The sequence below is a fragment of the Daktulosphaira vitifoliae genome, unplaced genomic scaffold, assembly GCF_025091365.1.
Source record: "Daktulosphaira vitifoliae isolate Bord-2020 unplaced genomic scaffold, ASM2509136v1 Scaffold_1, whole genome shotgun sequence".
NCBI lineage: Eukaryota > Metazoa > Arthropoda > Insecta > Hemiptera > Phylloxeridae > Daktulosphaira > Daktulosphaira vitifoliae.
In genome coordinates, this window is record NW_026099572.1 from 28,423,040 (window position 1) to 28,495,128 (window position 72,089).

Sequence of the window (72,089 nt, forward strand, 5' to 3'; positions counted from 1 at the left end):
TTGTACAATCGTTTCCTCGTTGTACTAATTGAATCCAGTATGATGTAATTGCATGGACCACTGCTACGGTGTGCATTTTCTTTATTGAATAAAAAATTAAAAACTTTTCACAACATTGTGGTACATACAAATAATTGTATAATGTAATTAAAATGCATATTCAATTAATTATAATAATTAAATCATAAGTAATTACTCATACATACATAAATATTTAAATTATATGTATAGCGTACATATGACAACACCTAAGAAATTTTATTATAAACACTAAACTGATGTGATTACTATCAATTAGTATCCTTTAGCAAATATCTTTTATTGTACACATTCATATATTCAACGAATTTTTTTATTTCTTCAAACTAGGTAAATTTATATTTGAAATTCAATTAAAGAAAATTAATACAAAAGTTGAAAAAATATATATTTATATAATTTTAGTAGTTCATAATATTTAGGTTAATCTGAAAAATAAATAGAAGTTTTAATTGTTAAATCATCTTTACCAAATGTATTGCTTGAAATGTTAATATTTGTAGCATTACTTTGATATTATACATAAATAAAATGTAAATATTATGCTAATTTTATTTATTAAACATTTTAACATTTAATGTTAATATTATCTTCTTTACTATAAAATTTTCTCTAAATTATTTTAAATCAACCAAAAATAAAATAGTTATTTTTACTATTTTATTTAATTTTAAAATTTATCATTTAATGATTTTATTTTTTTTGACATATGCTATTTTAATGTGATCAATAATTTACTTAGTTAAATTTAGGGAAACTCGCACGAAACAATAAAATACTATAAAGGATACATTTATCCTAAGGTTAAGTATGAATGATTACACAAGTATGTAGCTAAAATGTTCTTCTTTCACACATTATTTTTTAATGTCAATCATATTACGAAAACTTATACTTATAAAATATGTAACATAAAAAACATATAACATAAAACGTACTTGGAAAAAAAGATATTATTTAAAGTGAATTCTTATAGTTTCTTTTTTTAGGACTACTAATGGTTTAAGTAAAACTTCACTTAAAATTTTTTAATTATTTAGTGTTTTGGCATCTTTTTAGAGTAGTTAAAGACCATTTAGTTTCATTGCGATAATTTTTTATTCGAAACAAGTATAAGTCAACGTGAAAGTTTACCCTTTGAGTGTAATAATGTATTCAAGACTTGACTTCATATTATATAACGGTTTTATATATACAGTTTCACATTTATTATTTTTATTACTATTATTATTTTTTTTTTTGTGCGAGTAATATCTTCGTTTTTTTATAATATTGTATGTTTATCTTGTTATCAAAATATTAAAATCAAAGTATTCATACAGGTCACGTACGATTTGCATGTCAGTTCACTATGAACATTCCTATATATATCCGTTGTAGTTAAATTACAAATGAATTTTGATTTGTTTCATATGTGAAAAGCAAAAATAACACTTGCAGTGTTACATTAGACAAATGAACGACAGTAAATGTGAAATTAGTTGACTAATTTTAAATTATTTAAAACAGAAGTGTGACAAAATCCCCTTAAATTTATGAAATCTCTGAGATAATCTAAATGCTTAATTATTTTTTGAATTTAAATTATAAAATTATAACTGATATATATTGATAAATGTATTTCCTTTGGAAAGATAATTATAATAGCTGACTAGTTTTATGTAACCCACGAACAGATTTCTTATTAAAAACAGCTCACTTAAAATTTCACTTTACATTAACATAATTATAAACAAAAAGTGTCGGCCAATTATATAGATATATTTAAAAAGTCGAAAAAATAAACTAATTCCTTGGGCGACTCTTTATGTATAAGTTGAATCTGTAATATAAACAGTAATAGTATTAAATAGAATGAGTTAAGAAGATAGATCTTCACATGTTCACGTAAAGTCTCGTAATATTTTGAAAGACGAAGTAACTATTATTTTAATTTATATTCATTGAATTGGTACTTTATGCGTGTTTTGAAAATTGATTATTTTTAATTTGTAAAATATTCGTTTAAATTTTACGATTTACAATAACTTAAGTAGTATATAAGGGGAAAACTGCAATACGACCATAATTTTTTTTAAATTTTTATTCAAAAGTAAATAATCAATTATTTTCTAACACAACTTAAATTATTTATGAATCTAGAAAAGAATATGGATCGATGGTAATTGCACAAGTATTTTTATTAAACTAATCTAAGTAGTTTTTTTTAATTTATGAACTCTATTCAATAATTGGTAATTTTTTACTCTATAAAAATTTACTAATTGAGAGTTTTGATTTATATTAATAATATATAATACGATAATTCTCTTCTTAATTTAATTATAATTCGTATAAATAAAACAGTAATATGATTTAACCATGTTAAATGAAAATTTTAATTTACACTTAAGGGTAAAATAAATAATTAAAACTAATTTTATAAATATCGAATTTAGGTAGTTATTTAGTGGTTTGGGTAGGGAATTTATTGAAATTAAATACTTATATTTGATTTAGATAAGTAAAAATATATTGAATTTAAATTAGACAGGTTGATTCTTTTATCGTAAACCGCTAATTAATCGAAAAATAAAAATTATATTGAGATTTTTTTTGATTTTTTTTAGTTGTAAGTTTTTCTCAATTCATCAATTATGAAGTATTTTTATGTTCATCCCCTTGTTTTATAAGGTTAGCAACTTATGGCTTGAGGTGAGTATGTTGTTATTATAATCAATATACAGTCTTGACTGCACTCCTCTTGTGCAAGTATTAAGTGATTATAACTTCAAAAATACTGATCCAAAAGTTGTTATTAACCATTCATCTTCTTGGTTAAATCATTTTTTACTATATGAACAAATAAAATGAGTGTTGCGAATAAAAAAAAAAGTTGCTATCTTTATATTGCTATCATACGGTATAAAAATACTTCATAATTAGTAAATTAAGAAAAACATATTACTGAAGGATATAAAAAAAAAAAATTAAATGTTATTATCATTTGATTAAGTGGTTCATGATAACACAATCATCCTGTTTGATCCAATATAGACAACTCAAAATATTGCAGAAACTCAATAATTAACTATTGATCAAAAATAATTATTCGGTTCATTGGGTTTTTAAATATGTTATAAAAATATGTAAAACCTTAATAATAGTTATTTTGAATTTGCTTGGTTAGAGATTCCAATCAAGTTTTTCTTGTCAATTCCATTTAACCAAAAGTATTTTATTTTAAATGAAATCTTATCAAATTTATGTATATATTTTTTTTTACATCCGAGTTGACAAATTTTCATATAGTAGTCTTAAATAAATAAAAATTAACGTAAAAATAAGTGGTTACACAATCATTTTTTTCGTGATTTACATAATTTTTTTTTTCAATGTAAAATATCTAAAAACAAACAATTAAATGATGCGAAATTCAAATTAAATTTATGTGATTTCATAACAATTCAATGGAAACAATATTTCAATATGATTTAGCAAGTAAGACTTGAATAAAAAGTCGTATTTAGAATAGTATCTACTTAAAAAGAATTTAAGTCAAATTCAATGAAGCCATTTTAAACCGGATACACTTTTGATATGACAGGAAATGTAATTTTCATTAATAGGTAATCACCTTCCTACTTTTTACACTTTACAGAATGTTTGCCATTTACGGTTAGGTACGCATTCACAATAGACAAATTTTGGTCAAGCGATGTGTATATCACGTGGCGTTATATAAAAAGTGCTAATGGATTTTGCCTCTTAGTGTACGCAAACGTAGAATAGAGTAAAATGATAAACAAAAAATTGCAATACATGCAATGTGAGGTGGACAATAAAATATTTTGTATAATAAGAAATGAGAATAATTTAAATCATTTCTCTTATTTTTGCGAGGGCGATCTATTACGCCGGAAAATATTTACAATGACGTCATCTGTAAATCTTTTAAATTATATTTTATAATCTAGCCTGTCTCTTTTTGTGAATAGTTTGTTTATTAATACTTAATTTTGTGCAACGTCAACATTTATTATTACGGAAAATAAATTGCTAGAAATTGTTCAGTATGCTTAAAAGTATAATATTAATATAAGTTATGATATAAGACTGGTAGTTTTTAATTGGAACACTGAGTTTTAGTAACTATAAACTATTTTCAGTATTACTCGAGATGTATATAAGTGTAAAAATATAACAGGCAATACATTGTTAACTTTATAAAGTTAACGGTTAACATAATTAAAAAATATGTGGACTGTAATGAAACAATGTTTACCGATTCCATAAAAATTTTACATTTTATTGTTTTCTCAAAATAGTTTAAAATTTTGAATAAAAGGTTTTTGTCTTTTAGAACTTTAATTACATAATTACTTCATATGTAGATCCTTTCACTTATTAAACAAAATCAGTATAATTCTAAAAATGACTACCAAGTCATTTCTCTTTAGTATCTCTGTTCTTGGAATAAAACTTGAAGCGTTTTATAAAATGGATTTATTATATTATTATTTTTATTATATAGGCACTCATTAAGTAACATATTGGAAGAAATAAAATAAAATTTATTTTACTTTTTCTAGGTGAATTAGCATACAACTAAATAGAAAAAAATTTTTTTTTTTGGGCATGAATCCTTTAACAACAAAACAACTCATTTATAGTCTATAACTTTAAATTAAAGGTAAAATTATGTAATATATATATATATATATATATAAAGTTATGTTTATTGAATACGTCGGCCTTAAACATAAAAGTTCGGGAAGGAATTTCCAGTAATCTTAAATTATATTCTTCGTTGCTCCCCATCAATCTATAAATTAAAAATAGTGTTCTATGTTTACTCTTCTATGATCATAACCAATAATAAATATTAAATTAGGTAGTTAATAATATATATATATATATATGTATATATATTTTTTTTTTAAACATATTCAATTATACGATTTTAAAAAGAATCCATTGTAATAATATTAATTATCGTTTTTAATATTGTAATAATATTAATTTCTATATAAAAATAGAAACGCATGATTATTTTCTTAACAATCCTATAAAGAAGAATGATTTTGTCTAAAGTCGAATAGCGATTTAATAACATAAAACGCAAAGGTTTAAGATTTTACTAGAATTGGCCAAATTCTTGAGCAGATCAATCAATTTATTTCCCAACAACTCGTACCGATTACATCTTAAATAAAAATTAACAAAAAAAAAAGAATGGTTAACAATATAAAAGAATAAATGTTCAAGAAAATTACTATGAAAGATCTTTTAGAGTTATAAACAAAATTAACTTATAAGAAATTTCAACAAAAACTTTTTATTGTCAACGTTAAGAAACGTACATTCGTAGTTTTGAAATTGTACATAAACAATATCATGATACAATGTTAGAAACTAAGATTTAGACATTAGAAACAAAATAATAAGAGAAATTTTTCATTTATTTTTTGTTTGAGCTATTTGAGTGTTGATGTTTTTTAATAACGATAGGGTAATTATCTGTGTTGTATCTGTTTAAGAGAACATTTAACAGATTTAAAAAGACTATTAAACTCGAGTTTCTATCGAATTATAGATAAATAAATACGTACTTTTATGAATCTTTTTCGTCTCTTCAAAATTGATTTTATTGCATTTCATAGATTGTTATTAATCGGCTAAAAAAATTTACTGTCTAGTCTACAAAAGTTCACCCCTTTTTTCACTAAAAATTAGACTAAATCAAATGGCCAAATTGCCAGCCGCCAAATAACGCCCCTAATATAACGGATAGGGTTGATAAAAACAAAAAATTTCCATTATTCTTGTAAACAAGAAAACATAAGATATAATTTGTGTACATACATAATTAGTCTACAGTATTTACACGTATTGTATAAAAAACGAATACAAAATTTAAATGTTTAATAATAATTTTGGCATAATAGATTAGATGTTGGCCTCAGGCTGTAGACTTGCAGTATTCAGTCTCAAAGGAAGTTTGGCTTATACATTTTCATTTACATTAATTACAACGTAATGCGTGTTTACGATTGTTAATATTAAGGGACTGAAAATTCTATCTTATATTTTATGTTAATTTAAATGTATTCAACTAAATACCTCGTATGGTAATGAAAAATAATGTGTGGAAAATATTCATAAATCTTATTCGGTAATCAAAATGAATAATAAATCTCACAATGAAATTCATTGAATTAAAAATATAAACATGTATCATAATTATAATTTGTTTTCTTAGACTATTGTGAATTAAACTTAATTTTTAAATACTGTATTGGTTCATTGTTGTGTCCAATTATAACAGTTGATAGAGTTACATTCTTATTAACAAGTATAATGCACTAAATAGATGTTAAATTATCGTATTGTATTGTAATTATTAAGCTTTCAGTTATTGCTGCCTTTGGAGTTTGATAAGTATTCATTTGACAATTCCAAACCATAACACCTACACACTGTCGTTACCCCATCACAATAGATCATCGTAATTTTCATGGCAAGGTCGTTCGCAATCACTTTCTCCCGTGCCCAGCGTCCCTCCCGAAATCTTCATAATATAAATAAGATTTGCCCGCCATCCGAAGTGTTATATTCATTTAATGCTATCGGAATGATGTCTGGACCGAATTTCATCGGATTTCTAATGTTATAACAGTGATAGATAATATTGTTGATCAATCGTTTTTCGCCACCGTGATAGTGCAGTGTTAATTTTTTTACTAAGACAATTTTTGTATTGTTATTAAACCATTAAACTTGGAATAACTTGAAGCTAATGAGAAACAAATAAACAAAGGATTTTTATTCTATCTGGAATTTAATCTAATACATAATATACAGTAAGACGAGTTTTTAACATTATGACTATATCACTCTTTTAAATACATTTTTGTTGAGAATATGAAGATTAACAATTTTAAAACAGTAGTGTTTAAATTACTTATTAGTAGATTTTGAGATACTGTTATTTCATAATTATGTATAAAATAATACCTCACATAGTTATAGTTGCACTGGAAACATGCAATTCGTGAAATGATTCTTCAATTAATTTTCAAGTTGAAATAACTTAATTTTTTTTTTATAGTAACTGACGAAAATTGAACCATACAAGCTCTTTTAGAAAATTATATCGTAATTTCTATTATTTAGAAATTCATAAATAATCATTAAAAAATTAATTGTGATAACCCAATAAACTCACATAACCGAAATTAATAATGTTAAGCTGAACATCATTTAAGTGTCATATTAATACTATTATAATAATACTATAAATATTATGTATAATATATTAAGTATAAATATTTTTGATAATTATATTTTTTCTTGAAATAATTCTTTAAACTTTTTGTTAAATAAAGCAGTTTCTCGGCGATTTATTTGTATAAATTTCAATATTTCATAAAATTTCAGTTAGCTACATTTATTTAATCATAATTAAAAATGCTTGGGTTGCTCTAATAGGTAAATTTATAAATTATAATTTTAGCTTCGATGTGATGTTGAGAAGGTATTTTTCCATTTAATTTCTCCTTATCAAAAAGATAAATACTAATAAAAATCATATAATATAATTTTAAATTGAATCTCAATAATTAAAGAAATTCGAGGATAAACATTTAAGCATGCATCAATTATCGTTCATGTTGATATTACTTGATAATCTTACCAAGAAATATGTGTCTATTATTTAATTCGTGTTACTATAACACTTTGACAATTTAAAAAGAAGGGAAAGGAAAAAACTCATTAAGTGAAATAGTATTATACAATAACGCGACGTAAAAAAATTTCTTTTGAGCTCATAACTTTAACAATTGAAAAGAAACATATTCACAATTTTCAATTATGCAAAACTATACTCTTATGTCATTCGTTAAATTTAAAAATATAAGAGAATTCTAACTATTTATACATAACAATAATTTTCAAAAAGTATTTTAAAATAATCATATTTTTAAACTTTTACGTTATTACCCATGCATAATATTTTTTTGATCAAGCTAATAATTGTAAACTGAAATTTAAATTAAAAATATAAAAAACAATATTCTAATATTTATATATTATTTATACAAGCAAATATTAACATAATATATTAAAATTTCATATTAAGTTAATTTTTATGGTGAAGATCAATAACGTAATATTGAATACAACCATTTAATTATTGCTTTGTAAATTAACAAATGGCTATGCTAACTAAACATAACTATCTGTTTTATAAAAAATATTGTAAAATAATTTGTTCATATTATAACTATTATTAAATAACGTTAACACTCTAAAGTAACACTCTAGAAAGTATAATAAATAGTTCATGAGGTAAAAGCTCTTAACTTTTTATTTACAAAATTTTAAGTTATTCAAAAATAATGAACTAATTACATGGATTCATATTTTATATAAAATAAATTATCATATTAATTTCAAAAAAAATTTTTTTATAAAGTATTTAATTATAACAAACTTTCAGAAATGAAATCAATTGTATTGGTGTCCGTATTTGCATTCGCTGTAAGCTCAACATCTGCAATTTTACCGAAGAAACGCGATGGTAAGTACAATAAATAATAATAAGTCTTTATTTAATGGCTATGTAACATTTTAAAAAGGATAGATATAAATAAAGATTATAGAGCCTTCATGAATATTTATATTTATATTTAATAATTTATAATAGTTATTTTTGAAGATAATAGTTTAAATTCTTAATATTATTGATAAAATTAATACAAATTCTGCAAGTAAATTTGATTTATTAAAATGCAAAAATACTATTTATATATCTTAGCCGCCTGATGAAAATTTATTTTTATTACTACTGACACTTATTAAAGTAACAAAGAAAATTAAAGATAATTCCCATGGTAAAAATTATTTATTTTTTAAACGGGCCATTTAATATTATAATAAAGTATTCGTTAGAATATTATAATAATGCCAAAACATTTATATTTAATGGATGTAAAGTAAATAAAAAACACAAATTTTCAACTAAATATTTGTCTTACCCATTAAGGTAAATAATGAAATGGAATAGTTGAAGCATAAAATTAAATAGCAAACATTGCAAAAATTAATGATTGTAATCTTTTTTTGTGAAGGAGACTTTATTTTACTACATAATTTGTAATGGCAAATTGTAGGTTTAAATAATATTTAACTTAGTAAAAAAAGTTGACGTTCATTTATCAGTTATTCTATTTTTACGTCATTGTAATAATACGACATTTTTTACACGAAAGACTCGATAAAATGTACAATTTATGAAACCATCTAAAAGATATATTATAGCTAATATATATAACTACATTTTTTTCACTGCATTTATAAAAACAGGTACTATTACTGTTACTATTACTATAATAATAGCCACCATATTAGTGTTTAAAAATACAATAATAATGTTTGATATTATAAAATTATAGGGGAAAATAGGGAAATTGCAATTAACTTAGCAAGAACCACTTAAATTTGTGTCATACGTATCGTTTGTCAAAAAATATTGCAATTGCTAATAAATGAAGTATTAATATACATGGGAAAACATACTAATGTTTCACATTTTTAAATTAGTGTAACTATGGTTTGTTTAAGTTTAAAAAAATTGGAAATGATCATAATTTTTTTGTTATCTAGTTTTACAAAATTTGCAATATTGATATGTAATCGTTATAACTTGATATTTATTTAAATTATAACCATAGTGAAATATAATAAAATAAACTAGCCTTGAAAAGAGTTTTCAAAAAACGAGATTAAAAAAATATTTGTGATAAAACTTAAAACAACAAGGCAAAACTTAATTAACAACTATTATATAAAATTTTTATAGTTTAGAAAACTCTATTAATCATTTAACGTGGTCACATGATTTTTAGCTGTCATATATTTTTAGAAAACTAGGAGACCACAAATGACTATTGTTCCCCAATCTATTTAATTTTTTTTTTTTTTAATATTGACATACTTAAAAGATAAAAACCTCATCTAAAAAATACTCTTAAAATAATAGATCATATAAGATTAAATAAAATAATTATAATACTTATGTACATAAAATCTTGTATATACCGGTTGGAATAGATTTAACTGACAATTCTTATAATTTTAAACTACTTATATTTTTAATTTTTTCTTTTTTTTATTAATAAATTCTTATAGATTTAGACTGCAATCTAAAATTATTATTAGTATTTGTTTTCTTTTGTACAAGAATGATTAATAATAATAATTTTATATTTGAAATATTTTTGGAGAGTTCAAGACAACCAGTTAATAGATAAGTTTTTAATAAAAATGCTGATACCAAAAATAATTATTTTAATCATAAAGATATATAAAAACAAAATGATTTTGTAAATTTATTCGTTAAAAATAATAACATGAAATATTCTTATAAAAAAGAAAACAATTGTTTGCTTAGTAAATAATGTTAAAAATTATAATTAATAAATTACAAGTATAACACAAATATTTTGAACGAAATCAATTCATATTCAGCAAAAATGTTTTAATGTTTGATAACACTACAATATTACTACAATTACAGTTTCATTAATTTTACGAGAATTGGTAATTTTTTAATTTATCACATAAATTCATCGTCTAGACTAAATAAAGAAATTTTTCACAGTATAATATGAACTTACCTAAGACCGTTAAACAATAATGTTTCATTTTGATAAATTCAATTTCCTTTTATTGTTATATTTATTAATTCGATAAGCAAACGTTTTTATTTTAAATTTTAAGTTCTTGAAACTCTAAAGAATTGTTTTAGTTTTACTATTTATTTCGACCGTAACTCTTTAAGGAAAGATAAAATCATTTTTAATTTAGAGCCGACCAAGTCTTCCGCAAGTTAACGTTGAAGACTAGTGATTTTCAAGTTCAGTAACCGGAAACCTATGTTGACCGTATTACGATTGTAACGGTTCGTCAAAAATATACACCTATTCTTTATAAATAATAAGATGGTTCTAATTATGTCATAGTTAGACACGCTAAAATCTTTAGAAAAAAAACCAAAAAGGCTGTAATATAAACATATTAAGTCTTGAAGGAGTGACGATATAAATAATAATAAGTGCTATACCACAACCAATTTTTTCAAATTTTATTGAGTGTTTAATAAGTCATTTATATTTTATCGAAACAGTATCATTAGTAGAATAAAATAAAAATAAAAATGCAGAACATAGTATTAACAGACGTCGATTTTATCTTATTTATTTTTAATAAAACATTTTGTTTACTTTTCTGTGGGAAATCGTAACACTAATATGTTGACTAAATCTAGAGGTGCAAACAACGTAAACAAAAACTAAATATTTCGCACAAAACTCATATGATAAAATTAAAGTAGTTACCTTAAAACTTAAAGATTTTCATTGCAATATTTTTTTTATGAAAAATAACGTATTTTTGTTTTTTTTTTCCTGAAAATCTTACTTTAAACCACAAAATTGATAAAATACTATACTTTTGTACATAAACAGATTTGTAACGCTATTTTAAAAGTTGGTTATATTAACACTATCGTTTTTCCAAATGAATATTTATAATATTCAACTATTTTAAATATTTAAACTTTAACTAAAACAATTATTGTATATAATATGTCATCACTGATGAATAGAGAACGGTTCAAAAATATATTATAATTAAGTTTATCGTTATTAACCATTTAAACATTATACAATTTTGTTTAACGTTAAAGTTTATAAATACATATAAATTCAGTACCTTAAAAGAGTATCAACAATGTATTTTTTAATGGCCACATACATATTGAACAATTTTAAAAATTAATCAAGAAAATAACAACTTTAGAACCATTATAACGGCAGTCATTAAAATTTTTAAATAAAAATTGGAGGGAGGTGCGGATTATTAAATTAAATCATTTTTTATTTTATATGATTGTTAAATATGCATGTTCCCATTTAAAAAATAAAGTTGACACCATAGACATTACTAAATTTTTAATCCTATAGCATAGCTTTTCATAGCATTCGAACATACAACTGCTCGTTTGTAGATCTAAATATTTTTTGAATATCTGATGTTCAAAATTTAATTTTTGAACATGTGATTTTAAGCTTTAGAGAGTGTTTCGATAATAACACCGAAATAATTGAAGTGTTTACTTAATAATTATAGCATTTACAAAAATTTTGTGTACTTATTTCTTATACTTTTTCAATGTGTTTGGGCATCTTTACTTTATTACATTTTTTGGAAATATTGCCTGAATAAATACATTGTTTATATTATTAAAACTGTATATTATTTTTAAAATTATCTATATTCTAATAATATAATATTTATATATAGTTTCCTTAAATAATTTATTAATTCTTTTACAGCTGCTTTATTTGGTAACATTCAAAATCCGTTCCAACAACAGTTTGCTGGTTTGACATCAGCACTAGCATCACTAAGTTTTGGTAATTCTCAAAATGAACCTAATGAATCTCAACTCCAACAAGCATGGAGTGACTATTCGGAACTAGCACAACAACCATTTGGTGTTCCTCAACAAAGTTATAGTGATCAGCAAAGTCAATCACAACAATTGCCTAATACACCGCAACAAAGACCTCAACAACCCCAGCAAAACTATAATGCACCACAACAAAACTTAAATAATCCACTAGATCAAATAGATTTAACATATAATACCCCCCAACAGCGTCCTCAACAAAATTTTGGTAATTCTCAACAACAACCTGGTCAAACCATTGCTCAACCTCAACAAAATTATGGAACACTTCAACCCTCGTCAACACAACAGCAATCACTCCCGTCAAATTATTTACCTTCACAGCAATCTCAAACTCAATTAAATATCAATCCCGTTCAACCTTCTCCACAGAATTCATTACAACAACAATTTCCAACTTCACAGTCTAGCTACACCCCACAGCTTCAATTTTTACCTCAACCCCAGCCTAGTTATGGACCTCCTCTACAACAATCACCCCAGGCATCAGCTCAACCACTACCAAGTTATGGAACTCCAACTCAACAACAACCACAACCACAACAACCACCACAACCAAGTTATGGACCACCAACTCAACAACAGCCACAACAAGATTACGGATTAGCCCCTCAACAGCAACCACAACCACCAGTACAGCCTCAGCCAAATTACGGAGCTCCAACTCAAGAACAAACACAGCAATCACAACCATCACAACAACCATTACTTTCACAGCAGCCACTACCAAGTTATGGGTCACCAACCCAACAACAACCACAACAACCACCACTACCAAGTTATGGGCCACCGACCCAACAACAACCACAACAGCCATTACCAAGTTATGGACCTCCTACTCAACAGCAACCTCAACAACCCAGGCCACAGACGAGTTATGGAACTCCTTTACAACAACAACAACAGCAAACACAATCCAATTTCGTTATTCCTCCTCAACTACAATTAAATTCTCAATCGCAGCCTAACTATGGTTCTCCACTACAACAACCACAATCATTAGGCCAACAGCAGTTAAATTACGGACAGCCAACACAGCAATCAATAGCGCAGCCGCAACCAAATTTGTCTTTAAGGACGCCTCAAAACTCTTTTAATACTTATTTACCTCCAAGACAATCTAACACGAATAGTGGTTCACAACAAAATAATCAACCTGCAGTTGTTCAGTCAATTAGTTTTGGTATACCGTCTCAAACATTTTCACCACAGAATTATGGAAATTCTCAAAGTTCACAATCACAACAACCACAAAGGCCTCAAATTCAACAACAACAAAATAGTAATAACCAATTCCAGGGTTATTCTTACAATACACCAACTACTACACAAAGACCTCAACAACAACAGCCAGCTCAACAATCTGGTTATGCTTATAGTACACCACAAACCCCTCTTTTATTACCACAACCACAAAATAGACCACAACAACCACCAGCTAGTGCTGGTTATTCATACAATCCACCTACTCAAAATCCTATCAGAGCAACACAATCTCCAGCAATTCAGCCAACAGTAGCTGTACCATCTCAATCGCAATTGCCACAGCTTCCGTCGAGTATTTATGGACCACCTAGGTCAACACAATCACCAACTCAAAGACCTCAAAATAACTATATTTATACGGGTGTACCAACAACGCCTAGGCCTCAAGCACAACAACCTCAACAACAAGGATATAATTACAATCCACCATCACAAGTTCAGCAAAGACCCCAGCAAGCTCCAGCACCATCAGGCTATTCATATAATACTCCATCAATTCCATTCCCAACGCCAACAGGTGCTACTAATTCTCAGCCCTCACAGTTTGCCTACAATTCTGTTACATCAACTACGACTTTCACTACTCCAGCGCCATCAGGGCAAAATTATTTACCTGCAACAGGAGCTTCGTCGCAGCCTAATAGACCACCGACGTTTAATACCCAACAACAACAAAATATTAATCCTTCACAATTTAACAATATTAATCGTCAACCATCTGGTCAAAGTGGATTTCAGCCATCATTTATTGCGTATGATGCGTTTGCAGCACCACAACCTCAACCACCTCAATATGGTTAAATTAAAAAATCTTAATTATGAATAAGATAGCATAGAACATATTTGCCATCTAGTCTGTCAAAATAGTCTATGTTATGTTATAGACTGTTACTAACTGGATATTTATCAGCCATACGAAATGAAGTGTAATTATAAATTATCTTTGTATGAATAAATAAAGTCAGTGTTGTGATGTCATGAAATTTAATAAACACATCTTAAAGAACTAACATTGACTTTTAACATGTAATAAATAATTTTAACTTACTATTTAACTATAAAATATAGACTAGACAATTTCGATGTAAATACATTTATATTATTTTCAATGTCATTTACCAAACGATTATTGTAAGATTTATTTTTAATTGTGTTTAAGTTTTACACTAAGTCATTTTATATAGATAAGAATACATCATATGATTTTATACATGATAAGAATATCCATGATAATATATTTATGTAATATTAACATTGTTTTATTATTGTTACAACAAAAATAATAGAACTATTGATATTACTATGGCGTAGTATAATAAAATGTTTTGATTTATGATGTATTTTTTTAATACCTTACATATCGTATCTAAATCGTTAGTAAAACTTTTTAGTCCTTTTCATTAAATTAACAACAATACTATAATTAAATACTTTTTGAATTACAGTAGCTTAAAATTTTATTTAAATTTAACAAATTTATATTATTACATCATGATTTTTTATAAAATAGTCTTACACTATTCTAATGAAATGTAACTGCACAAAATTCAAATTTATATCATTTAACTATAAATCAGTCATTAATGCATATGTATTTTACAATAAAAATATATGCATTTGTTAATATTAATTATTATTAGGTATTATAATGATATGTATCAGTTAGTAGAATTGTCCTGAAAATTTCTCATTGATAACAATAGTGGTAGAATTTTAATTTGTCTTTAAAAATAGACATAAAAGCACATAAAATCTCTTGATAAATTTAAAAGTTACTTTTCTTAAAAAAAAGCTCAACAATCACATTAACAACTTTATTACGTAACATTATTTTAGTAGCTAAAACTCTAACTACTTAAAATCCTTATATATGGTGTATTATACGTCATTAACTTCTTTTTTAATTAACTTTGAATGCCCATCCTTAATTGCTTTTTTTCTTATTAAATAAATTATAACAGTTGGCATTTATTATGTAGTTTACTATTAGTCTATAACTTTTATATACTTTTATAATCGTTAATTTATAGTAAATATTTATCAATTAAGTATTATTATTACAATAATATTAATATGTTTTTTATGTTTGGAAGATAAAGTGGTAGTAAAACATCAAACGTGTGACAGGTACAGTGTTTAGTAATACTGCGTTAATACATTATTATACTAATTCACTAACAGTCAAACAACATTACATGTGAATCACATAAGTATTATGTCCATCAAATTTTAACCTAGGGAAGAAGAATAGAGCATGGGGTTATAGAATAGCTTTGTAAATATTTGATATGCATTCATAAAATTAGTACCTAGAGTTTTAATATTTTATTTTCCTACAATCAAGTCCCATTGAGATCTGACCCATTTAAAACCCGGTAGTCGTCTGTTTGTATGTTAAACCAACGATACTGGCTTTTTTTTGTTGTCCAGTAGGTCCGTCGTCATTTATATCCAGGGCAGGATTTATCCTACCATTGCGTTCATCTTTTCCCACTAAACCAGTTGTTACAATGGCTGCACCATATTTTGCTCCAGTTGAACCTATACGAAATGATAGTGTGATTAGCATTAAAAATATGTTAAGTAAATTGTAAAAATGGCAAAAAAATACCTGCTGTTAATGTGGTCATTGGTTCACCTTCGTGAGGTTCTCCAACGTGTACAGCGTCATCTGGTATATTCACTACACAATTGAACCAATCGTAATGAGGTGCTAGTAAACCATTATGGAATAAGTATCTGAAAAAATAATAATATTGAATTTCAAATATTGGTAGTTTTAATACTCTTATTATGTTAATTCATATTAATACAGGTTTAAAATTTACAATAAGTTAATCAAACTTACTTCGTTAACCACGAAATAAAAACCAATGTGAAAAGTGAACAGAGCATAGCGGTAGTTCTAAATGGAAACAGTTGTTTTTCGCCATCCCAACCTGGGAAATGAATCATAGGAGCTAAACCGAGAAGAGGTTCACCGCCGGCCATACGAATATAAAATGCAACTATATAAGCAGCAAGAGATCCATAAGTGTTACAGTGTTCTTTAAAATGAACGACCATTACTAGTTGGGGAAAAAGTATTACATAAACAAGGTCAGAACACATAGACCATAATCCATAAATAGACGGAATTGTTAAAGCCATGGTGGTAGCAGAAAATGCAACAACAACAATTGCCAATCGCATAACCCAAACGATTTCCATTTCAGACGCCTACACATAAAAGATGACAAATAATTATCAATTTTGTTTTTAATTGTATTTTCCATTGTGTGATCCCTCTATCATAATCAACTCAATTATTCTCAAAAATAATTACAATATTGAGAGTATTTTTTTGATTTTTTAATTACATATATCTCTTTGACTAATAAATAATCTACCATTTATTAAATACTTTTTAGCATTATCTTATAGCTTATAGGACTGCTAACTTAATTTTTTTAATAACAACATACTTATTTAACTATATTACATAATAGGAAATGATCGTTCAAAAGCTGTCATCAACTCATTATTTTCTTAACTAGGTCATTTACATATAAGTTAGTTAAATATGTAGGTTGTTATTGAAAAAAAAATTAAGTTAAAACCCCTATACATTATTAAGTATGATTATAAAAAAGAGTTAATAAAAAAAAAAATCAAGAAGTATATGTAACCAAAAAAACTAATTTCTTTTTAATCAATTTTTTATTTATATTGAGTGGTTTTTGACAAAAAAAATCACCCTATATTATTGCATAGAAATAAAATATACTTACACTTTGACGGAATAACATGCGATAAATATTTCGAGCAAACATAGAACTAGCAGATAAAACACTCGAGTCAGCTGATGACATTATAGCTGCAGATATAGCACCCAATCCGAAAAAAGCTACCCACTCAGGCGTTAGATACTGCAAAACCATGGGTAAAACCATGCTCGTTTCTTTGGGTGTCATGGGCATAGGACCATTATACTGAGTTTCATTCCAAGCTATAAATATATAAAGTGCTCATATTAAAATAAAGAATTTGTAAACAATATTAAAGGGCTGGAGGAGAGTAACCAGGTCAATTTCGAATTTTACTAGCCTTTCATTATACAGAATGTTCAGTAAGTAAGGAAACAGGTCAATTGTTACAAACAATAAAAACCCATTTCCTTACTTACTGGACACTCTATATGTGACATATGAAAATATAAAATAATTTATTTTTAATTCATTCATTTTTCATGGAAGCAATATTTTCTGAATTTTCCAGTTTAGCTGTGTAGGAGGCACTATACAGGGTGTTCAGTAAATAAGGAAACGAATTTCTATTGTACTCATTGTTTGTAACAATTTAACTGTTTCCTAACTTACTGAATACCCTGTATAGTTCTTAATATGGGTGTTTTTAAAATAGTCTATAATTTTTAATCGTAAAATCAATACAAAAATGACTAACCTGTTGCTCTAGCAACCATTCCAATAATTACTGGGGGAATAGCCATAATAAAGCAACCGAAAGCTGCTACATATGAAAGTATTTGAGCTTGAGATGCAGATTTGCTTGATAATACACGCTGGAAGTAAACTTGCCATGGAATTCCACCAAAAACTAAAAGTAGTGCATAGTCCACATAGCTAAAGAAGTCCTTCGGTTGTATTTCACCAATTAAATCTAGTCCTGGAGTGTTGAAATCTACTTTTTTATTAGCCAATGCAAATGGTACACTTAACCACTATAAAATAAAACATCATTTAGTATATTGTTTAAATTAAATTGAAAGGAAAATGTTCTAACCAATCCAATAAAAATAGCAAATAATTGAATGACGTCAGTATAAGCGACGCTAGCTAATCCTCCAAATATGGTATAGAAAACAGCAATACAACAACTTAAGATCACACTAGTACTTTGATCTAAATCAATAATTACACTCAAAGTAGCTCCTGTAAGACATTATAATCATTTATTAAAAAAACTTTTTAAATTTTCAATTATTAAGTAATAAAAATTCACCTAATGCAGACAATATTCCAGCGGACCAAAAGACTTCGCCACAGAGAGCTGGCAAAAATAATAGTCCTCCCATCCGTTCGCCAAAGCAATCTTGAAGAGGATCTAACATAGTAACATACCCCTGTCTACGCATTGGGTCGGCAAAAAAAATTCCACCTGAATGATACGCAACAAACGAAATTTCAATATTTTTCAGTAGTTAAACAAAAATTATTTTTTTATTTGTGAATTTACCAAAAACAAGACTCAAGGCATATCCGAAGGGTGCTTGACACCAAAGAAGACCCGACGTGTAAATTGCCTCAGCCGTCCCATTTATATATCCTCCGCCAACCCATGTAGCTGAATTTCAACAAATGAATAATTTATTGTCATACATCGCGTACATTTATATTAATTTAATATTGATTTGCTTACCTGTCATCGTGAAAATGCCGACAAAAAGACCGATGTTCCGGCCAGCCAGCATTACTTCAGCTTCCGAATTTCCCGTGTGTTTTTTCTTGCCTGCCCATAATCCTACCATAAGTATTAGGCAGTAAAAAAAAACTATAGATATCACTCCCACAACATTCATTTTCTGAAATCGTAAGTTATATATTTTTATCACAATTGCATTTAGAGCTAGAAACACGTCAACAAAAAATACTCACGAAAGATTTTTTTTTATGTGATGTTTACTCACAAACAACTCACAAAATGCGGGTAATTTTTTTAAATTAATATATGTCACTTTAAATTAATAAACTCGTTTATACATAAAACCGTCAAATAGTTTATGTATTGCTATTATAATTAAAGAAATATATTATTAGAAATATAATCAACAAAATTTAAACAAATATAAATAGGATATGTATTTTGAAATACTATTTCGTAAACAGATTTATAGGTAACTTTTGTAACATAAGACTTGGCTTGATGCTAAACACAAGGGTTTAATTTTTATTTGCTTATGGCCCTGGCTTAGAAACGTTGACTTAGGACTGAAACAGACAACAATCGCCCCAACGCAACGAAGTTTTCTGCGAAGGACTATTGCGTGTTTTGAACCCCCGGCAGCACATCAGTCTGACTGTTCGATTCTGTCTTGAACAGGAACATTTAAAACGGTTTTTATGCCCTGGAATATTAAACAGTTATATTATAAAATTGATGTATTGCAGTAAAAGCACAAATTTAATCATCAAAAACAAGATTATAACATAATTAAATGGATTTAACGACTATTTTTTGTCATATTTATGTTCTTAAATGAGGTCCTTAAGTGGTACTATTTAATGCCAAGACAAATTTTTCTGTTTTTTTAAAAGTCAAACAGCTAGTGCACTTAAATATTTAACAACTCATTTATGTTGTGTAGGTAAAGAAATATTAGACACAATGGCTAAATATTATCGAGCGGAACACACTAAAAATAATAATAATAAAAAATTCGATTATGCTAATTGCTGACAAACACAACACACGATCCATAATCGTAACCCATAATTGTTTATTTTTTACAAAAGTTTTTAAGGTCAACAGTGAAATAATATGTTGGATACATATATTTTATAATATGGAAGTTTAACTTGCGAGTAAGCTTAAATAATATTATTATTTTGATCTAACTTTATAGAGAAAAATAATTATTATTCTCCGGAAAATTTTCATTTCTAACGTTTATTTTTCATAGGCAGCCTACCTAGTCAGCCGATAACGCATTGTGCGTCGGTGCATAGTTAAAAGAGTTCGAATCCATTGCGCTGGACTCTAGTTTTTCCGTCTCTCTAGCACAATTAATAGCTTTTAGCAAGGTTATTAAGTGTAAATAATTTGTTTTAAAAAATTGTTTATCTATTTATTATAAGAAATAACGCCCGTGAAGGTATAGAATATAATCGAATTAATAGACTAATTAATTAATTCTATAAAATTACAACTCAATACAAATTAAAACATAATAAAATTATTCTTTAAACCAATATTTTAACTTTGTTAAGTTATCATGAAAATATCAAAATTTCCAATTAAATTATTTGGATTGAGAACACAATTGACCAGTGAAGCATGACTGTAGTTTTTGTGATTTAAGGATGCAAAAATGGTTATAGGTGTACGTAAAATATATTTTGAAGCATTAAATAGTATTGAGCCTAAAACGTTAGAGTTATTTTATAATTTGTGTACCTCTAAAACATCAAAATATTTTCTTCTTGTTTAAAATATATTAATTTAAACAAAAAATTTAACTCATTAGCTACTAAATTAAACGCTCAATTTACCTGATTACTTTTATGGGCAAAAAATTGATTTTGAACACGCTCTAGTTTTTTTATTAAACCGTCCTGATAAAAATTCCAAACTACTGATTAATATTCCAATATCGACCGTACCAATGTAAACTATAGAAATTTTCTACAAAACATTTTTTTTATAATTTCCACAGTTCCTTTTAAAAAAATCATTAGTTTTAAACCTTCTTTTGAAATTAAATTAATATATTTATTAAAAGATAAATATAAAGAAAAAATAACCCAACCCTAAATATTTTATATGTTTAATTATTTCTACATTTATATTTTCGATATGATATTATTAGCTTGTTTAACTTTATTTCTTTTTTTGTGAAAGTTACTTTAAAAGTTTACCTGCATTAATATCCAGACCATTTGTCCATAATCTTTTAAGCTCATTTCAAACACTTATTTTACATGCTGACAAATTTGTTTAAATCATTTGAAATATTTTAAATATAATTTCAATTCAAACTTTTATTATGCATTTTTTTAAAATTTTTTACAAAACTCTTAATATGAGGGTTTTTTAAGATACATTATTTGGAAATTTACTAAAGATTATTCACATCCGTTCATAAAATAACCAATGTTCTTTTTATAATCTTATTAATTTTTTTTTTTGTTAAAATTATTTAGAAACGTGTTAAATTTTTAAGAAATGGCTCTAATAAATGTTGGTAAATTAATAATAAAATTATGTAATTATTTATTCGTAGCAAATAACAGTATTTAATAAAAATATCTTATAAAATAGGTGGATAACTGTTGACGGTATCATTTGCCAAAAAAAATACTAAGTAAAAAAAATAAAATAATTAACTTTATTATGAATAAAAATAACTACTAATAAACATATTCTTTAAGGTCAATTTTTTATTTTAAGATTTAAAAATAGAAACCAGCTTACTACTTTCTCCACTCCAATATAAACTGTTTTCGAATTTTGTTCGATATAAGAAGCTTCACTTGTACATATTCTTTTGAAAATGCACATAAATCTTTACTTATACTACTCCCTAATAAAGTCTACCAAGTTAAATGCGAAACAATCTGTATAACATTATCATCGAATAAATAAGCTGAGATGGATGTGACTGAGCTTGGTATGTAATTATTTCAGACATAATTGTAGGATTATAGATATAAGAAAAATCTGTTTAAATCAGCTTTTTTTATGTTTAAAATATGAAAATCAAAAATAACAAAAATGATTTGAAAAAGAAACATGTTTAAAAAAAAAACAAAATTAAATAATCTTACCTTTTAGTGAGAACGTTAAACATGATTAACGTTTAATTAAAAAACATAATATTAATTCAAAGACGAATATGTTAGGTAGTAAATTTTATATTTTTTCCTATTTTATTAGGCTAATAGTTTTAGGCTCTATGAAATACATTTACTTATCATCCCGGTAATAATCAAAATTTACGCACCCCCTAATTGATATCGGATAAGTGTTGAATAAATATCATTGAATCAATATATATGAATTACACTAAAACACAAATCAGCATTTCTATAAAACTGCTTAAAACTACAATGTTAAGATTGTTTTTACTTCATTAAAAAATAATTATAATATTTTATAATTACAAAATTATAAGTTTGATGTAAAAATAAATGTAAACAATTCATTGTGATATAAAAAATGACTTGGCGTCAAGACACGCAAAATTGATGATGGTTACTTTAATTACAGTAAAAGGACCATACAACCCTTTCTTTCTTTTAATGTATAACACAGGATAACAAATTAGTTATTAAATAATAGTTAGGTCAAAAGGTTTATTTGAGATTAAAGTTAAATAATATTACATCCTAACACATATTTCGAAAAATGACTACCTATGTAATAAAAAATTTTTCTGTTTTTATTAAGATCTATTTTGTTTTTGATATCGACTAATTAGAGTAAATGACATTTTATCAACTTTTTTTTTTCTTAATAATCTGGCAATAACTTATAGATACTTCTAATCAACCGAATCTAAACATTATTGGTAAAACATTGCTTATGCTAATTAACCTGCAAACAATCGATGTTATAATATATAACAAATAAATAAATCATTCCCGAAAACTGTATATAAAACTACTGATTACTTTTTTTATGATCATGGAAAATTTCCTAGTTTGAGATTTCAAAACAACGAACAATTATTACTTTCGATGGTTATTTACTAAAAAACATATTTATATAGACGAAGAACATTTCGATATAACAATAATATAAAAATATTAATAAAATTATATATTATTCATACCTATTTTATAATTATATTATATATATTTAGGTAACATGTTTATAAACAAAAACAATTTTTTTTTTTTGATAATAGAGCATTAAAATTTTGTAAGTGTGGAATTAAAAATTGTATGAGTTTAAGTAACTGGAATATATTTTCGAAGGTCATCACATTCAAAATTGAAACCTGTTTTAATCATTGTATGCGTTTTCAAGGTCATGCAAAATATTTGTGATAGTTTATAAACGAGTAATGGTAATAAATGATAACCATAATATTGAAAAAATATTTTATATTGGTATTCATTATATTTAAATTAATGTTGATAGTAACGTGTATTCTTATCAAATAGTGTCGATAAGGTCAATAAACGTAGATTTAGTGATTAAACAGCTTGTATATGCGTCTTTCTGGTTAACTAAAACCCAAATATTTTAATAAGATAGAATAATTTAAATTCAACAAAAACAAAATCAATCAGACTCATGGTAATGATAACGAGTTAAACAAAATGTCATTGTCGCAGACCACGGTCATTCTTTATCGTTTTATGATTGAATCCTAATGATATATGAGTAATTTGCGTAAGATACATTTTTATTAATTATAACACTATGTAGTTAGGCACTACTTAATAACAACTCTACACACCAAAAGCCATTTTAAACTGGCCAGCATGTTATAATTTAATACACTAAAAAATAGTTAATTCTTTGAAATTATAAATATTTTTTTTATTAATTTCAGTTAATTGTGATAATGGTGTTTATTGCATTTTTTGCTAGTAATACTCAATAATATTGTGTTTAACAATTTAATATGCTAAATAATATTATTTTAAATCAAAAACAATAATTAAAAACAACTGTAAATACATCTCAAATTATTTTAATTTATTGAATGTCCCCAGTAGTTTAATTTTCAACTTATTAAAGATTGATCAACTTGAAAAATCCAATTTAGTTTCATTTATTTTTCTTTTTTTTTTTCATAACAAAAAAAATTTTAATCACATGCATTGAAAAGTAGGCACACCACATGCATAAAAACTTTGAGCGTTTAATTTGATTTCTCAACTTATAATAATAATTTATTAAATGTTTGAAAATACTTATGTACTCACCCTTATTAATAATCGAAGGGCACAAATACGAAAATTTTCGTATATATTTGGTCGTAAACGTTTTTTACTGAGCAGTCGCCATGCTTGCTAATAATTACTTATGCCGCCGAGCAGCAGGCCAGACTGGTACGACAGCGACGGCAGTCCCACCGAACTCGGCATCTATTGATCGAACACGGTCAGGGTCTGACTGTCTGTAGGGTTTGCGCGCGCGCATTGTCGCCGCTGTCCTCATTGGTTTTACAATAGGTGTCTAAATGTGCTTGCTTACTTGATTCCACGTGATGGTAGGACGGAGGAGAGGGTATGTGATACTTGTGTTCCGTTGGACACCTCCCCTATATCAGTCGGCCACACGCTCTCTAGGTAAGGGCTGCGAATATACGTCACCGTTGCCGTTAACGCTATGAGCCCACGCTATTTCTGTATCAACAACTCTCCATTAGTGGCCTACAACTGGCACGTAATGTGTTTTTATCACAATACATAGATATGTGTCTTACGGTGCAGGGGAAAACTTTGGGATCGCTCCTTATCTCAGCCGCCGTTTATCACATCTCCCGTGCTGCATGTTTAAAATCCCATTCGACATATGTACTCATGATCTACGATGCATCTACAATCTAATAATGAAATGAGTTTGCCATACACATTTCAGTGACCTAATTTCCCATTGTTTCCTTCCCCGCAATTTTACTCTCATAAGTTTTTTATACTTTTGGCGATAAACCTCAACTAAAACGAGCTTAAGAATTTTGCGAGATTTTTTGTACAAATACATTATACACCTACAATGATCTTTAAAACTGAATAACATATTTTGAGCTCTAGCCAATAGTTCAAAATCATTTTAAAGTTTGCATGATTAGAGTCTGTCAAAGAACTTTATATTAACCAAGTTTGAATAACTAACTAAAGATTATGATTTATTAGTTTTAATTTGTATAGTTAACTTAATAAGCCTAAACTGGCACAGCTTAATTCAAAACTAAAAGATAAAATAACTGTTTAAATTTCCTATGAATAATTATAATTCATGAAGTGTAATTGGCAGTTAGAAGTATTGAGATTATGAAATTAATAGAAATGATAATTTATTTTAATCATTATGAAAATTAACAACATTAGAGAGAATGACGATATTTTACTTTTAATTAAGTTGTGGTTTCAATCTTTGTAGATTTTCTTAAATTGCATTACTTGCCTCATGTAACAAAAATTGACTTAACTATTTTATCTTTATAAATAATATTATCATTGATATTATGTAATACTATCATAGTAATAATATTTTAAATCTAAAAATATAATATTACCCCTTGGAAATCCAAAAAAATTATAATCGAGAATACCTTAATTTTAACTTTGGGAAAATTTAATTTCCTTAAAAATTTTTATTAAACAAAAAAATAAGCCTCGAGCCAATATATTTTTAATAAATGTTATATTCAAATAAATTTGTTATCAATAATTTTTACTGACACATATTATATTATTGAATGTTGATCACAGCGGGACTAGTAAAAACATTAAGTTGACTCACAAAATTGAATATATTCACTTGTTACCCCAAAAGTAATTTTAGTGTAAAAATATACATTTTATGTAGCTCAAATGGATAGTCGACATTCTTGTACATGTACTCAATCAAACACGTTTATCATTTAAGTTGTAATCATTATATGACATTATAATGCAGCTGAATAAATTTAAATTCAAGATAAGCTATTTAAAATAAACTTACTAACGATAATACAACAAAACATATTAAAAATATTAATTTAAAGTAAAATTACATTTTAATAATTACAATATTTGTAAGTAGTTTTACCAAAATAATATAACTTATCAAGTTGAAATTTTCTTAGCGTAAAAATTATAAAACACTTTTACCATAACCTCCTGTTTATTTGAATGGAACAATATACAGTAGCAGTGGCGTTCTCAGAATTTTGTCTTAGGATCTCCTCTTAGGACGAAGCCCTGAGAACATGAGAAATTTTTTACAAACACCACTAAAATATATCTTTACTATATATCTCTCTCGTGAAAATGCGGATGTATAGTTTAGTTTAACGCTAGATTTGACAAAAAAAAAATTAATATTTATAATTATTTATTATAACAATTCTATTAGTAAAATAAATAAATTAAATACAATATATTAAGTTTCTTTATCGCTATACATTATTTTTAGAAATACCAATTATGCTAATTCCAATATATAATCCTTATCAACATCAAGTTATTAAAAATTATAATATATCGGTAAAAAAATGAAAAAGCTACGATATATAAACATAATAATATTATATATAATTATATTCAATAGAAACTATATTATTTATTTGCTTCGTAATAATTGGTTACAATATTAAATATTGTGACCGAAGTTCACCCTCAATTGAACTGAATTAAATTTGTTTGGAGATGGACTATTAATCGTGTTGTATTTGTATGTTTTTTAGATGTTGAATTGAAACTAAACTTTTAAACATGTTTATTTTACTATATTTATACGCAAGCTTAGTCAATTTACTTTAAATCTATTTTGCAAAAAAAACTGAATTGAAATTTTCAAGTGAATTCATATTTGTTTATTCAATATTTTCTTGTCTGTACAACGTTACAAGTTATTTTAATAAAAGGTAAACGGTTAAAAATATGTGTTTAGTATTTGATTTAATCGATTTTCGATGTAATATTTATAGCATTTACAGTATTAGTTTTGTATGACCCATAACTAGGGTCAAAAATATAACAAAATAAATTTTTAGACACCAGTCAGTTTCAATGAAAGAAGGATTTAATTGACGTAATATCATATTTTATGATATTTAACCCATCAATAGAAGTACAAAAATTTAAATGGAAATCTAAATACCTGTGTTATTAAAACTTAACAAGAAAAATCAAATAAAATATAATAATCAAAATAAAGAACCAAGAAACTCAAATAGTTTATTAAAAAATTAGCTAATTTGTTTTAATTAGAACCCTTATAAAAGAAAAGTTTGAGATCTCTAATAGAACCTATTAAAATAGGTTAAAAATTTAAAAAAACAAAAATGATGATTTAACTTAGTTTATTATGAGTACAAAATTTGATAGCAATATATTTTATTTAAACAATTAAAATAGTAATAACGGTTGGGTTAATGACATAAAATTTTCAGTTTTTACAAACTTTTAAACTAAAAATTATGAGTTTTATCATATATTTATATTTTAATGTATACTTGACTAGTATAATTATTGTAAAATTTTTCTATATTACTAAGATTGAGTTTTTTTCCCAATTTTCGGTAATTGAGGTTCAACTAGATTAAAATTGAACTCTTTTGACGTATTTATCATTAATCTAAATTCTCATCTCTAGTGAGAGCTGAGAATTATTATGGAGAGATTTAAAAAACGCTCGCCATCACAACATTAATATCTTCTCAACTTGGCATCAAAGCAAAAAAAAAAATGATTTTAATATTAAACATCGCCTCAAAGTTCAAAAACATTGATATTATTATTGCCACCCTGAAATTGTCACGAGGATATCAAAATGCAAGAAGGACTGAAGCCCAGAACTATATTTGGATTCAACACTGTATTACATGTTTAAGTGTAGATTAAAACATCGCACACTAAATTCACCACAGTGTGCTCATTGAGCGCATGTGAGGCTATTTTTTTTATTATTATTATTAACGTTACCATTAAGGATATTGCTTTTTAATTTTTAATCGACGTATCTTAGAAAATATATCATCCATGAAAATTCTATCAACATTAGTTTACTCAGCATCATTTATATTATTAATAATAAAATGAGTCATTAATAAATAGTTTATTTTTTTCCCTATTTTTACAATTACAAAGTAAACTATTTGTTCAATTGAATTAAAGTAAGAACTATAACCCGAAGACTACTGTTTATGAAAGTCTAAAGGCCCTTCTGGTTTATCTTAAGCCTGTCCAAAAAATAAAAAATTTTAAACATAATGATATTATTTAGTTATTTATTATATAAAATTCATTGTTGGGTATTAACTAGCAAAATTAAAGTAATTTTTTTTTTAACTTTTCAACTTAACTAATTGTTTTTCTAATAAACTTTTTAACTTTTAATTTTCTGTTGAAATAAGTAGCTTTTTTCAGTTAATTAGTTAAAATAACAGTTAAGCTAAATTTAAAATTTCATAAAAAATGTATGTCATTATATTCTGCGTACGTGATTTAATTTAAAAACATTGAATCTTCCTCTATCCCAAATATTATATTTATATAACAATAAATATACTTTTTTGAATTTTTAAAAAATGTATGTGTTTTTTTCTGATTTATTTTTAATAACTAATTTTAATGATAAAACAATGCAACCAACACCAAAATGTGCAAAACGAATAACAATTTTTTTAAATCTTTAATATTTTCTTTCTATTCAAGTTTAAAAGTTAAAAATCGATTCTTAGCTTTCCCTTGCATTACGGACAAATAAAACATTATTTTAAGAGATTTTAGCTGAAAAAATAATTTTAAATGTAATTAACTATTTATAAACTAGTTAAGTTTAATAAAATTTCAACTTATGTTTTAACTTTGCTAGTTAAATGTACAATTTGGTAACTTTTAACTATTAAATTATAGGCATTATTTATACTTAACTTAAGTTAATTATTTCCATTAACTTTACCATATTTTATAAAATTAATGACACTACATTAGTGGGAATGAAATGTTGGAACCTATTCCTTTTTCTTACTACCAATTATTATTGTATTAAAATTTGTTTAAATAAAAAATAAATTTATATTCAACAAAATAATTTTATTTATATTAAAGAATATTAATTGCTTATAAGTTTTAATAATTATTATATAATTTAATTTTTTATTATAATAAATATCGATGTTACCGGTTCGTAGTATAAGTATTATAATATATATATATATATTGTATTAATAAATATAAAAATATATTTAGAGTTTTCAATGAGTAACCATTCGAGTATTATTAATCTATGTATTTTATAAGACCCTAAATTAAAAATAAACGTAAAACGGAGGAATATATATATTATCCAATCCGTTAAACATATGATTAACTTATTATAAACACATAAACTTACAATCAAACGGTCATTTAATAAATCTATCAGTAACAACTTACACAGTTTAATTTTGGATTTGGAAGATTCAATTATAACATCTTTAAATTCCTAAGATTTTAATGTAAACTCTTTATTTGCTATCACAATCAGGGTCGCCTTTAGTAATTATGCCGTCTGGGGTACACAAATTTGGTATCTTCAATGACGTTTTTTTTGCTCACACAAATAAAAAAAAATAGCAATGCAAATATTTATATTAATTATAATTTTTATAAATTATTAATATTTCATATTTCTAGATGAAATAGTAATAACTGTACAACGAAGATGATCTGATTTATTTGTTGGTTATGTGATTCACAAAAAAAGGCGTCCCTAATGCTATGATTAAATTTGTTTAATAATATATTTAAATTTTTTGTAAAAAGATCTAACGACGCTAATATCAAACAAGGAAAAGACAAAAAATATACAAAACTATCAAAAAACTAGTTTTAATGACATTTTATTATAAGATAAATTCATAAATAATTTTGATATTTTAAATATTATAAAATTGGAATCCCGTTGATCATCTTGTCTTAAGCTCATACTGATTCCACTCTTTCCAAATTATATAAATTTTCATAATGGACAAACATCTTCGTTTAATATACTTTGCATTTACAAAAGTTGTTTTATTGATTATCATTCTATAATTAGTACTAAAGTAGTATTAGTAGTAAATATTATTCAAGTAAATTGTATTGTATATGTGGGTATTCTAACGGGTCGATATGAGGGATAGAACCCTCTCTCCACGATAAAAATAAATGTATGATATAAATATATTTTAGAGACAGTAAAAAAAACTGTTACCCAAAAAAAAAATGGCTACTGTTTTCAGAATTATTTTTTAATTTTAACTGGAAAAAAAAAATGAATTTGAAATTTTTAAAGAAATAAAAATATCTATTCAGGAAATATGAGATAATGTTAATGCGCGAGGTCACTGAAAAATGTGACTGTATCATACTTTGTTCGGTTCAAAAACAAAAAAAGGAAAAGAGAAGCTAAAATTAAAACTGTTTGTTTTTCTCATACTTTTGTCACGTAGGTTTTTTAGACTGTCATGTGAGCGTATGTAGCAAATACTTATGTTCTGTTTGAACGTAGTTGTTCGTGATAGGAATTGTGCGTTAATTTCGAAAACCATATGTTTTTATCATTTTGCTTAATTAATTACTGAGTAAGATATTAATATTAATATTCAGAATAATCAATCTTGCTTGTATAAATAAAAAAAAATTCCCACTAATAATTTACTTTTTAGTTACTATTAGGTTATTATTACTTGAAATATCTATTTCACATCACAAAGTTCAAATACATATTTTTATGAAGTATTCTAAATAGTTTTTATGAATAGGTGCATTTTTCAGTCATTTATAAAACACTTGTTAATTTTATGCTTTTTTTAATGTGATGTACTTGGTAAATGAAGAGACTGTCTATTTAAAGCGCCATACATTTTAAATTAATAAAATCTATTTTCAGTATGTAATTGTGCACAGTCAAATTTCCATTGGTTTTAAATTTATTATTACAAATGTTACATTCAAATGGTCGTTCATTGTTATGTGTTCTAATATGTAAGATAATTTGGATTTATGTAAACTTTTCTTTAAGCAAAACTCACATTCATACAAATTCTCTCCAAAAAGTATTTTTTGATAAGCCTCTAGAGAAATTTTTAAGCAAAACATTGCATAATTTGTATTTAAAGGCTTTTTGATAGAGTGGGTGGTAAATTCAATGTGATTTTAATTGAGTGTCTATATCTTTAAAAATCTTAAATAATTAAAACATATTTGCTTAAGTTTTAATTTACTTTGCTAAACTGACAACTTTCAGATTATTTTCATTTACAGACTGGATAATTCCAGATTGGCTTTTCCTTAGAAGGTAATACTAAATACTTGTCAAAACAGAGTTGGGTTATTTTATTGGCAAATTCTTCATTTAAATAATTAAAACATATTTGCTTAAGTTGTATATTTATACAAATTTATTTACTTANGTTGGGTTATTTTATTGGCAAATTCTTCATTTAAATAATTAAAACATATTTGCTTAAGTTGTATATTTATACAAATTTATTTAAGCAAAACTTACATATTTATAAGTCTTTATTAAAGTGTATTTTATTATACAAACATTTAAATTTATTTTTTTATTAATTTAACTTTATGTGCTCTCAATTTGTGAGTAACTAGAACATGAGATTGATTGAAAGCCATTTTACAAATATCACATGTAAATGGTTTTTCACCTGTATGAATTCGGATGTGATTAGTTAGATGAAGAGACTGTCTAAATAAAACACCACAAGTTTCACACTCATAAGATCTTTCTTCAGTATGTAATTGTGTATGATATGTTAAGTTTCCATTGGTTTTAAATTTTTTATCACAAAGGCTACATTCAAATGGTCGTTCATTGTTATGTGTTCTAAGATGTATAGTTAATTTAGATTTATGCACAAATTTCTTTAAGCAAAACTCACATTCATACAAATTTTCCCCAAAGTGTATTTTTTTATGAGCCTTTAGAGAAAATTCATTTTTAAATGACGAATTACATAATATGCATTTATAAGGTTTTTCCTCGGAGTGTGCAAAATTAATGTGTTTTTGAAGACCATCTTGATCTTTAAAAATTTTAAAACATTTCTCACATTTTTGCTTCACAATATTCAAATTTACATGATTATTTTTATTGGCAGATCCATCAAAAATATTTTTTGCGATTTTTGTTTTCTAAAACAAATATATTTGATAAAAGTAATGTAAAAGTAAAAAATATTAAAAAGATATGATTTTTAATTCATATAATTATACAAATATACAATTGGTTAATTTTTGAACTAAAACATATAGTATAACATTTTTAAGCAATGAGTCATTATTTAATATTTCTATTTATAAATTTTATAATTTTTTTCTGATAGCAAAAAAATTTTGATTAATTAAAATTGGCTCTTCATAAACTATATTGTTACAGTTGAAATTATTTTGGTTGATTTCAACATAGTTAAATAGTTAAATAGTATTGAAAAATTACTCTAATATTTATTAAAATAGATTTGTGTTAGTGTGATAATTATTGTATGCATTTTGTTGATGATTGTTTATTAAAATGCTTAAGTATAAAACTTCATTGGCTAGTTGCTTGCGCAGATTTATCTGGATTTTGCAAGAATATTTTTATACAATACAATAATTTTTAGTAAAATGAGTGATGGATAAGTTTATGCTAAAAAAAATTAACTGTCAATCTGCATGTAGTACGAGATGAAAAAATATTATAAGTATAGAAAAAATAAATCAACAAAAAAATCTACCACTTAGTCTCTAATAACTGCAATGCACAATTAATAGAACATATACAGTTTTTTTAAATGGTCACAGCTGTCACTTTAACTATTTTTGAAGAAATAGACTAATAAAATCATACCAGATCAATCTACTTTACATAAAAAGTATGTTAATAAATACTTTGAAGAAACAATAGATACAATAAAATCATATGCATTTTTTTTAGATTCATCAAATGATGAAATGACAGATGTCGTTGTATCAACATAACTTCAATATAAAAAGTTCAATTTTAATACTAATTTAAAGTATATTTTGACATATATTAAAACTAACATCAACACTGCCACAGTGTCTCTTAAAAAATCAATAAAAACCCATCTAAGATGTACAAAATAAAATTGACAAAGCTGTGCAATAATAGTTTCTTTACTATATATTATTAATCTATGTAACAAAGAAACTAAATGAAATTACTTAAAAACAACAATTTTTGTTTTTTTAATTTTTCTGATAATGTCTCTGTAGATAAAACATTTTGAATTTAAAAATAATTTATTACTCTTTTAACTTACAAAGTTTTTCATGTGCTTCGCTCTCTCATTCTATATTTTAAATATCAGTAGTACATAATAAACTAAATTAATTTGCTGACCCATAAACATTTTTTGTTTGATAATTAACAAATATTTATAAACTATAATGCATAGATAAAAAAAATAATTAAAGTATTTACTGAATACTAACCTTGTTATGACTGTGATTTTTCTTTATTATTTGTCTAGCAATTTTTTTAACCCTAAATAAATTCAAAACAAAACAAATTTTAATAATAATACAAATATAATAGGGTTATATTAATTGGGTTAGATTAAATATTATACATGTATTTGGAACTTCTACTAAAAAATGAATGCACCTTTATTCATTTGCTAAAATTTGAATGTATTTATACTAGGCATTTTTTTCAAAAAGCATTCATATTACATTAAAAAATGTTTCAAAACATTTATTGAGCTTGACATTATATAATTAATGATAAAAATACCCCCCTATCATTTAAAAGAAGGGTTGACAGGTTTAAAAATTAAACTTAAAATTTTTAGTATTTAATGATATATTTCATAATTAGTTACATTTAGTTGTAAGAACGGCTAATGTGAGCATAGATGTGGGTGATCATGTCAAGTGGAAGTTTATGATAAGGATGGCCAACCCCAAGTAGTTGGGATTAAGGTGACAAAAAAGAAGAAGAGTCACATTTAGTTGTGAAAAAGGTCCATTTTAATTATTTTTTTATGGTCCTCAAAGTCTTATATCCAGCTCTGCTCTAAAGGCTACAAAATAATTTTAACTATTCAAAATATTCACACATCTGTTTTTAATATTAAAAAATATATAAATTTAAAAATAAATGTGACTAATCAACATTTTTAATAAGTCAATCTTTTAACATTAATAACTTTTATTTTTTTGAAAAAATTAATAATCTAAACATAATAATAAATAAAAAAATTTCCAAGTTTTTTTTTGTTATAGCAGTAAAATATTAAAATTTAATGAAAATAAAGTTAAATACATATAATTAACTTACATTTTATATTCTGAATATTCAAGTTTACTTGAATCTAAAGTAAAATAAATTTCCCTTAATAGTTTATTTTAGAACAATTATTATTATTATTACTTAATGTATCATTTGTATCAAGTAACTCCGATTTTGCAGGAAAAATATTTTCAACATTTTTCTTTAAACTGTCATTTTTTGTTGAATAATCATTTAAATTTGATTTTCCATTTATACTTCCTGTTGTTTTCTTTGTTTTTATGATATTCCTTTGATTCCTTTTTTCTGTTGGTGTACTTTTCTTAATATTGAACGAACTAATAAATAATGGTTTATCATTATTGTCATTCATTATATTTTTAATTTTTATATAATTGGCGTCAATAAAAAAATATTAATTAAAATATTAAATACATTATGTATAACAATAGTAATTAATTTTAATATAATGGACACCCAAAGAATTGTTTTTTGAATTTAACAAAGAAGTTTTTTCCTTATAAGGATTAATATTTATGTGAGAGTTAAAAAGAAAAGTTCATGTCTTATTAACGTTTTTTTTTGTCTTATCATTTATACAGTTTTTATCACATATTGACAGCATGATAAAATTATTTTATAGATATAGTATTTTTTTTTTTTTTAAATAGAAATTATTTTCAATATACACTATTTACATAAGTTTGCTTTTAAATTAATTCAATTTAATTTTAAGCCTGTAATAACAACAGTTATATATTCTTATCTGTAAAATCACGGTTATCTACATAGAATTGATAACAATACTTAAAATAAAATGACTTTGTTATTTCAGAGACAATAATTAAAAATAATACCGCATAAATCAAGAGCTGGAAATTTATAAGTTATTATCATTTATTTTTGTTCTAAATATTTAATAAAACTAAACAAATAAAAATAAAAAAGTGTACAAACGCCTATGTAATATATTTGGAATCGATCACCTATGTATTGATAATAGTAAAAATTATTGTAAAAGTAAAATTAATTTTATAAAATTAAATACATTTATATTGAAATTCGTAATTTCTTATTTTTTAAAATAAATTAACTGAATTACATACTAAAAAAGGATTCAAAACATGTTTCCATTATTATTATTTAAAAGAGTTCTTCTGGAATTCTATATATAATCGCGGGCTATAGGACAGTTGACATGATTTTATTCAAAAATATTTCAGCCTAAAAGTAATTTAACCTAACCTTATTTAAACCGTATAAAATTAATCTGAAAAGTATTTTGGTTGAACTCATAAAAAAATGTATAAAAAAAAATAATATAATCATAAAAATATTTGCTGACCTTATTTTTTCGGATATTATCTATTTTTGTTTTGAAATATGATGATTAAATTTGTTGGATAATATTGATTATAGTTATTTTTGAGTATTAATTTATTAACTTCCTTAATAATTTATTCCTAGCACTTGTTTTTACCAATTAAAAAATTACAAATTAAGAGATAAGAACAAAAAATCTTAAGACATGAAGTCTATATGTAAAACCACCAATTTTTTTAGTATCAAGTAAATAACCTAAATTTTTAAAATAATTAATTCTATATTCTATATTATTCTTATCGAGAACTTATTTGTGATGAAATCGTTATTGACCAGTGTAACCTGTGTAGTTACGTATACAATGTACCTCGTAAAAGCGCAAATTAGAGGTTTTTGATGAGTTTAGGTCCTCAAATTTTATCCTAATAAAATTAATTTAATTCAAATCTCCTCCTAAAATTCAGTAAAAATATTTTTTAGAAAGGGGAAATTGATTAAATATGTCCTCCAAAAATATTACGAAATTTCCCCTATGCATGTATAATATACTTATATAAAATATAGAAATATAGATATCATCTATATTTGTCCCAATTAGCCGCCTCCCAACTGTGCTGAATTTTTTTGTAGTAGTTATCATAATTATCTAATGAACCAGTTTTTTCTCTATATAAACAATAATAGAATTTACCTATATCTAATAAAGTAATTAATGGGGTATAAATATATGGTCAAGATATATAGAAGAATGAATTCAAAAGTTAAACTTAATGAATTGTTACCAAATACTGTTAATGTAAAATTTTACATCTGTACATTATAGACATCCAATGATATTACAACATTAATCAGTCAGATTTTTTGACAAAATTTTATAATAATTATATACAATAGTAGTAAAACTAATACTTAATTATAATATTACTGCGACAATTCATAGGCTATTATGGTCAATACACTTTAAAATAGGTATCTATAAATTAATTAATGAAAACCTAAACATACAGTACTATTTAAGATTTTACTGTTCGGTGATATTATATTATTATGTTCCTAACACTTTTTTTAGCTTTGATACGAAGCTGAGAAAATATTGGTTTTACTGAGATGTGTTTTTTTTTGTGTCTGTTACCACTTTTTCTCAGGTCTCGCCAAACCGAATTCTTCCAACGATACATCAAAAGATCACAAATCGTATCTAGTCAAAGACATTACCCTCAAAAATTGAAAAAATTTCCCTTGTTCCCTGTAAATGGAGGAAATCTCCAAAAAATTACAAATTTAAAAATTTCTAATTTTCAACATTTTTTCAATTTTTTTTACTTAAAACTGCCATAACTTTTTTAAAAATAACCAAATCAATATAATTTTTTTTTATAGATGCATGATATCTTAACTTATCATTTGTTATATTTTTTTTATAAATATGACCCTTTATCTGCCCACAGGGGGGGATTTAAAATGACAACTTTTTCACAAAAAATTTACTTTTTCAGAAAGTGTTCCGGAAAGTCTGACACTTATATATATATCTTAAATTAAAACTAATGTAATACACTTTATTATGAAAAAAAAAAAATTTCGGATTATATTTTGTCTTCACGGTGAAAATAGTTACCAAATGCTATTTTTGTGTGAAAATTCTGGATTTTATTTTTTACATTTTTAACTTTATATACTTTAACTTATTGAAAAGTGTATGGATCAATACAATTTTTTGATGAGAAATAATATTTATATCCCTCTTTCTTCGACATACTTTATCTTAATCAGGATATAATTAAGGAAATTGCAGATCATGTAACTTTTGTAATAATCTACCAATTTTTTAAAATTAAACACTATCTAAACATTTGCATCGAAGCGTTTTTTATGGTAGTGATTTTAATCACTGTCAGATATCATTATACTTGACTCAACTATGCCTCGTCACCACTTTGCCGCGACCCCCCTGTGTTGGGTTTCTTTTTAACTTATTTTAGCAGTGGCGACTTGTTTGTCGAGACTTAGAAATTTAAGTTCCCCTAAAAAATTTTTTAGCAAATTATATATTATAATTAATCATTAATAGTGTTTTTGTGGGAATATTTTTATGCAAAATTAAAAATTTATCGTTCCTTTTTTCTCACTATTATTGACAAACGACAGCGACAAAATCGAAATTCTATAAATAATTATTTTGACGGAAATATTATAGACATAGATTAGAATAGAATAATATTATTTTATCATTCGATTGACGGTCTCAATGAAATTGTTGTGCAACAGTTTCAGTCATAACATTTAGTGACCAATCCAGGTAAGCCAGCAGGACCGGGGAAAATAAGACGCTTTCTATGGACGGTATTGAAGCTAGATTTAAGACATTACACGTCGTGCCTATTTGATAAACGTTACGTAATAAACGCCATCGTTAATTTTATACATTGTTAAGAATTTTTTCAGATATTTAAACGAAAATTTCTTAAAAATGCAGAAAGACAAGGATCACGGACTTTTTATCTAATAATTTCATTACCTTAAAATTTGTCCGAGGTAATAGCCCCTTTTGATCTCTCAAAATATGCTAATACCTAAGAAAGTACTACTGATTGAAATTGAGTAAACTACTCAATTTCAATCAGTAGTTACGTGTTTAAAAAGTACTTACTTTAATTTTGTTTGAGCTAGTTTCTTCAGATTATTCTACCGTCGTTGTTTATATTTTTTCTTCCAATAAAAAATAATAGTATGATTTTCTAAATTGACTGTGTGCTTCCAATATGTTTAGAGTAAAGACAAACGACAATTTTGTATGTGCATTCACATTTTTATTAATATCTTATGTAAAATCATTTTTTGAATAAAATTAGTACTTGTTCTCTACGTGATTCTAATTATAAATTAACACTTTCTAATAATAATTTTATATAATAATTATATATATAGTTCTTCAGTAAGTAAGGAAACGGGTTTCTATTGTTTATAACAATTGACCTGTTACTGAACACTCTGTATTATAATGTAATTTAATTATTAATACTAGTACAATTCATATTATAATAGTACTTAACAAACAAGTGGGTAAATAAAATACAAAAACTTAATTTTTAATAAATAAAATCTATAAATAACACAATAAACCAATACATGTATATTTTTGTATACATGTATTATGAGGCTATTACTCAAACGCACAATAGGAACACATAACAGTGAGAGGCGGAGTGGTATTTTAGCTTTTAGTCCAGCAATTCGAGCTGGCCTAAAAGCTAAATTCACCATGGTGAATACCTCAGTAAACAAACGTCAACCTTATATTCAATATACTTTACTATTTTCTCTTTTTGAATTTTTCTGATTTTAATAATTATATTTTTGTTACACTTATTCTGATGTAAATTTTTCCTTTAAAACACTTATCATGCTCGGCGTAGCCAAATACTTCTACCGGATTTAGTGGACTACTTATAAAGACGACCCAATAAGGTTTATACGGAGAAGGCGCGTGGGGTCGTAGTCTCAGGACTGAAGCGGAGCCCCAGCTATACGTTATATTAATTCCATCCTTGATTATAATACTGTTGATCAAAAATACAATATGTTTAAAATACTGTTCAACAAAAATACAGTTCGTTCAATTTACTTTTCGATCAAAATACTGATGAGTTCGATTGTAATATTTTCAGTTATTTTACGCGTTCCCCGAAGTTTCCATCATGACGAACTATCTATAAATCTGTTATGAACTAGATTGCGCTATAGTGCAGTGAGTTTTATATGTTATTTTGATAGGACACAAGTCTTGTGTAACCATTCTATCTATAATTATCGTTTAAATACATTTTTAAACATAAATCTCGCACTTTTAAACAACTTATAATTTCCATCTATAAAGAGTCTTTATACCTTTAGGAATCTTTCTAAAAACAAGATTACTATTATTCCTTAAAAAAATTGTAGGGTTAATTATTAGTAAGAGATTCTCAATAATAGCTCAATCTAACATGTAGCTTCTAAAAAAAAGTTTCCTTCATATTTATTTTGCTTATTAATAAAGCTATGGTAAGTTATTTTAAAATAAAGATAAAGCTGATTTAAAATATTTTTATTTTTAGTTATGGTTGTCTGTGTATTAGAAATATATCTGAAAATAAGCCAAGGAAAATTTGTTTAAATATTTAGAGTAATCATTGATATGAAATTGTAAAAAACTGATTGCAATCTATAATAAGAATTGATCACTTGTGGCTAATTAATTATATAAAATTTAAAATATTATTAATTTAAAAAACTATAAAATATTATTTTCAAAAGACAAAAAAATTACTGAAAAGTTGCGGATACGTATTTCAGAAACAATGTTACCATTATCAATGTTTCCAAAATATGTATCCGTGACTTTTCAGTAATTTTTTTGTGGCTTTTGAATTTAATATTTTATAGTTTTTTAAATTAATAATATTTTTAATTTTATTTAACGGAATCTATATGAATTTTTCATCATATATAACTTATAATTATAATTATATGTATCTATTACATAATTACGTAAAATTATATTATTAATTTATAAAACAAAATTTACATTTTTAGTTGGCTACACTACTTTTTTGATAGCTTATCACTAGTCTCGGCGTTTACAGTGCTGTTTATATAAAATTCGAGGCATATCAATTGAGTTATATTGACAACTTTTTGGTGGTTTAATATAAATTTTTCTTTTAATTAGAGTTTTTTTAAGGTACATTGATCATTCTAAGGTATGTTGTATTTTTAAAACTCATCATTTTTCGTTTTGTTCAACTTGTCATTATATAGCTTATTGAATTTATTGAATACAATTTTTTTTTCTCTTGATAAATGATTCTAAAGCATTTTCCTATTGAGAAAGATATATATATATATATATATATCATTGATTTATATCAAATGTGATTAGTTTATAATTTTTTAGTAATTTTAAGGTTTGAATTTTCAAAATTACTGTAAAATACAGTAGTATTAACTAAAGTCAGTGTTAGCGTTGTCAGCTATTATATGTATGGCATTATAAAAATTTATATTTAATAATTTTACATTTTTTTTTACTTACAATTTTTGTAATTCTTTTTATTCTTTGTTGGAGTATTTAACTATAAACCTTAATTTCTTAGTACTCCATAATTATTGTTGGTTTTGCTCACTTTGTAATTAATTACAGATGTAGTATTTTATTATAAATATTTTCCACTTCTAGCTTATATTTTAACTTATTATTTACCCTTATATTCTAATTTGATATCCAATATATTTTAAAAATTATTTATAGGACTCATTTATTTAAATTTTATGATATTAAGAGTTTTATTAAGTTCTTAATATTCTGATAAATTTATTAGTACTTGAATATATTAATAATATATAAGCTTATGAACTGATATCTTATACATTTTTAGACATGCCAAAATATTATTGTGATTATTGTGATACATACCTTACACATGACTCCCCATCAGTACGCAAAACACATTGCCAAGGGCGCAAACATAAAGACAATGTTAAATTTTACTATCAAAAATGGATGGAAGAGCAAGCACAAAATCTAATTGATGCAACAACTGCTGCTTATAAAGCTGGTAAAATTGGAATAAAAGGTGTTTGTATACCTCCACCTAACATGGGTCCTGCTGCTCCACAAATGGCTCTGCCTCCAGGAGCTATGATGCCTCCTGGTCAAATGCCAATGGGTGCTCCACCAATGATGCCCATGCCACCTATGATGAGACCACCAATGAATCAAATGCCTATGGGCGCACCTCCTATGATGCCACCAATGCCATCTACTATGAGACCACCTCCACCTATAATGGTTAACACCCCTCCAGGCAAACAAGCTCAATAATTAAATAAAGAATTTAGCATAAAAGTATGAAAATTCATTTTATTTATTATTTTATTTGATTAAATATAATTATTCTATATTATTAAAAATGTTCGTAATTTTCTTTATAAATTTGTTCTATTTAGGTAAAATTAGTTTATTTACCTATATAAATCTTTTTTATTTTCATTTTGATTTTAACTTGTTTTTAAGTATTCAACTTCATGTTTTTTTTTAATTTACAATAAGTAAATAGTTTAGAAAATATACATATATAAAATACTTAACATTAGTAGCCTGTATGGTCGCTCCCATTGGAGTCGCCTGCTATTGAATATTTATATTTAGTTTTATTACATAATATTAACAATAATAATAATATATAATGGTATAGTAGTTTGTACAATAATTAGGAGTTTTAATTACGTAATGTTAACAAGATTAAATCATTTATAAAGATAATAGGTCTCTGCACCATTCTCTCTTAAGACGCCTTACTGGATTGCCAGGCAAGGCGTTTGCGCTCAGCATTTGAATTAATCTGTTGGGGTTGGATTCAAGTTTCGTCCAGAATCTTTTATAATATAATCTTGCCATTTCTTTAATTGTGTTGAGATGGAGGTCTGAATGTAGGGCCATGTTTGTGACGTACCAGGGTGCCCCGGTTATGATTCTTAAGCAGATGTTTTGGAAACTTTGGATTGTTCTCTGGTTAGAACTTTTTGCTGGTCCCCAAATTATTATGTCATAAGACCATAGTGGTTGGAGTAATGTTTTGTACAACATAATTTTATTTGACAAAGAAATATTAGACTTAAGCAAAGGTCTTAGTAAATGAAGTCTTGAGTTCAGTTTTTTCCTTTTTTCTTTTAAATGAGGACCCCAGGTTAACCTTCGGTGAAAAATTAACCCTAGGTATTTAACCTCGGTTGAATGAGGAATAATAATGTTATTAATAGTAACTTATTTCATGGTTAACATTGAAATTCTGCTCTATTATTTTTTCTTTAGTTTTATTATTAAAAGTTTTTTATATTTTGGATATCACATGAGTATAATGGCATTTAGATTGGTTTGTAAATAATTTTTTTAATTAATTTATAAAAAGGCATTTACAAAACAATTTATGTTTTTTAAGTATTAATTATTCTTTAAAAAAAAAAAATTCCTATAAGTGTACTGTAAAAAAATAAATAACTTTATAGATAATTGCCTGATTTATCATTGCTTAATCTAGACGTTATAGTGTAATAAAAAGTGTCAATAATTTTGACACTACATATATGATATATGTAATATTTATTGACATTCAACTAGGTTTTTCTTTCTAATTGTGTAATTTAAAAGTTATACAGAAATATATTTGTGTAAAATATTGTAAAGTTTCATTTTTAGTGTTATTTTTAATGAGACATATTTAAGTATTAAGTTATATAAATGTTGATTTTGACATTATTCTTTATATTTTTTAAATTTATTGTCAATTTTTATGAAACAAAATCTTTAATTATAATTTTTATAATAGTCAAAGATAAATATTATTTTTGTAATTAGGGGTTATGGTGTGGTACTATGGATCATGTTCAACTTTGCTATATGCTATTGGTTCCTAGATAAGTAAATACACAACAATTGGACACCCACCTAGTCCCTTATAGTCTCCCTCGGCTAGTATAAAAATTCTCTCTAATCATTGCAAGGTAGTCAACCCAAATAGTTAGAATAGTCGCTAAGGGAATGATGATAATGTAGTTGAAATAAATTACTTATAATATTTATAAAATGTAGGTCATGCATATAATAATTGATTAAAAAAAAAAGAAATATAAAATATCTAGTTGATTAAAGTTATTAGGGTTGTTGGTAAAATCTTTTTCACCCTGTTATGTATGTGGTATCCAGTTGTCAAGAGTTCATTAAAGTAACAATTTAGGAAAAATATTTTATGTAAAGTAACCTGTAATAATTTTAGATTTATTAACTGAAATAAAAAGTTATTTTTTTATAATCTCTTAGCTTCAAAGAGACTTTAATTTATTGTTCATTTTTTTTTTACTAATTTTGTTCTCTGTGTTCATTTTTATGATTTTTTTTTTACAGATTTAAAGTTTTGTGCATTTATACAAGATTTTATACAAGAATTTAATGATGAATAAATTATGAAAAATGTTTTGCTATATCAAACTACAACCCTTAGTTTTTTTACTTAAAACAATATGTTAAAAATCATAACTATAATTTGTAAATTAATATTGTAAGTACAAACTTTACAAACCTAATAATTCACTCAAATCTTATTGATATATGCTTGTTTATATTTTTTAGTATAAATCCTATTTGAGTAATAAACTTTATTGATATGATTTTCTACTTGTTATTATTACCTTTATTTAAAAAATTAAGAAAAACTTGACATGTTACTCATAAGTTATCTGCTTATAGTATTTATAATTAAAGCTTTAATTTGTATTATATTTGACTAGTACTTGTAAGTTATTAACACTAAAATATAAAGTCTGAAGTGATTTGTAAGACTATTTGTATCTCTTAGCATTTATGAACCTCATTACTCTTACTGCTAAGTGTAAAATACTGATTCAAAAATTGTTAATAATAGATTATTTTCTTAATTACAAAATTTTAATGGTAAATGAGAGGAAGTAAAAAAATTGTTTTTTTTAAATTATAGAGCATATGATATTGTAAATTTTTGAAAAGGAAAATTATTTTATATAGTTTTAAAGATATTGCATAAGTCATGGTTATATAATAATTGTATAAAATTACATTACTTTGAAATATTTTTATTTTTACAGCATAAGATTCATGTTTAGATGAGTGTACAAATTTGAGAGTGGAGATGTGTTTTTTATTGTATAAAAAAAAATGTAGGAAAGAAAAACATATTTTCTCTATTAATATGAATATGATATTATTGCAAACCTACCAGTACTTAATTAATTTAACTTAACTCAATGAGTTAATGAGATTTTGTCAATTTAATTTTTAATTTTAATTTATTTCGAAATTAATTAATTAATTTTCCCAGCCTGGTTATAATGCAGTATCAAGGTACAGTGACAATCAAATGGGAAAGGATTAGTAGCTTAAATTCTTCTGTTGAAATACTCCTTATGATATTTTTGTACAACTTGTATTATATTTATTGTATATTTTTGAAGCTATATATGATAATTCAATTAAAAATTTATTGTGCTTAATTAATATGAAAAAATGATTAATCCTGTGGTAACCTAAATGTTAAGTCTTGGTTCTTATATAATATTCTGTGTGCTGAATTAGTACCCAGAAATATTTAAAAATCATATGCATATATCTTTTAAATACACCATATATTATTTTCTATCAAATTATGTAATATCTATTTATGAATTAATACTTAAGAATGTTATACATTTTAAGAACAAAGCAACATGAGCGTAACCAAAAGCAAACATACAGGTAGTGGTGAAATTTTTATGCTCATAAATCCCATACCCTCGAATAACTAAATAATAACTTATTTGGGCCATTGTAAAAAAAACAATTTTTTTTTACTTGTGAACTATTAAATTAATATAATTTTTTTGTTCGCTTTATTATCATATTTTTAATAATAAAAATAATCATAAAAACGTCTCAAATTTCATAAAAAAAAAGTTTTTATTAACTACTAAAAAAAAATCTTTCATAAAGTGAGAAAAAATTATTTTCAAATAACTATAGTGAATTAATATTGGGCAGGGGTGTTGCAGCACCTCCTCTAGTTACTCCCATGCAAGTTTTTAAATAAAATGTTTATAAATATGTATTTAACATTACATTAAATACAATACAATTTAGTCTTTTTTTGTAGATTAAGAAAAATATCTCTGGTGTGCATAATTAAAATTTTTTTCCGATACACGCATTAAAAATAAAAATAATAATTAATAAAAAAAATAAACAATGAGAAAAACAAATTTGATATTTTTAATTAAAAATTATATATTTTTTTTACTTTGATCTAGAGAAGACTTTTATCTAAAAGTAAATTATATCATATACGTTTTAAATAAATAAATAAGTTTTTTGTCTATATTTTTCCCAATAATATAGATCAACGTTTTTTTATATAATATTGCAAGAAAAGCAATTAACAAAAATTCAGTTTTTACAGATTTTATTTTTTCAGTTATTAAGGAATAGTATATATTATATAAAAATCAATGTATACATATAATTTTAGGGGTTCCATATCTCCTAAATACTTTTTCCGTAAGTCCTATTTGATTATATTATTCTTTTTTTATAAAAACATGAATGATTAATTGAATTTAATTTTGGTACAAATTACATATGTTATTTATATTTGGATCAAATTAACTACAGCCACTGTAACATACAATTTAATAATTACGTGAGGTCAAAATTTATAAGATGTTATTGAAATTATTTTTTTAACATGGGCTGTATAGATTTATTGATATGTTTTTACAAAGATATTCATATTTTAAAAAAAGTTCATTCACACAATTATAATTATTAAATGTTTGTTTTATTAAATACTTTACATATTATATAATACAATAAGAAGACTAGATAAACGATAATCATATATTAAGTTATGACTTAATTTTTTACAATACTATTTATTTAATTATAGATACTATTTAGAATATTTTGTTACCAAACACAATTATTATGCGAAAAATAACAATTTATTTTTTAGGAAAATATGATGTAATAAAAAATGTAGATACCAGTGTCAGTAAAAAATATATATCCGAAGTCAATAAAGTTATCGATATGTCATAATATAATTACTACGCAGATTATTATAAATTGTTTTCCAGAACAAAAAACCATTTTAACGGTCGTGGAAACAAGAAAAAATGTTTCCGCGAGGAACATGAGATTGTAATGTGTAAAAATAGTAATTTTATAATTTTTTTAATAATAAAAACAGTTAAAGCAACGGGAAGACATCAAAGAGCCGTTTCCAAAGTAGTGCCGGTGCCCGGGATCACGGGTTGTGAACTAATCTTCATCGAGTAAGTATTATTGTCTGTGAAATCTTTTAGTGTGCGCTTAACGAGTGCTGAAGACTTCGGTAAGGCTGAGCCGTAATCGTCCTCTTCCTCACGACAATCTTCCTGTATTGTCGAGGAGAGAACGTTCGACTTGCTCCACGATGGTACTTTTCCAACTCTACTGGTTACTTGTAACATCCTAGACTGAAGCGGTGCGGCGAGTCTGTTGGACTGAATGACGGTCGGTTTGGATGGCGGCGGTGGCGGTGGTGGTGGCAGGGGCTGTTGAAGTCGCGTTACAGCCGACTGTCCTCCGGTACGACGACCACTAGACATGTTGGCCTGTAACAGTAACCGTTTGAAATCGTACCGAGCCGCTGTCGGGTTGTTTTCTTTGCGGTGCACTCGGTCAGATTGTCGTTCGGGTCGTTTGATTTCTATTTTCGGCACAGGAGTACCTTGTATCGGCTGAGATACCGGAGCTTGTTGGGCACCCAACAATCGCTTCTTGGACTCGTGTATGGCCGCGTATAGGTCCATTGCTGACCGACCGGACGCCGGACGTACCGTGACAGCTGGCGGAGGAGATCGTTTGCTCACATTGTTAGATGGCTGAAGTCCAACGGGCGAAGGTTTGTTATAGGCCGTCGTAGGGCTCCGTTGGATAGGCGAAAGGTTGTTGCTGCTCATGTCGATTAGACTAGGCGTACCATTAGCTTTGACTGGAGTCGATGCCGACACGTTACTGCTGTCGGCCGCACCACAACTATTGTTGTTTTTGGTGGGCGTTTTATTGCAGTTTCCTGTAAAAACAAAATTAACAATTTACTAACACATTTAAACTGGAAAATCCTTGAATTACATTCCAACAAAGAAATTTGAACATTGACAATTAGAAAACAAAAAAACTACAATGTGTTATCGATATTTTTTATGAAATTGAAAAAGTTCTTTAATTTTCAAAAAAAAATATTATTCAATATTCAACAATATGATAAAGCGTAACTTTCGTGCAATTTTTTCGTTTTTTGAAATGATTAATTAATGAATATAAATTTAAATTAGTCAAATTAGTATAATTGTGTCAATATCCACTTCCTTGAACAGAATTTTAGATAAAATGGTTAATCTTACCTCTAGTTGTTATTATAATTAAATTAATGAAATCTTCTATTACCATTATTAAGCCACCGAATAGTGTACATGAATTAATTACTGTACACATTTAAATTATGTTTACAGAAAAAATGTGTACACCCAAAGCGACGTGTGATCAGTATAAGCTTCAAATAATAATTATGATGGACAACAGAATAAGCAAAAATACTTAGGTATGTGTAAAAATGTAAATAATATTCACACAAAAATGATAACCAAACCGTAGTTGTGAAAAAGTGCATAAGTTTCAAAAAATAAAATTAGTTAATAAAACTATAATTAACTTTCAAAGTAAGTTCAATGAATAAATAAAAAATCTTATAATAACACAAATAAAATTCGTTTAATTAGTAATAGTTCATGCAGATCTAAAACAAAAATTAAATATGTCTATATACAATTAATATTTACAACGTATTCTACACAGTCTGAGTAGTCTGTCATATTTTATATTGCACACAATTTTATAAATAAATATAAAAAAAATTACTAATGCCATTTAATTATTTAAAAATGTGCAATTTGTTAAGTATAATATTTACTATTCTACAATTGATACAAAAACTTATACTAAAATACCTTGTCAATAATATTACAACAAACAGATCTACAATAAATACACAAATTTGTTGAAAATATAATGAGTAATAAAATAATTATTTTCACTATTATAAACGTGATCTATGACTGAAAGAGAAATATATTTTTTTTTAATTTGAAGGAATAATTTAAATAAAAATTTACCTTTCATGCGAATAAAGTTGACTTAAACAAACCGGTCGGAATGAAATAAAAACACTAAAACTAATGAAATGTTTTTAAATTGGTTTACCAAGATTGTATGAATTTAACAAATAATGTCATTCTTTAGCTTGCACGCTGTATTTCTCGAACCAGTGGAGGAATCGGAGTGTTATATGGGCACGTAGAACTGATGAACAATACGTTTTTGAAACTAATAGCATTAATTTTTTATAAGGACTATATTCGAGCTCGTGTTTTTATTAGTAGTTCACACACATTCGATTATATTTAGTGTGTAATCTTTAACAAATTAAAAGCGTAGAGCATAATGCGTAAACAATAAAATGGTTTCTGAGAATTATGATACGATAACAATCACAAAAAATAATTTAGCTTTGTACACAATGTAATATAATCAAATTAAAAACGTGGGTAGTAAAATAGAAAAATTATGAAATCATTTTATTTTGGCAAATCTATAATTTTTTTATAAATAAGTACATTTTTAAAAAATGTTTGTCTTTTGTAAACTTAATATTATTGTCTAAAATTTAATTGATGAAAAAAATATTTTTGAAATAATCAATGACTGCGGAAAGTCAATAAACGCATATATATTTACTCATTATTAGTTAAACTTAAACTAATCCGAGTGCAATATAATTAGTCCTCCCTCCCCAAAAAAACATGCAATTCACACCATCAACAGTTCATTAGTACAATAATATAATATATATGAAATACTTAGCAAATTAATTAAGTATCAAAAGTCATATATAGGAGGAACAATGTTAAAATACAAAATTTTTCAAAAGTAATCAAGATTCTTAAATTTTTATGAATAAGTATAATATATAGTAGCTATTTAGTTAAAATATATAGTTAGTTGATGTAATAGTTATACACCGATCCCGGCAAAATGAAAGTGTAAATTTTACCAACACCAAAAACTAGTCACGATGACTGTACATAGAATGTTGGTATGAGAATGTAATACGCGATGAAATGATATTATTACCCAGTTGTGTTTCAACATAGTTTGTCATTCTGAGTGCGAAGAAAATATTTTTAATTCACTAAATACAAAACTAAATAGTTAAAAAAACCACTAATGATACAAACAAATATGTACAAAAATACTATGTGCGAAAAAAAACAATTGGGTGTATTTGGTGCATTTGTATCTACCATATTTCCGTTCTGTTGGCAAAATCATTACCTTGAACATTCTCGCTGCGGGCTTTTTGCAGTGCTATCAACATATTTGGTGACTTGGTCAACCGTGGACTATTAGTGTTTGCTAATCTATAGCTATCGCTGCGCTTTATCACAGACTTCATAGTGTCGTCTAGACTTGTCTCAAGACAATCCGTAGGATCTTGCATTCGGACATATGCCCCTTTGACCACCTCTTTGGGCGAAAGACTACGTCGGGTAGGTGATATCAATGGTGAAACGGGTTTTCCACAATTCGTATTCTTAAAACTGTCCGGTAATACTACCCGAGGTGAGTGGCGAATTACGGTAGGATTACCGGTGACCGGCATAAGAGGAACGGCAGCTCTGGAACGCCTTACACTGGGAGAACAAGCCAATGGTATAGGAACCAATGGCTTGAGTTGAGCAATTGGTCCAGGATTTATTGGTTTGTTGGTGTGGGGATTTTGAGCAAAGCCACTATTACTTTTCGAAATCGTTGCCGTCTTTTGTATAGGTAAAATTTGCTTGGAAACGGGTCTAACGTTGAGTGGTGTACGTGGTATAGCCTGGCAATAAAAAAACTATTAGTAAGTATCGAAATACTATTTATTTTATTTATTTGGAGTTAAATCGGTAATGAATCCTACTTTTTTCAAATACTTAGTAGTCATTAAGAAATTAATACATATTAAAGCATTTCAACTTTTTAATTTTACTAAGAGATAATGCATTACGAATTGAGAAAGAATTATCATAATATTTAACAGCATTAATAATAATAAAATTAAAATACTATTGTTAAATTGCTGTGCTTATCTTTTAGTTATAGTTTAACTCGATACTTTTGTACAAGAAAAATGTACGATTTTCTAAAAATAAAAACAAGACATTTTTTATTACAATGAAAAATCTATATACTGAACATATTTTATTATAAAATTCAACTAAACTCCCGCACATATTATATTATATGTAATTGATCAAGAATGAAAATTATTAAAAATCAATATAGGCGAAAAATAGTTCTGTTTATGATAAATATTATTTTGATATTTACTTGTGAAATAATATTGTTGATATTTGTTGGCCTCATTTCAACATTGGCATTAACACAAGGTCCCGGTTCAAAAGTGTTAGTTGTATGTATCTTTTTCCTTCGTTTAAGACTGTCGGATGAATATATTACTTTACCTTCGGAGTTTAATGTAACCCTAGCTCCTTGACTCTTTTTTCTATCAATTGAACCTGCCGGTAACTCATTTAGGTGTACAAAATCTCTTATATTTGTAGTAGCTTCGACAACAGTGGCTACCTCTGGCATGATATGTGCTAAGGTTACATACTCCCCGTAGTCTTCAGTTTCTGTTTGTCGCAATGTTTTAAGACTCACTTCGTCATCACTCATAGGAGGTGTGATAACGCACATTGACGGTATACGACTGGTGTTGATTGTCGTCTTTACCCTTAGTCTTTCTACACGATCAATACCTTCTAGGTCAGAACATTCGGACATTTCTAAGTCTACCGATGGGTTGGTGATAGAGTCAACCGGTGAGCTGCACGTATTGTGTCCGCTGTCAGGCGAATCACCGCAAGTTTCTAGATTAGGTCGAGGCTTGACATCTATCATTAATCGCTCTTCTTTGTACCTAGTAATATTCTCTTTAGTTAAACGTGATGGTGCCGTTTTAGATTTGTCGTACATTAGATCTTTAAGTTGACAACTAGCGTGTAAATTACGGTCTGGTAGTGAACCACCATATAGATCGGTTTTATCAGAAAGTTTGCTATCTCCTCGTTCAGGTACATTAGGAGGAGATATCATTAAAGACGTACAAACGGTACCAGCTGAACTAGCTGTAGTTGAAGTGCTGCCTCTGCCAAATATATCATATTCACTTTCGGCTAACGATGATTGGAAACTAGGACTAAGTGCAGACGTCGTATGTAAAGCTGACATAGGTTGGGGTAGCTCCTCTTCACGCAGTGTTTTTAGACCACTGTCCAAGTGAAAAGAAGTATAATAACCCTCAGTATCACATGAGTAAGTAGATCCGGTTTCACCTTCATCACTAGTAATGGAACTACCGCCGTGATAAGTCGGCTTGGTACTACCACTACCACTGCTGACACTAGATCTAAAAATAACAATAGCATAATTTAATATTTACACATATCAAGTTAAAACTATAGACAGTACTTTTATATTACTGGATTTCATTTTTCACTTAAAAAAAAAAAAATTCTTAAATTCGATTTAAAAATTATTTTTTTATAAAACTGATATTAAACCAGAATCAATTTACAATAATAATCAAGTTTTTATCTTAAGGAATTTTAATTTCATAAAAGATATTATTTGGGATTCCCACACTTTTCCTTGAATTTCACTACAACACGCAAATAATGTCACAAATTAATAATTGAATTCTTTGGTTACCTAGGTACGTGACTAGTTGAAGTTGATTGTCCGCTCTCTGAGCTAGCAGACCAATTGCCTGACGATGAATGTACGGGCTCATCTTTATTGTCCCATTTTCTTCTCGTCAAGCCTAGCTTACCTTTTTCTCTAAGTTTGACGGCTGTCATACCCGAGGTTTCCATGTTCTTGAAGTGTTTCAGCCTCGTTCTACCCCAGTCTTTAAGCAAATCAAGATTAGATTTCTTTTCAGTCACCACAACGGCCATGCTGCTCGAAACCATATCATCTGAGTCTTTGTTGCTATCCGACAAAGATCTGCAAACAAAAGTTCATTAATTATCTTAAAATAACAACAACAATAACTTATGATAACAATTCGATTCTTACCCAATGACCGCTTCAAGCTCTTTTTGATCAGTACCGGCAATTGTATTTCTTCTCTTTCCACGAGGTCTTCTACTCTTTCTTCTTCTTACAGACGTTTCGTACTCAACGTTTTGGAGAGATCTTCTTAGAGCACTCATACGATTAAAGCTTTTTCCGGAAACGTCAACTTCAACAACTTGTGGCGGGAATCTATATAGTTAAGTTTTAATAATTAGTTATATATTATAATGCTATCTTAAATTCTCAATTACTCACTTGAGTGCTATTACGTGTTGTTGTTCTTCTGGCGATGGTAATTGGTGATCCACTTGATCAGTGAACGACGGACTTGGATCTCTGGGAATTCGAGACGAACAATCTGGAGCAACTGTAATGTCACCAAGTACTTCTTCGGAAGTCCATGGCCGTAGATTAGTTAACGCTGCAGGCTGAAAAGTTAAATTACAATTGAAGTATAAATAAAACATTTAAGATCTGGATATCCCATGTGAGTTATTAACAGTAGTTCCATTGTGCCCCTCGACATCAATAAGTCGATTATTATTTACATAACAATATCATGATAATAATAATAGTAATACAAACAAATAAAATCATATTCAATTTTCATTACATACAAACAGACTGCTCTGTAAATATCTAATATCGTTTTATTAAATCTATAAATAGAAACTACGACAAAAAAAATTATATTGTTGCTAAACTGTTTTTAGCAACAGTACAATGACATTATCCATGAATTATATTATATAAAGTTAGGGTTTTTAACTCATTAAATTACAATGATTAGGCAGTCATAATAATGAAATACTTATCAATTTTGTGTAATTGACAAGATTATAACTGTTGATCGTCATGCATTTTTTTATGAGCATAATATGTATATAAAAATAAAGGATGATTTATACTTTTAATATTTATGGTAATGAACAAAAATATAAATTTTTTACTATAGTATTTGAAGATTTTTTATAATTTTTTATATATTTATATTTTTTTGTCCTTTAACGATAAAAAATAAATAGATACTAGTGGGAATACAAAAGTATTTTAATACGGTAACTAGCTATATAATAAAAACAACTAACTAACGCCTGAAGCATATGGCGCGTCTGAGTCGAATTTATTTTATTTTTTTAACAAGTAGAATAAAGAACCTTGACCACGAGACAAAGTAAGATGAAAAATGTTATCTATTTGAATATTTTATGCTGAATACAATAATAATCAAATTTTTGTAATTAATAAATAAATTGAATTTTAATTGGACACTTTAAAATGTCTGAAAACTTTTCCTCCTTACACATTTCTAACTAACCATATTTAATAAATAGATTATTTATTTATAATTTTATTTTAAAATTTTAAATGCATGATTCAAAAATATTTTTCGAATTAGTTACAGTTAATCCTTATCATAAAATTGTAAAAGTTCACTCACAGGCCATTTATTTTTTTTATTTAAGTAACTACATTGTAGCTGTTTGTCGTTGCCATTGTTTTCTTTGTCACTATAGTTACTGCAAAGTTTTTTTAAACTACTTTTTTGGATGTTTGTTACTATTACAATGACTTAATAACTTTATTAATTTACCTTGTTTATACTCTACAGCTTTAATAAATAATATAGGAGATGTAACATCCATATAACGTAATAAATAAATAATTTTATACTTTGGATGATTAAAAAGAAGACCCATTTCAACAATAGACATTTATTCACTAATATTTAAATACAGTTTCAATTATTAACTAATTCAAATATTTTAACTAAGGTAATTATATTAAACGTATTTACGACAATTTAGTACCTAAAAAATTCCACAATAGATACACTCATGACAAATATTGATTAATAATTAACTATGTTGCTTTTAGTGATGCAAAATAACCGTAATAATCTTTTTTGAGAATATTTTTAATATTAAGTGGTATAAAATTGGTCATTTCTAAATTTATATATTTAGCATCAAATAAACCAACCAAACGAAGTTTTAGATATTATTTACTCCGAATATAAGCGCTTCAGAGTTATGTATGTGATATTTAGAAGTAACCAAATTTATATTTGACAGTCAAATTGAATCTTGCTGTACAGTAAGTATACAGAATTTTTTTGACTAGAAATTTTTTGATTGCAACAACACTAAAGTATATTTTAGATGGTTATTTTTAGTTTTTGAATAACAAATATGTTTTTTTGAGAATTTTAATATTTTTGTTATGGACTATTAATGAAGTAAAAGATTAATTTTTAAGTTTAATTAAATATTTTAAAAGAAATACTATGATTATTTATTGTATTTAAATTTTATGGTCTTACTTTGTATCAGTAGAGTAAAGTTTCAGGCAATTGTATGAAAAAAAACCCAGCAAATGGATCGCGGCACAGGGGGACGTGGGATAGTTGTGTCCAGTATAGATTTAATCTGACAGTGATTAAAATCACTATCATAAGAAACGCTTTGATACAAATCTGTAGATGGTGTTTAATTCTAAGAAATTTGTAGATAATTACAAAAGCATCATTAACTTCTATTTCATTAATTATATCCAGATTAGTAATTCTTAGATTTAAAAATATAATATAAAATTTTTATAATTAATTGTTTTCAAATTATTATTAATTTTGATATCTAATATGTTAAAAGTAATCATTTTTAACTTACTTTATTTTCCTTTAAAGTAAAAGTTTATAATAAACAAAAAAAAATGAATTTATTACCACAACTTTTAGCTCAACTTACAAAATTGAAATCGACATCATTAAATAGAAAAAAATGATATTGTTAAGATTAATATGCAGTCGGGAAATTTTATAATTACTATTTACATTAAATTTATCAGAAAAGTTCGATTTTTTTTGCATTTTTATCGTAATAGATCACTTAAATAGAAATTATAGTAATCATTTTTAATTAACTATTGGTATTTAAAAAGATTCTACAATTGAAATTTACAGATCTGAATTCATTTTAATGATTTACTTTAACTAAAAACATCAATCAAAAAGTTGTTTAAAAAATCTACTCAATTGTGGGCGTATTATAAAATTTGATTATGATTGTAAAAATTCATTGTTAAATTCAGGAGAAACTAAAAATCATTTTTTTTTTAGATTCATGATTATATATATTATATATGATTATACAACATATTACAAAAAAAAATTGGAATGTTATAGACTGGTAGTAGCACACACAAATAGAGTTAAAAATTTAATAAATTACAAAGTAAAATTATTTACTTTTGTATAGTTGAATACTTTTATTATATCAAATCTAATTCAACAATAAATACTTTAAAAATATTTAAAATGAATGATTTTAATTGTTTGTATGGATAATGCTGGTTAAGCTACTTTTTATTTAAATAAGGAATATTTTTTCGATTTTTAAGAGTAATAACTTAAAATAAATACGAATTGTAATCATTTCACATATCGTTGAAAATAGTAGGTTAAGTGAGGGTTAGAAAAATATATCACAGCCACAAAAAAAAAACACATAGTAAAATAATATTAACATGATTAAGAAATTTCTTCTCATGAGGGGAGACTACAGTTATAGGATCTTTGATATTTATTAAAATTAATGAATCCAAATGACATAAAAATCAAATTATTTGATAATTTTAACTTAAAAAGATGCAATATATTAATTGCCATAGGCGGATTCAAACCTGGCGCCCTAACCGTGAAAGACACAAGAGTTACTGATTTGGTAACTGTTCGTCGTTTTCGTCGAATTATAAAATTGGCAATTTAAGCTAATTCAAATTTTAAAGTTACTTTTCGACTCTAAAAAAGTAAAAATATTTAAATAATTTTAACTTCTAATGTCTTATGAACATTATTCTATGTAAATTAAATTATAATATAATCATGAATATCAGTGTATTTCCTTTGTACGATATTTTAAAATAAAATAAAATACAAACCCAGAATTTAAACACAAAAATAGCATATTTTTTAATACGATAGCATTTTCATCAAAAAGAAAATCTAAATTTCGAATTTTTTTTTCATAATAATATACATAGTATAAGCTTTAATTTAAGATTAAATAAAAGTGTCAATATTTCCGGAACATTTTCAAAAACTAAAGTGAACAAGCTTAACTTCTGTGCAAAAATTGATTTTTTGAATCCCTTTTGTGGGCAGGTTTAGAGTCAGATTTTCAAAAAATTTATATCAAATAAATGAAAAATATCAAAAAGTTATAGCAATTTAAAGTTGAAAATTTAAAATCGAAAATTTTAACACAAAAATAGCATTTTTTAAATTATGGTAGACGTTTGCGGGTAGAAGATAAGGTGTCCGAACAAATTTTTTTTTTTAATTTTTTAGTACATGACATAAGCTTTAATTTGATATATGTTTAAAGAACGCACTATTTCCGGAAAATTTTCAAAAGTTGATAAAATTAAGTTTTGTAAAAAAGTTGCTATTTTAAATCCCCACCTGTGAACATGTTGTANATAAAATTGGCAATTTAAGCTAATTCAAATTTTAAAGTTACTTTTCGACTCTAAAAAAGTAAAAATATTTAAATAATTTTAACTTCTAATGTCTTATGAACATTATTCTATGTAAATTAAATTATAATATAATCATGAATATCAGTGTATTTCCTTTGTACGATATTTTAAAATAAAATAAAATACAAACCCAGAATTTAAACACAAAAATAGCATATTTTTTAATACGATAGCATTTTCATCAAAAAGAAAATCTAAATTTCGAATTTTTTTTTCATAATAATATACATAGTATAAGCTTTAATTTAAGATTAAATAAAAGTGTCAATATTTCCGGAACATTTTCAAAAACTAAAGTGAACAAGCTTAACTTCTGTGCAAAAATTGATTTTTTGAATCCCTTTTGTGGACAGGTTTAGAGTCAGATTTTCAAAAAATTTATATCAAATAAATGAAAAATATCAAAAAGTTATAGCAATTTAAAGTTGAAAATTTAAAATCGAAAATTTTAACACAAAAATAGCATTTTTTAAATTATGGTAGACGTTTGCGGGTAGAAGATAAGGTGTCCGAACAAATTTTTTTTTTTTAATTTTTTAATTAATGTTATTTAAATGCTACAAGAGTAAATATTTCTTGGATTTTCTTAAAATGATCCGAAACACATCTTAAACATAATTAAAATGTATCCTTTAAACAACTATACTTGTAATAAAGAAAAATTATATATACATATAATTTTTCTATATATATATATATTTGTATTCAGTGCAAAAAAAAAAAAACTAAATGCATTTTGGATATTTTTAAACATGACTTGGAATTAATTTACTATCACGTCCTAGTTGTCAAACAAGTGTCAATTGAAGCAAGGTTTCAAAATCTTGACATAATTATACGTGTAAAGCCATTAACTTGTGTGAAATTTTTATTTTAGAAACTAGGCGTACATGTAAAATGTGGGTCAATAGATTATTTTGGTAAACTGCGAATTTATAAATACACTGTGCAGTTGTGATCAAAAAGTGGGGCTATGGGCAACGGCGGTCGTTTCGCTATTTTTATATGCTCGGTCGAATATAGCGGTTATGGTACTGTAGCCAGAAAAAAGTTTTAATGGAAAAATAATTTAGGCAAAAACAAATAAGTATAAATAACATCTTGACTAAGCGCATTGTTCATTTAAAGATTTGTTTTATTTCAGCTAAACGCTTTTATTTTACACTAGTTCACAGCTGGCAAATTTTACTACACCTATTGCATCCAGTTTTAATTAATTTTTTCACATTTTTTATGCTCGTTAATAAATATTATTTTTTTAAACAAATGCAACTGTTATCGCACCCACCAAGAAAGGCTGTTGGTGTTCTCATTTAAATACTTTCTGAGTTAAATTAAATTCGCACTGCACTTATACAGTTGTAACGGCGTTATTATGCGCATCAGCAACCCTCGAAGTCATACTGCTGTGTTCTTTGATTGTACACTACAAACATGATCTGGCGGTGGCGGCGCCAAGGGTATTGGCCGTATAGTGCCAAAGTAATAATATTATTATCGGATGCTCCGAAATTAATAAAACTTATGGGAAGAGCGAAAAGAGGACATGGGCACACAAAAGTTGGTATCGAATTAATGTTTTGCAGACTGTGTAGTGAATTCCAAATCATGGAATATGTGTCGAAAATTGGTTTAAAACATTTCAATATCTTTGAGAGAATTCAAAATTCATCTACGATTATATCCAAGTGTACAGACAATTTCGATACTGGAAATACTATCTTTGCATTTAAATAATAAAAAAAAAGTCTATTAAAACTCATATATGAACTAGACTAACAAAAGACCAAAAACGATGATATTCAGGTTATTGTATTTTTCTATGCGAATTTAAAATGTACATCGAATTTTATCAACAGAAATTTTGTTATGATGACTCTATTCATATTTTAACATAGTTTTAAGAGTTGAAGTCCTAACTTAAGTTTGCTTCAAAAAACGTAACTCGACATAAATCGTCTAAAAAGGTAAACTGATGGTATATTAACCAAATAGTTTTTTTAATTTAGATCAACAATATTAGAATGTTAACTTTTATTTCAATTCCTATAAATATTGAAAGAAGTTACATTTGTTTGTTTTTATGCTTTCCTGAAAAATTGACTGAATGTGACTTATGTTAGTCTAGTTCTGAGGTACAGATATATCCGCAAGCCTACTTATAAATAACTACTGTATTAATATTTTTTAACAAATAAAAGTACTATAGTCAACAATGGAATATTGACAAGTTGTGAGTGATCATTAAACCGTTATTGTTGTTTTAACGCTAAGGTACTTAATGTTCTTTGTTTTATTCAAAAGAAATAGTCACGCGTTTTGTTTATAACCAAAAATGACTTTGACAAGAAAAATATATTTTGTCATTATAGTCACCAGAACAATATATATAAGACTTAAGTTTCAGTATTTATTTTTGAACTTGTTGGAGAAAAAGTTCTTGATCAGTCGCCCATATTTATACAGTCAAGTAAAATCTAACACTAATTATTCATATGAAAAGTAAAAAAGTTAGTTAAAAGTATGAAGATTTCTTTCGTAATTTGGCATTAACGTCAAGTACTAAAACACTAGGAATGTTTTTCGCCTAGCTTAATGCCTAAATATTTATTTCAATGGCCATGTGCCGTAAATATTAGGTTAGAACTATATGTGTTATAATACACTGTTAAAAAATGAACTAACAGTGTAAACGGATTTGCTGCTGTTACTTAAAACTATTGAAAAAATTACGTCAGACTTTCCTAACGCTATAAATCAAACTAATTATTCACCAGTCTGATTTATTATGTTAAACGATCTGACGGTAGGTAATTTACTGACAGAAATGTATGATGCAAAATATAATAGCCAGCCATATATTTGTTTCACCTGTTTATAAATGGTTAATATTTTATCAAAAAAGTGCTATTAGTCGTAAAACAATTTTAAAAGCTTTAAAAATAAAAAACAAAGAAACTTTCAAGAACTATATAAGATTCTACAAACCTTTCTAAGCTCTATATCGTTAGGTAAACAACTGTCGTCCAATGAACGTTTTCTTCTAGATGTTGTTCTGTGGACTTGATGTTTAAATTCGTACACTTTATTGGGAACGCCGGCTTGTTCATATAATCTTTTCACCCAAGCAGGTCTATTCTCTGCCGACAACAAGTTCTTGGTATCTAATTGTTTACTCTTAAAATGTTCGGTCCGCAAACTAAACGCTGTGAGATCACTTTCAGCTGCAAATAATAATAATAATAACATTACACACTGGCCAGAAATGTTACACGGTTACTATAATGAAATATTAAACATAATATAGTATTTCAGCCGGTGTTGTATTATCAAATTACACAAGGTGATTTTACATTTTTAAAACATGATATTTGTGTTAATACTTCGCGTCACAATTTAACAATTTAAATAGAAAAATAATGATATTTTCAAGGACAGAATATTTTTTACTCTTATTATTTCTGTACGCGATATTTGAGTTTTGTAATTACCACGCTAAGAAGCATAACTTTCTAGTTGTTTACCATTAAACACCCAGTATTGGATGAACAAAATTTAAAATTGATTACATTACTTCTCGTTTTATTCATTCTTTCTTTTTTTTAATCCTAGCTAACCATCTGCTTTCATTCCGGTTGCAGACCTATTACGTATAAATACATAGGTAGCCAAGTTCTGTATTAGGTTTATCTGTTTATTTATTGCACGCAAGGCGCTGACACAGAGAAAGCTCAACACTGTAAACGACCCGTTATAACGATAGACAGTATACTATTCAACTCCCTTAAACAGACTTGTATTCTTATAAAAACGACAATTTCGCGCTGTGTTGTGCACTGCAGATTCTATTGCATGAATACTAAATATACCACAACACAGTTGACGTTTAAACTCTGCCATCTTGTTTGAGTCGACTAGATCGAGGACAAGAGTCGTGATAAAAATCATAATAATAATTTTATTACAACAGAAGAAATTTAAGATCATGTTTCTGCATTCATATTTTAATCATTTTGTGCAGTGACTACAAGATAATCGTAAATATTTATCTTTTTCAATATTAAATACCATGCGAATTCTTAAATATCAAACGTGTGTACATTTTTTCTGAAAAAATAAACATCAAAACCGCTACTAAAAGGGCCGTAATAACTCAAAAAAAATGATTATACAATATAATTTAAGATAATATTATTATCTTATTATATCTATAAATATAAAAACAATAGTAATTATTATTCACGTTAAATTTAATATATAGAATATTCAGTAAGTAAGGAAACGGGTTTCTATTGTTTTCATTGTTTGTGACAACTGACTTGTTTTTTTACTTACTGAACATTATGTATACTACACAATTTTTAAAATTTTCAACGGTCTTTATTTTGTCTTCAAATGTTATGTCTTTCAAACAATTAAAATTGGATATAAGTAATACTTATTCAACATTGTTTGATATATTTTCCATATAATTTAACTGAGGTATAATATCTGTATGCTTGGTGTTGAACAGTTTCATATCGGTTTGTAAGTAATTTAAATTTTTCAACACAGACTTTAGCGATTTAATAAAAACAATAATAAGTATTTGTATTCCAACCAATTATATTACATCAGTATCTGAGTAACAAACCTATGTCTGTAGTTTTTAAATTGATTTGATAAAAATCTTTCAGTTTTCAGATTTATTATCATTGTATTGGAGCTAGCTGATAGGTTATAGGTAGGTAGGAGTTTATGACATTGATAAACATAATAAAATTGGTTGTTGGGAATTATTTTTTAGTAAAAAATTGATAAAATCTAAAATTAATAACAAATAATAATTGTAATATGGTCTTTATTTTAATAGAATAAAAATTAGTAAAATTAAAACTATATTAAAAATATTATTAATTAAAAACTAAACATTATTTAACTCAATAGCCACAAAAAAATTACTAAAAAATGTTTAATATTTTTTAGTTTTAAATTAATAATATTTTGAATATAGTTTTAATTTTGAGTAATTAGGTACATGTGAGAAATTTTTATTTTATGGAAGCGTAAGTAAATCTCTATAAAAAAAAATATTTTTTTATAATTACATTGCATGGTGTATGGCAATGTAAATGAAGAAGTAACTCAAAAAATTATATTTTGAGACAATGAGGTATTTAAATTTAGGTCTCACTCTTTTTTTTAAAATAAATTTCATACAAATATCAAGAATTTGACTTGAATTAGAATTAAATTACTTAGAAAATTGAAAGAGTACATTTTTTTTTTGATCTTCTGAAAAGTGAGACATGAGATACTGCAATTATAAAAGGAGAAAATTTATAGACAAATTATAAAATATATTTATTTTTATTGATACATAATAATTTTTTTAGGGCTTGAAATAAAAAAAAACAATGAAAAAATTTCATTAACTAGGTTTTACATAGATTTATTCTCTATAAAACATGAGTAGACATTAAAGGGACTTAGCTCACACAACAATTTTTAGAGCAAAAATTGAATTTTTACTCTTGTTATTTATTACCCACCTGAAAATTTGAATAAATTATAAATAAATTATAGCTATCATATGTCTGATAAAGTAATAACTGAACCAATAACATAAAAAAATGATATATTACTATTAAGCCATATATATACAATTAAGCCCAAATATAATTTTATCATTATTATTACTTTTTTTGAGCCAGTTCATATAAATAATAAACTCCTACTGAACCAAAATTATTGAAAAATGCGTCTTATGAAATTATGATTTATACATTAGACGTTTAACTTTCTATTGATATATTTGTAATAATTTTGATATAATTTGGGAGGCACAAATAACATTTTTCAATTGATAAGCTACCATGAACATTTTTCTACTCATTTTAAACTAATTATGAACAAAAAAATGTTATGTATAATGACTTTTTTTATATCAGTATGAACTATCGGAGACACGTCATTTTTTAAAGACACTTTATCATTATAATATTCATTAAGTTTACAAACAAAATAAAAATAATTCTATATAAATGATTATTGTATCCATTGAAACAATGAAAAATTTTACAATTTTCGTTAGATACCAGTTTGTTTATAACAGATAGTCGTCAATTCTTTCAGTTAGCCTTTTACAATTAATTGTTCTTTTCTCCACAATTTCCAATTTTTTGAAAATATTCTTGTTCAGTTAATTTGTTTTTGGTTTAGATATTATTCATATTTCTTAATTAACTTAAACGGTACGCTATTATTGCGAAGTGGATCAATGTGTTCCATCAGGAAGTAGTATATAAATATCAGGAAGATATTTTACTAAAGCGATTTATTGCTTATGTCAATGAGAGATTTCCTAAGACTGAAACTGAAAGAAATGGCTGAAGAATCATGATTTTAAAAGTAATTTTCTTAAAATAAGTAAAAAATAATATTTACAAAATCAAAGAAAACAGAAAAAATACTTTACAAGTAACATAACTTAAGCGTGTCAAATAAATTTCATTTGGTAGTATTATTAAAACATTATAATATATTATATAATACTTTTACAAGGCAAACTATGATTAATCTATAACTAATACATTCATATGTTTGGAACACCCAAAACTAATTATAATAACTAACTATTTGTTCAAAATTTTTCTTTAGTAAGTACAATAGTAAAATTAAAATATAGTTTTTAGAGATAGTATTTTTTAGCAATATTTACTTAAAATATATATTCAAAGAAATAATTTATATGAATACATGTAAAACTCTGAGAAGTGAATGCATCCCACTGTCTCGTTAACTAAACCACAAGACTAGCGAATATAATTCTCAAAATACTTAATCATTCAACTTTACTCAGTAAGTTAGTTATGGAGAGATGGCCTGTTATAACATAAATACAAGTTCTGTAAGACCAAATCTTAATGCTATTCCTAATATATATATATATATATATAAAATTCGACAAATGGTCGTTGATACCATCTTTAGCGCACAAAAAAGTTCAAATTATTTTCAAGATAAAAAGTAGGCTGCTAACTATTATATATATATATATACGCTACAAGATAGAGAAGTGGTATTTAACTATATTCCGTGACTGGGTTATACCAAATTTCGCCAAATATAATGAGTAGATGATGAAGATGACGGCTCGCATATAAAGATTTATAAGCTAAAGAATAATTAAAAACATCTATAATGATAGTTTTGCATCTGATTTAAGAAATTATAATATTATAACTATAATACGTACACGATTATTGTGTATAATATATTTTTATTAAGGAATGGTAGAATTGAAATTTTACAAAATAATTGTGCATCAATAACATAAATTGGCAAAAAAAAAAAAAGTTAAATAGATATACAAATTAGTTTAATAATGACTTGCAAATTTGTCATAAAATTATTTACTAATATTAAAATATAGCTGAACACAGTGGGCAACATTTGCCTCCCACGCATGCCATCCAGAATGGACGTTGGTGCGAGTTGAGTTCAATTCAAATTTGAAAACTTAAGATTGGAAATCTTTTATTTCCATTATAGTTTTAGTGTATCGTTTGCCTATAAACTTAGGAAAATAAAAATATTTAATGGTTCTCTAGTTTCTTAAGAGTATGTGGAAATATTTTTAATTTGACAAAGTATGCGCATCACCACTTAAGATAATATTATTTTTCAATAAATAAATATGTCAGACAATTTTTTTTTTACCTATTACGCATATATCTTGTCACCGAACATAAAATACAACCGCTATTTCTCGTATATTACCCGCTAACAACGTTACGACAAAAATTCTGTACCGNATAGCTGAACACAGTGGGCAACATTTGCCTCCCACGCATGCCATCCAGAATGGACGTTGGTGCGAGTTGAGTTCAATTCAAATTTGAAAACTTAAGATTGGAAATCTTTTATTTCCATTATAGTTTTAGTGTATCGTTTGCCTATAAACTTAGGAAAATAAAAATATTTAATGGTTCTCTAGTTTCTTAAGAGTATGTGGAAATATTTTTAATTTGACAAAGTATGCGCATCACCACTTAAGATAATATTATTTTTCAATAAATAAATATGTCAGACAATTTTTTTTTTACCTAGTACGCATATATCTTGTCACCGAACATAAAATATATACAACCGCTATTTCTCGTATATTACCCGCTAACAACGTTACGACAAAAATTCTGTACCGTGTGGACAAAACGTGCGAGCGGTGCAGTACACTCACTAAAATAATGTACTGTCGGTACATGTTGTGCATGTACCAAGATAATGCTATCATAACATTGTGTAGGTACATTAAAAGTTTTTATACCAGGTACCCGTCCTACAGGTGCTTTTTATTTCATAAGTAAAAAGCAGTTTTCGCTGTCGTAACGTTTTTTTACTAACACATGGCTACAGTCCGAATTATTAACACGGTGTCTTTACTAGCGCCGTAATGTGAAGTCGACAATTCTTCTTATTACTATTACTCGGCTACTTGTCACACAATTTACTCTTGTTGAGTGTTGTTGCCTACGTATGTAATCTCGTTACAAGTGACTAAAGTATTACTTCTTTCAACTTTCGGTCATTGTTTTAGCACTTGTGACGAGAAATTCATTATAAAAGAAACAGATTAGTCGTTCGAAGAGGACTTTGCCCCAAAGCGTATTTTTCTTTCATACCGATCGGTAGGCCCGGCGGCAATGGTTCTACAGTTCGGTGAACTCCAATGCAAGTGCGGTTTACACGACCCGGCCAGTATTAAGTCCATATAAGGAACAGGGAAATTGTCGTCGTCGTCAATAAAATGTTTGCTAGAGTTGAGTTAGGACTGGATCGGGACCGGTGTGATGTGGTCGCCATGTACGCATACATCTGTTGTCGGTCGCAGTATGTTTATATACATGACACGATTAAGGAGTAATACCAGAAGTACACCTTTATGCGACAAACTCAGATACCACAGACGGTTACGGCGACGCTATAGACGCGGCCGTTTATTTGAGAACGTGATGCGATTTCAGAAATATGTCTCGGAGAGTCATCATAATCCTTTTGTCATGATAAACATCATCGTGGGAACGTGGCGATATGATCCAAATAATCGTGGATAATCGCGTTATTATGTAAGCCATCATTATGATTTACACCGTGGCCGGTTTAAGTCCATTCGACCTGTTTCTACACTATCAACTAGCCCTGAAATTAATATTGTTCATTGTCGGTATGCGTACAGACGGTTTTTTTCATCGCGATGTGGTTATTTTATGGTATAGTTCGTACATCGAGTGATGTATTACAATTTATGCAAGACTAGTCATGTTTACCCCGAGAAAGTACTTAGTAAATCTAAACAACTTCAAAAGGCTTAAGACTGAAATAAAACTGGGGTTCCATTTTTACTATGTGGATCGTATTAAGAGACGTTTCAATATTTAACAAGTTATAGAGTTATATGACAAACAAATGTGGAATGTTTTGACGTCTTTTAGATTTATTTTTGTGTTCCAAGTATACAAAACAACAAAAGAGACGAATTAAACGCATTTTGCCACTATAGATTTAGATCTATGGTTTCGTTCATTATAACTGATCCCACTATACTTTTAAAAGTAGACAAATATCATTTAGGAACAACAATACGAACGTGTCTCGTGAACTATTGATGGCAAATGCGTTGTAATTATTGCAAAAATTCATTTTGTTTCACTTTGAAAATACTATTGTTACTAATGAAATACTCGAAACAAGTGTTTGTTCTGATGGTACAACGCTTTGTTTTTCATAAGTATATTTTGTTTTAAAACGCACATGTTCTGGAAAAAAGGAAGTGTCAAATCCCATCGTCACTTGAGTTCATCGTTCTCGTGCGACAGGGTTATAACTTAAGATTGTTATTAGACCGGAAAAGGAGCACTCGGCAATTTTCGGAGTTTTAAAATTAATATTCGCAGTGGCAACAAAAAGGAGAGCATTTATTTACGTCGATGCTTCGTTTTCTTTTTCACCGAGACGAACACTAAAATTACTTGAATTTAGGGTGGTAAAGTTTAATGTAAGTTAGTTTTTAATTTGAATTAAAAATAGTTCTTTCCGATAACACAGATACGAATTTTTAATACAGAATTATTCGAATATGTTCGACACAAACTTTTAATAATGTAACATGTCACAGTGAAACGTCTGCAATATATGAACAAAACAAAATACACGAATAAAAGGTCTTAAAATTCCAACTTTTACAGTATACCCTTGACAGTTATATAAGTTTATGTGGAGTTTAGATAAAACCAGCCGAAACATTTCCAATGAAACTCCAACGCCATACTAATTTCAATAAAATATATTTCTAAAGAGTATTCCACTGAAAGACTTCAAGGGATCCAACCAATGAGTAATAAATCACAAATAATTACTGCAATACGTTGTGATTAATTAGATGCTGCCACTTTATTAAGTTCTGAAAAAACCAGTTTCTGATTTTTAATATTTATAGTGTTACAAATACATCAACAAATCATGAGAATCCGAGTAAAAGAACATCTGTAAGATAGAAAAATCTATACGGCATATGTATAACAGTAGTTGGTCCTATTTCGATTGCATATAACGTAACGTAATTGTATCTACATTGTGATGTACTGTCAAACTTATGATCTGTCCAATGCAGTTACAGTACAGTGTATGTCAACGGCGGTAAAAAACGGTTCCAGGAAACGCTACATTTTTTATAACTACGACTAAAAAAAATTACAACTGCACTAAAACAATCATCAGTTAATTAAAATATGTTGTTGATATCCGAGTGCAACTATATGACAGAGAAACTGTAATGACCTTTTTCCATAGAAGTACTTGAATACGATACCAAATTGATTACAAATGTGTTCGTAACACGATAAACCCTAACTATGAAAATACCGTTCAATATATAATTGTCGTGGCAAGACGACATATTGTAGTAGCCCCAGGAAGTATTTTTTGTCAACATGTGGAGAGAAGTTAACATAATTTCGTTAGACAATACTGAGTTATTACAGTGTTGGATTAAATGCATTTCAAATTACATAAATAAGTAATAAATATCCTCGTAGATACTTATTTGTAGATAAATTCATAAGCTTGTCAATCGACATGCCATACGATATTTGAACAGACTAAATATTGTTGCAGCCTATACAACGAGAGAACCGATATCATCATTAACTTGATAAACGCAGACCAAGACCCTTTGAGATGTTTAAGGAATCTCGGGAGGACTAATCCATACGATAGGGTTTTAAATACACATTCAGAATGGTACTTTAAACGTTGACTGGTATTTTAGGCATTAAAACGTATGTGCACACATACAATATAAGCTAACGACCGCGACGGCATCGAACTTAATCGTTGTGACATAAATTCAAGTCGCGTAAGAACTCTTTCACGAGGACAAGGAGAAATATCTCGTAGCGTTAATGAAACTGCAATGCTTTGAACCGACGATAAGTAATATCCATAAATTTCTGTTTTCTTAGACACACGAGTTTCTATGGCTAATTGAACGTCGGGGTGCGTAACACTGCTGTCGTATACGGACTCGAAATACGTTATCCTCTATAGCACATAAGTGGTGTAAGTATTCAGCCGTCGCTGTGTAACCCTCAGGGTAAATATTTGACAATAAATCGGGTTGTTCCAAAAATAAAATGTTAAATTAGTCGCCAGAGCAGTGTTATCAGTCATCGCCATCGGGTTCCACTCGGGTTCATAGTTCGCACAATTACAAAACACACGGAGTAATTATTTACTTAAATTGAACTATTGTTACAGCTCTTTCTGTTTAAAAATAAACAAAATATATTATAACACTAATAATAGTGTTATAGTTATTTATCGTTACGGAACAAAATTCAGTGATATGTTTCCCAATCAGAAGACAATTGCATTTATTGGCATAAATTTATGTATATTATACCGAGAACTACTAAGTAGGAAATGCTCTTTTTTAAAAAGGAAACGGATCGCCTAGATATATGAACAGTTTACTTGTAAAAATAAAACTAATATTTATTTAGTATTATGCTAATTGGTATAGTTTTTTTTTTTGTGTAAATAATTGTAAAATGCAAAATGAACAATACAATAGAGTAAAATTGTTCGTCGGGGCAGGATTTTTTCAATAAAAAAATAAAATATAGAAGGCACGAATGTAGTTATAAGACCACTTAAGGTCGGTGACAAATGGAAGTAATTTAAACATCAACTTCCCACATAAAATCATTGATGTCATTTGATGATGAACACGACGACGAAAACTTCATACAGCATTCCTTTAACCGGACAAGTCTAATGAATTAACGGTACCCATCTTAAATCATAATTGAATAACTTAGGAAATACTTTTTATACNTCGGTGATAAATGGAAGTAATTTAAACATCAACTTCCCACATAAAATCATTGATGTCACTTGATGATGAACACGACGACGAAAACTTCATACAGCATTCCTTTGACCGGACAAGTCTAATGAATTAACGGTACCCATCTTAAATCATAATTGAATAACTTAGGAAATACTTTTTATATATTAAAACTTATTTTAAGTTTTTTAGGCTCCCGACTTTATTATAATTAAAATATTAATAATATAATATTTTGGTTCAAAATACACGAATGGACTTAACAATGATGTTTATGACATGAAATAAAAAGTGAACTCTTGCGACCATTTCTGTTCGCGTTTTCATAAATTCAAAAGTTTTGTACTTTTATACGCGAATAATTTCAATTTTCGCTAAAATAGAAATGAATTAAAAGTTTCTCAGACAGCGGTTGATAGATAAGATTAAAAAAAAAAACATGATTTCTATAGGACCATCGTGTCCTCTTGTAGTTGTGCCGACGCCACAACATCGCTTTTTAATATACATACCAAAGACCGTATAGGCCTGTATACACTTGTCTATTCTTTATACTTATATCGAGAAAAAAAATATATATATATACACGTCCACTGTGAACAGACATTCTCATACTCGTATAAGACCGTCGCTCGTAAAACGACTTTACTGCCGCCGTTCCACAGAACCAATTAAACGAGAATCTCATTCTTAATCTTATACGCGCAGTGTGGGCCTCTCCTTTTCCCTCTCCGATTATCGTCTCGATACATAGTCAACAATAATAAATCGTGATTTTGCCACGACGTTGATATAATTTCATGTAGGGATAACTGTTCACACAAATCCGATAATATTAAATTATATTTCGGAGAATACCCAAAAGCTACAATTGACTTGTCGCGCCCTGACACAGGGGACAGACTGTGAAAACGGAGGATACGAATGGTATCTTAATTGATTGTGGTTTAGGAAATAGAGGGGGTGTCCTAGGGGTCCAACAGTTAGATGTTTATAATTGAGCGACGTTACACTGGGTAATTCACGCATAGTCATCGGTCGGAATTATACGGTTCCCTCGCTACCGTGCGATTAATTTCTCATCTCCAGGCTTTTTTGGAAGGCGATAAATCACCAGGTCGGAGATAGTCGAGGGTTGTTTGGAGATGTAGGTTTACTCCAAGGCCATGCGTCGTGGTTTTCGGCCGCTTTCCGAATTCCAAGTCCAACAACAAAAGAAAGAAAACTAACTCGCCCACACGAATTATACGGACACCGTATAGAATGCGATGAAATTACATTAGAGCTGCAGCTGTCGAGCCTACAAAACACGGCTATAATTTTCCATAAGCGCTGTTGACAACGGCCGGATTAGAAAGAAAAAAAAAACATTCTCTGGAAATCGACCACTCGAGACAGTTTATAATAAAAACTTTGACTTTTAAGTATTCGTATCATTATGTAAAAGTTTTTACTACACAACAAACTATAGAATTGTCAAGTAAGGTTTCTTCTTGTCTGTTCGACTTTTTTCTCTTTCGACGCGTTTACATCAAACGCTCGGCGATCTTATTACATTTTGTATTTGTATACATAACAGCCAGACATATTGTACTCAATATTAGGTAAAGCGAGAATCGGAATAAATGTTCCGACTTATAATAGTTATCAGCGTTTGAAGAAAATGCAAATGAACGTACACTAAGAATTGTAATTTTTACTCTAAAGATTCATGTAATAAAACAACGCTACTGCTGTTATCTCTGAATATTCTTGGGCACGATGTAACTGCAAACAAAAGAAATAGTTTACAGTTACCTTCGAAGAATTCATCGTGTTTTACATCCGTTTAAGTATAAATTTTTGTCTCCGTAGTTTGTAACGCTCACTGTTATTGGCGTCTAGTCTTCACATATTTACCACATTGTACTAATACAGAATCATTGTCACACTACGAAGAATATTCTATAGAAAACTGAGAAAATAAACGCAATGTAACAATACCAGGCGAAACGAATCAATCCAATAAGGTAAATTTGAGAGTATTTATTGTGAACAGTGTGGAAATCAAATTAATACATCCGGATGCGCGAGGGCGAAGATTGATACACCATTTCTTCAGATATTCCGTAGCTTGATGAACGGAAGCCAAAATTATTATCAATTATTCGAACCGACCCCGAAAATTACAACACAAAGTTGAAACAACGGTCACCGTGCGGATATTAAATGATGAAAGCATCGTGTTAATTAACAGTGTGCACATAATTTACTGTCCATCTACTAAAATGTCGGTTAACGGGAAAGCCGTTTTTATCTATGAACTCCGAGTGAATTGTTATTATGGGCAATAAGGCAGCAGTGCAAAGGCCAAAATATACATCGAACTATGACCTGATAGTTTTCAGGACCATTATAAATATAGAATTAAGGAAAGTCGATATGAAATAAAAAACAACCGTGTTCCATAATAGATCTTAACAAGCGTTAATTATTTGACGCAATACTTTAAATTATAATAATTCGGTAGTTTGCCGAATTGGCTCGACAGGTTATTCAGACGTAAAATTTCTCTGTAATAATTTTCTTAAGTGTTCAAAACAAGAGGAATC

The 72,089-nt window shown here is 26.8% G+C and overlaps 5 protein-coding genes and 1 long non-coding RNA gene across 9 annotated transcripts in view; 3 read left to right on the forward strand and 3 right to left on the reverse strand.

Moving 5' to 3' along the window:
* Nucleotides 1-6,616: 6,616 nt before the first annotated feature.
* LOC126901673 (uncharacterized) lies at nt 6,617-15,182 on the forward strand. The gene is made up of 3 exons (XM_050678370.1): nt 6,617-6,881; nt 8,522-8,602; nt 12,420-15,182. The coding sequence occupies exons 2-3, from the start codon at nt 8,524-8,526 to the stop codon at nt 14,621-14,623; spliced, it is 2,283 nt and encodes a 760-aa protein (XP_050534327.1). The 5' UTR covers nt 6,617-6,881; nt 8,522-8,523; the 3' UTR covers nt 14,624-15,182.
* Nucleotides 15,183-15,606: 424 nt separating this feature from the next.
* LOC126902221 (high-affinity choline transporter 1) lies at nt 15,607-24,650 on the reverse strand. 2 transcript variants are annotated; one of them, XR_007703184.1, is made up of 12 exons: nt 24,478-24,650; nt 19,477-19,946; nt 19,241-19,403; nt 19,058-19,165; nt 18,824-18,979; nt 18,605-18,753; nt 18,266-18,542; nt 17,593-17,810; nt 16,671-17,041; nt 16,434-16,561; nt 16,132-16,363; nt 15,607-16,056 (listed from the first exon to the last, which is right to left on the reverse strand). XR_007703184.1 is itself a non-coding variant. In XM_050679310.1 (11 exons), exons 3-11 carry the CDS (start codon nt 19,398-19,400, stop codon nt 16,188-16,190), a joined length of 1,743 nt encoding a protein of 580 aa, XP_050535267.1. In that variant the 5' UTR covers nt 19,401-19,403; nt 19,477-19,946; nt 24,478-24,650; the 3' UTR covers nt 15,607-16,187. The 2 variants fall into 2 exon arrangements, 1 of the variants encoding a protein (XP_050535267.1); XM_050679310.1 differs by having other exon boundaries at nt 15,607-16,363.
* On the forward strand, nt 23,648-28,960 carry LOC126904856 (uncharacterized). Its single transcript, XR_007703840.1, has 3 exons — nt 23,648-23,938; nt 26,946-27,125; nt 27,857-28,960. It is a non-coding gene; the product is annotated as an uncharacterized LOC126904856 (long non-coding RNA).
* Nucleotides 28,961-31,104: 2,144 nt separating this feature from the next.
* Nucleotides 31,105-35,056, reverse strand: LOC126903310 (zinc finger protein 253-like). 3 transcript variants are annotated; one of them, XM_050681597.1, is made up of 5 exons: nt 34,625-35,056; nt 34,532-34,565; nt 33,685-33,736; nt 32,127-32,379; nt 31,105-31,205 (listed from the first exon to the last, which is right to left on the reverse strand). In XM_050681597.1, coding segments are annotated over exons 1-5 (573 nt in total). In that variant the 5' UTR covers nt 34,857-35,056; the 3' UTR covers nt 31,105-31,203. The 3 variants fall into 3 exon arrangements, with proteins under 3 accessions (XP_050537554.1, XP_050537436.1, XP_050537517.1); XM_050681560.1 differs by lacking the exon at nt 31,105-31,205 and adding an exon at nt 31,935-32,071 and having other exon boundaries at nt 34,625-35,055; XM_050681479.1 differs by lacking the exon at nt 31,105-31,205 and having other exon boundaries at nt 31,548-32,379; nt 34,625-35,050.
* Nucleotides 35,057-40,412: 5,356 nt separating this feature from the next.
* On the forward strand, nt 40,413-44,869 carry LOC126904585 (U1 small nuclear ribonucleoprotein C). The gene is made up of 3 exons (XM_050683767.1): nt 40,413-40,548; nt 41,224-41,693; nt 43,749-44,869. Exon 2 carries the CDS (start codon nt 41,226-41,228, stop codon nt 41,667-41,669), a length of 444 nt encoding a protein of 147 aa, XP_050539724.1. The 5' UTR covers nt 40,413-40,548; nt 41,224-41,225; the 3' UTR covers nt 41,670-41,693; nt 43,749-44,869.
* A 1,373-nt stretch (nt 44,870-46,242) lies between these two features.
* Nucleotides 46,243-72,089, reverse strand: part of LOC126901608 (uncharacterized) — a 39,755-nt gene continuing 13,908 nt past the window's right edge. The window contains exons 2-8 of the mRNA XM_050678248.1: nt 60,099-60,334; nt 52,827-52,999; nt 52,572-52,760; nt 52,203-52,499; nt 50,820-51,900; nt 49,782-50,328; nt 46,243-47,463 (exon numbers count right to left, since the gene is read on the reverse strand). Coding sequence (XP_050534205.1) covers nt 46,616-47,463; nt 49,782-50,328; nt 50,820-51,900; nt 52,203-52,499; nt 52,572-52,760; nt 52,827-52,999; nt 60,099-60,334 — 3,371 coding nt within the window. The 3' untranslated portion in view covers nt 46,243-46,615. The remainder of the gene's footprint in view (nt 47,464-49,781; nt 50,329-50,819; nt 51,901-52,202; nt 52,500-52,571; nt 52,761-52,826; nt 53,000-60,098; nt 60,335-72,089) is intronic.

Coding starts and splice junctions, on each gene's coding strand:
- LOC126904585 (XM_050683767.1), top strand. CDS start 41,226: ATGCCAAAATATTATTGTGATTATTGTGATACATACCTTACACATGAC.
- LOC126902221 (XM_050679310.1), bottom strand. CDS start 19,400: ATGAATGTTGTGGGAGTGATATCTATAGTTTTTTTTTACTGCCTAATA. Junction 19,166..19,240: donor CGGCATTTTCACGATGACAG/GTAAGCAAATCA, acceptor GTTGAAATTCAG/CTACATGGGTTGGCGGAGGA. Junction 18,754..18,823: donor TGGAATATTGTCTGCATTAG/GTGAATTTTTAT, acceptor AATGTCTTACAG/GAGCTACTTTGAGTGTAATT.
- LOC126903310 (XM_050681479.1), bottom strand. CDS start 34,856: ATGAATGACAATAATGATAAACCATTATTTATTAGTTCGTTCAATATT. Junction 33,737..34,531: donor GAATATTCAGAATATAAAAT/GTAAGTTAATTA, acceptor GAATTTATTTAG/GGTTAAAAAAATTGCTAGAC. Junction 32,380..33,684: donor AAAATCACAGTCATAACAAG/GTTAGTATTCAG, acceptor TATTTGTTTTAG/AAAACAAAAATCGCAAAAAA.
- LOC126901673 (XM_050678370.1), top strand. CDS start 8,524: ATGAAATCAATTGTATTGGTGTCCGTATTTGCATTCGCTGTAAGCTCA. Junction 8,603..12,419: donor TTTACCGAAGAAACGCGATG/GTAAGTACAATA, acceptor ATTCTTTTACAG/CTGCTTTATTTGGTAACATT.